A 51,568-nucleotide genomic window follows, 5' to 3' on the forward strand; every position below is an offset into this window, starting at 1 on the left:
AGCTGGGAAAGGTGTGTGTCCCGTGTTGTTGTGGATATTTCGGATTGTAACATCAATATGCTCTTTGTTATCTTGTTTTCTTACGTTTTGTTCTTTACAGTCTTACATCTAAAACGCCTTTCCTGTAAATAGGGATCCCATTACAAGTGGAAATATCCAAAGGAAAGTAGAAATAAAAGTGGGCTGTTGAACATAAATTTTCATGCACAAAACTAGCGCATCTTAATTCTATATTAAAAAAAAAACATGCTTTATTTTCTTCTAACAAAGATACCAGTGTACTTCATATTCTAGCTTATTAGAAATGCGAAGTAAGAAACGATTTTAATAACATTTTAATTAGTCAAAAATCCTAAAACGGTAAACATTTTCACTGCACCATATAACTATATTGTCCATTTAGGACTAATCATGAAAAGTTGATAAGTTAATAAAGAAATATTCCAAATTAATTTATTTTAGATAAATCATGATAGGAACAATTGTATTTCGTAGGTATATTTAGTATTCTGCTGAAATTTAAAAAAAAAAACACTAGCAAATTACAAATTATCTTATCGGAAATTGTTAGTACCTACTTTAATTTCGCAAACATAATAATGCACAACTGAAACAGGTGCTTCACCCCAAAAGCGTATTTTACTAATTTAAGAATGCATGGACATGATGTGTCGAGTGCATCTTTAAATATGTCCTGAAAGTAATTGTGAATATGCTTCAATGTACAAGTTAATTATGGTCATTGTTATACACACTAATTCAAGATTAGGTTTCAAAGTGTTTTTGTTAGTAGTTTTTAAGGTGTATTAGTATCATGGTGGTAGAGTTTTTCCTTTCATGTTAATTTCATCGTACCATGGAAATGTGTTGTAAAAGTATCACAATATTATTTCCAGAACAAAGCAGTTATCATTGAAGTTATGTTTACGAATCTTCCTTTTGCTATGCCTGTATTTTCATTATTTTTTTTATATTATTATGGAAACGAGTAACACATTATAAAAGTTTTCAAAATACCAGGCAATTTGATAATAAAATATTTTTCCTTTTCTCTAATTTGTGACATTGTGTTAAAATTAAAACATGATGCACTATTACAAAATGTGTAGTTTCTGGATAACATCTTTAAGACAATTGAAGATATCTTTAACAGACGTAGTAGTAGTTGGGTCGGTTGTATAATATAATAAAAACTTTATTTATTTTACAACATTTATGAAACAAGTTTTTTTCCAACTTATATTAATCACTCTTGTTGGCCCGTATGTTAGCGCGTGGTGGGTCTTAGTGTGGGAGGAAACCGGAGTACCCGGAGAAAACCCACCTAGTCGGGCAGGTGTCCCAAACCTTTTCACGTCTTGGTGAATGGCAAGTGCGCTATCCACTGCACCACACGACCACTCGGTAGTGCTTTCATGAGTTTTAACTTCGGTTTAACCACGATTTTTTTTTTTTTTTTTTAAATTATTCAACAGTTTCTGATTCAGTTCATGAACAAACACTCCAATGGTATTTACAAAACTTTTCTTACAGTCTAATAGTGCACTTACCATGCTTGAGGTTCTTCCAATCACTGCTTTTCAAGTTTCCATAGAACCTAATAGAAAATAAGCAATCATTTCTAAAATCGTTTGAAGTTTTTCATGTTATTCTATTACACTTTTTTATCTTCATGGCAATTTATTGTTGCTTGCGCGCAAAAAATATTTAAAATACATTGTGGTTTTCTTTTTCATTTTTAGGATTTCCTTTTCTTTCCTTTTTCTTTATTGATGTGCTAGAATATTGCTGTATTATATTCGGCCATTTTTTGTGCTTCGCACAAGAATATCAATTTTGAAACAAATGACATTTGACAAAATAAAAAAGAATCTCGTAGATCCCTTATGATTTTCCGTTATCAAATATAAATCATTTTCTATCCTTTAAAATATGGGTGTTCCGGCTTTGATATTTTGGCTCAAAAAATATCGGGTTCTAATCAAATTGTTGTTACATGTACTTGTTTACGAAGAGTTGACTAAACATAAACTATTTAAGTTCTTTTTTTATATATATTCCAACAAATTTATCAACTTATCTTAATCAATATTGTTGAGCCGGATGTTCGCGAGCAAAGTGTCTTGATGTGGGAGGAAACCGGAGTACCCGGATAAATACCACGCGGTTCTAGCAGGTGCTACACGGTCCCCCATCCCTTATATGTACTGAAACGGGATGGGCATTAGGACTAAAAACATAAAAATAAAAATAAGTATGTTGCAACTAAAAATTCAAATTTCAGTGGTAAAAAAAAAAAAAACACTTTATATTCTGCATTAATTCATCATCATTTTGCAATTTACTTTGCGGGGATTTCGGTCTCATCATGGATTGTATCTCGACAGAGTAGTATGAATAAAGCCATTATTTCAGCGAAGTGTTGATATAGTTGACAGTATCTTAACAAAATAGTATTATCAATTGCTTATCACAACAACGTATTGAAGGTATTGACGCTAACGTCCCGTATCTCGGAAAAGTACATAACGTTAAAATACTTAAACAGATATAGGTCATGTAATGCAAATTCACTATCTTTATCAGTTAGCCTTCACAGTTTTATGTTTACACGTCATTCATTCATACTATCAGAGATCTAAATATTATACTATTGCTGTTTTTGCTTTACTGTCCTTTTAAACTTTCAACCCAAATTACTCTTCGACTGTTATGTAGAAAGTATTTACTGGTCAGATAAAGGCAGATAATATACATTATTTTCCGGATATTTGATACCGGTTCCAATTGTTATTTCGTTTACGTACATATAATCCAGGTAGGGAAAAAATGATAAATAGTAGACACAGCTTTCATACAATCATCATTAAATCACTAATTTTAAGGTAATTTCGTTGCCGTTTCATATTCTAAGCTATATCAACAATTTGACCAGTATCTGTCCTCGAGTTAATGAGAGGTATTAAGTGATATTGTGTTGTGAAAGTGTACCGTACCGTCAGAATTACTTAAAAGAAGTATAAAAAAAACTCATAAAAACGTGTTAAACGTATGACTTTTTTCACAAAGAATGCTTACGTCAAACATCCAGTCAAATATCTTGTTAATGTGACGAGTAAGGTTATGATTGACAAAAGATAACACTTCAAAACGTTTCATCAAATGTGGCATACATCATGCATTTCCACTAGTTGTTCGCGATTGGCTGTTTCCGTGTGTTTAAGACATATACAGTTAACAACGAGAAGTAGCTGAAAGAGGAAACCCAAAAGCCCAGAAAGAATAGGTAACTCGAGAGATTTTCCCGTGTTAAATGAGATTATACATAAAAATTTGTATTGTAGTTTAACAGTTTACAATATTTGTCTTCAAAAGATATTAATTTCAAAAAGTTCTTGCAAAATAAAAATCCTATGTGATTGTGATACATCTTTTTTTCAACCTTTTATCAGATGTTGTTAAAATGAAAATATATCACCTCATAATAATCATTTAACGAAACGTTATTTCTCATGAAAATAGAGTTTTTTTCTTGAGGTACAATTCAAACAAAGAATATCAGATGACTGAAAATGGAAAGAAAGAAATATTTTCGAAGATAATCTAACTTCTTTCTTGGAATTTTGGGTGCGATTAGATAAAGGTTGGTTTATTTATTAAAGGTATGGAATTTAATGAATGTCTCTCAGTATATTGTTAAGCGCATTTTGACAAACCTAGTTTCCTGAAATTTTAAATTTTGATGTGCCATCAAAAGATGTTATCATCACATTAAGTGATAAGTCAAGTTTCGAGTTCCTTTTAGGGGCCTTCTCCGGTAAGTGTTCTACTGTCTATGGTAGACGACATAAAGATGAAAATGAGAATTTTTAAATGTATATTTTTATTTTTGAATCTAAAATAGAGAACGGGAAAAATCAAATCAAAAGATATATAAGTCTCAGAATAACACACAATATGACATTACGTTTTGAATCACAAAAATGGATAACGTTCTTAAAGGTAAGTAAACCACCAATCATATTTTTCACTTCAACGATTTTCGGCAATATTAAATGAGATATATAGCGTAATGGTGGTTTATTCAATATTACAACGTTCTCTGAACTATTTTTTTCATAATTACAATAATTTGGGAACATGTTTAAAAAGCAGGCAAGTGCTAGGATAATAATAAAACCACTTCACTTACTTAGTTGACCCTTAATAACTATTTTAATGGAACCGTTTCCATTGTTTATGATTTGTATACGGCTTACACGATTAACGGGTAGGCAAAAAAACGAAACAAGCACCGAGAGTACTTTGGAAGGAAAGTTAGTCCTGTTGTATACGACATGAAATACCCATGTACCCGGAGCAAGCTTGAGAGCTTTGAGACGAGCATTTTAAGCGTATACGACGTTATGAGACTGCTTCCTTCACAATGTTATTCTTTAATATTCTGTACATCAGTTTTTAATATGTAGTGTCATATATAATATAATATGTAATATGTCTCAAGAGATAAAAAAAAAGTACTGTATTATAGTAAATGTTTGGAAACCAATCTGTAATGCATGGCAGTCATTGTTTTTAAATTTTGTAGTATAAAAAAACTAAACGTTCTACTGCAATTCATTATTAAATTCATCATTTATTATTCAAATAATTGACATTTTATGTTAAGTTGTATGATTACAAGATATATTGACAGATTATCATTAAAAAATAGAAAGTATGAGAGTCAAGTGTGTTTAATTTACGAAACTAAAACCAAGTCATATGATCATATATCAAAGCGTTAAGTACGGAACTAAATGATAATGTATCTCATGAGATAGCTTGTATATCTGAAGAAGGTCTTCTTTGCCATTTTATCACTGTGTACCAATAACGCATTTGCTAGTCGTATACAGAAGCTCTTGTCTAAATATGTCAACAAAATGAGGTCGAATCATCTTAAGATGTTACGATTCGAAACTATCATGAAACTTAATGACAAACTATATCTAACCCACCACATCAGAGTTATCGCCATTGTCACGTGCAATCGCTGACCTCTTTGATAATGCAGCATTGGCAAAGTGGAAAGATATTAAACATTTCCTTCGACGCCTCGTTTAACAGCATAAAGATGATTTCTTCCTTTCTTCCTTCCTTTTTTTCTCCGCCTGTATTTTCGTTTTTAAATGTGTTTTCATTATTTTAGCAATGACACTGGTCACACTTTTGGCCATGTGTTCAGGAAAAGCCGTGTCAACACAGTCGCAATTGTCGGAAAGAGAAATACGTTTATTGAATATGATGATGGATAATTTCGATAACATGAACAGATCGTGGGTGAGTAAAACCAACTTTAGATAAACAAATAAAAAATGTTCAAGTTGTCCAATATGAAATACTTTATAGATTTCGTAACATTACCAAAACTGTGCATTATTATTGAGAATTTAAAAGTTATTTCGCTATGGTTAAAGCCTTGATAAATCCTATTTGAAAGTAGGACGATAACCAAATCTCCTAAGTGTAAAAATGCAATGGGAGTAGACAAGGCTTCGAACCAAAGAACTCTAAATATCGTCGCTCTAACCATCTGGGTAATCTTGTCGACGACGTTTATCAAGTTTAAATGTATGTATTTTTTATATTTTTATCAGCTGTTTAAGAAATCGTAATACAATGTGCCAGAACACTAGGCTATATATTTGCACTTATCACTCCTACCTCACTTTCAATATCTTGTTTAGAATTCGTTTTACGGGTTGGTCTTTTTTTATAATAGCGATTTGAAAAGAAAACAAGTCACTCATGCAAAAAAAGTATGAAGAGATAAAGAAATATCTATTATAACCTGTTTTAAATTATCTACTTTTACAGTGTGATTTGGTAAGCAATGTGGAAGACCATTTCCAATACAACGCAGCATTTGACTGTCTCGATATCTACACTTGCAACGTACGTATGCTAAGTTTGGTACAGTCAAGTCCTTTTAACAATCACTGTTTCACTATCGAGCCATCTTCTTTCATTTATGATTAAACCACTTTATAACACTAGAATTTTCACTTTCCTGTGGAAAAACACAAGTTCTTACAAATGTTTTTGAAAAATGCTTTATTTATCATGTCATAGATATTTCATACTTAATATTTCAGGATGTGGACGATACCAAAGATATAATTAACTTCATACAGGAAATTGTCAGTAAACTCGAGAATGCTAGCTGTTTCATTTGTTATCTCGAGCAGACGATAGTAAGAGATGATTCAGGGGAAATCGCCAGCATTCGTCGTTGTGTGATGTCATCATTCGTAGAAAATGAATGGGATTCTAGCCCAATCTTCATGGATATCCAGGATCTAAAGTTAAATCTGAAAAGCTTGTACACCAGACTGACTCACCATAGCATCGTCACGCTACCTTCAACATGTGATAGTATCGCAACCTCGGCAACAAATATGCTGCCATTTGTGCACAGCTACCTTGTTGATGCCAAGATACTGCTGAATACAATGATGACTGGATCCAGACAAGAAACAACAGACAATGCTGTGAGAACTATAATCGGTTAACTAATGATGTCCTTCTGAATACACAATACACAATTCGCTACCTCTAACATATCGCATTCTTAATATTTATTTTGTCGTTATTTATTACATTGTGGTAAATTAGTCTTAATTCAAAGTAGGTATAGTACTGTTGATAAACATACCAAGTAATATATGGCTGTAATATCAACACATTTTATAAAATAAATCTCGGGACTTTGTGTAAGTATACTGAATGTTTATCATTTAAAGTAGGTCCTCCACTATGATGCGTGTGAAACATCTGTTTTATTCTTTCAATATATATATAAATAATGTCACATGGATACCTTGGTTACTTTTGAAATAGAACATCTAGGACGCATTGTCCACTCTCCAACGTTTTGAAAGAAATTAACTTGAGCTTTTATTTGTGATATCTAATCAATAAGGAACATTTGTAGAAATATAAATGTAATTTGTGTACCCATGTGGACATTTTTCTGACAATAACAAATTAAGGTATTCCTTATATCTTACGAGTCGTTTTTAAAGACGTATTCATGGTGTATTTATTTCTGTTCTATCATTTCAGTTTCTACAAGAACTAGAAATCGAAAAATATTGCAACCTGTATTCTTTTCCAAAGAGAGTATCTTTAACATACCGGCCTCAGAAACGAAATATATTAGTAAGGCACAAATAAGTCTTTTTCATTTAAAAGTCTAGTATTTTGGGGGAACAGTGTTGATATTGAACACCATGCAGATTTCAATGGAATTCAAATAATTAGGGTGTTCCCTGGAAAAATATGACATTTGTGTTCATGGAAGATTTCCCTGACATAAAAACACCTTATCAACCTTTATAGATTATTAAAAATTAAGTAGTGCACACGCTTGATTGCAAAACATGTTCGATTACAAGGGATAAAACGTATCTCCCTCTGTACATGCATATATAAGGATGCGAAACAAACTATCCTAATCATGACGTCACACGCGAGAGGACCTACTTTCAAGAATTGTTTTGGTTCATGTGTCTGAGCACCGCTTTGTTTTTTATTTATTCCTCCATTGTTGTTTGCATTTATTGTTATTGTTTCAAGGAGGAAAGCACCTCAGCCGTCAGTGACAATTTTCATCTGAACATGAAATGAATATCTTTTTATCTGATATGTTTTTTCTTGTGAATACAAACCCTTTCTCTCAACCTCAGGAAACTATTGGCAAGTTTGTTTTCGATGACTTAATTTAATTATACTTTTAGTAGTTGTCAAGAGAAAAAACACCAGACCGTTATCAAGACTAATAAAAACATGGAATCTATTTAAACAGTCAATCGATATCCAGTATTTCATCATGTGATATTGTATCGCATATATTAATGGCTTGAAAAATGTATCATTTCCATGAAGTCATAAATTGTAGTAAAGCATTATCTTGTTTTCATAATATATTTTACATTTTTATATCCATATGAAATTATTTCATTGTAACTGATATTCTAACAACAGTTTATATGAGGTATTATAATGATCTTATTTGATGACCTTTTGCATATTTAATATGGGTGTATTGTTTTGTAATAGCGAAATTGAATATAACACATATTATGTCTTATCTATAGCTATGCATATTGAAAATTATGTATCAGTAAATAAACAATTTGTGTAAGACTGCATCAGTTTAGAAATGCTTAGTTCATTCGATCTATGTTGAAACAACATTTTCGTGACTTTGATGGTGTTAACAATGTATGACTTGAAAATTAAAATACCTGTGCATATCTTCAAAATTCTTTTATTATCATGTTTAAAAGTGGATATCTTAAACACATAAACGTGATTATTTAGTATGTTCTATATTCTAGCTACAACTATAAGCTGATCTTTCTCTCTATACTTTCTTAAATTTAGAAGTGGTGTTCTCGGTGTTTTTTAAACAACCTTAATCGACACATGTAAAATTACAACACAGTCTTGGCAATACAGGTAAACATAGCCACTTTGTACTTGTACCTGGACCGTAGTTATCCCCCGCCTGGGGCACTTACTCGCTAAGGTGTGAAAACCAGGTGAATGGGAGCTATAGACCAAAACGAATGCAAATAACAAATATTAAACGTCCGGTTATGTTATCAGCTCTATGTGTCAGGCACAGGTCAGGTAAAGCTCCGGTCACTCATCCAATTGGTATTTATCTGTTTTGTTACCTAGGAGCTTATCTCATTCTTGACAGTCTAACGGTCACTGTAACACTGTGTAACACGCATTGTAAAAGAATTGTACATAATCTTATTATTGTGATGAGATATTACAGTAATATATACAATGTACATTATTGCAGATGAGCCTTCCGTATATTGTCATCCCGTAATATTGATCAACAAATTGTACCAAACCGCACAGTTGTGCGGAGAAAAGCGCACAACGAAGCGAACGATTGTTTAATCGCACAGTTGTGCGCACCATGTGTGGACGATGTGCGGACGGTGTGTGAACGATGAATGCACGGTGTGCGCACGGTGTTTTTGGATGCGTTGTGCGGTCACACAACTGTATATACAAATTTATTTAACAAGTCTGAATGCTAACGATGAATTTCCATAAATAATGTCTCTGGTGTTAAAAATTTATCAAAGCAAACTCGAGAGTCAAAAACACCCTCAAAGGCAAAAGGAATGACAATCTGTTGTCAAAGGCAATCTAGCAGATCGTGATACACTATCAACAAGTACGCGGGTACAGTAACAATTGATATTTATTGATCTACCTTTTTTCTCGTGTTTGACGATCTTTCTTACTGGAAGTGAGAAATGACAGATCCATGTGCAATTAGGTCGAAATCTGTAGATTCGTTCGTGGACTTTGCATTACAAGTTTGGTAGAAAAAGACAAACAAATATCTTTTAAAATATTTTTCCATATTGCTAATAATACTATACAACTACACAGTTGTCTAAATGTCTCGAAATATTATCATGTCTATCCCTCTCTGTGTTAAGAATATACGATGATAGTCTTGAGCTCGATAAACTTTTTGTATGCACTGAATCAATAGCATTACATAGATAATACTGTAAACATATACCATCATTTACATGTATAAGTAACCACGTGATACTAGACTAATTTTAAGTAGCAATTCCTGGTTGTATACAGCATTAGATCAATATTCTATTCTCTTTAATGTACTTTTTTCATTCTCACTACCATACCATACATACGCTAACCCTAGTTTTTCTAATTCAGTTTTGATATAACTATCCATTCATTATTCGATTGAATTCTTTGTTATAAGACACCAATTGTTTTGTATTTTTCAATTTCATCCAATACTTCAAACAAAAATCGTCCTTATTCAAAATACACAAAATCATTTCCTGTACATTTTGTTCACATATGGTATATTTCTTTATTTTTGATACTTTGAAATGGGCGGATTGGTCAAGTGGCTAACAAAAGTCGTCGTACACATGGAATATTCAGAGAAAGTGTTATTCTCCTGCCAACACAACTCCAACAACCCAGGTGGAGTAGCAAATGGTCAGGGATGGATTGTGCTGTAGCATTCAAATAAGGTGGCACTTTATCTGATACCGGTGGAAGCACGGTCTTACTACAAAATAAACACAATACATCTCCAGCACACACGCAGGCATACACACATATGGAGACATTAGCCAGGTAGCATGGAACTAGTAGTTAGCGCCTGATAAAGCAGCTCCTGCGAATTCCTCAAAAAATGTATCGATTGATGTTTATGCTAATTGTATTAATTGTATAAATTGTATATATATGTACTGTAAACGTTTTAGAGTAGCTTAGGTTAGCTAGATAGCGCGCTATATCGAATATTGTATATCATTATTATTATTAAGATACTTTGAAATACAATATCAAATCATCACTTAAGCACAGAATTCTTTAAATAATACAATAATGTATTGTCATACCATAAATTCTACTGACAAAACAGTTGCACTTAATCTGTTTTCATAGCATTCAGATTAAACTTAATTTTTATTCGGCGAAGGGAGTAAAACAATTTGGTACTCATGGGAAAAACCCTTTTTCATTTAAACAATACCATTTTACACAACATTGTCCCTACAAGGACGGAAATATAATTGTGAAACGAGTGCAAGGATTAATAGAATTATCTCTGACGCCATTTTGTAACGACATCACGCTCAACAACAAACATGTCCACCATTTTGAATTAGATACTCACTACTATAGTATTTGTCTCATTTTATTTGGTAAGATTTGTTAAGATATCAGTTATATCAAGCTAACAGAATCCATACTTATGCGGAGTTTCTTCTTGAATACACGAATGTCCCCGATCATCGACGCATTTAACATTTTGAAACATTTAAAGGAGACCTTTCCATCACTTTTCCTGATCGATACCCTAATGAATGTCCAAAAAGTAACTGAGCGGGCTTAAAGGATATTGGCTTAAGGAAATTCGTTCTTTTACACTTAAATGATATGCGAATGTATATTATGGTTTTGCTTCCTAGATTTAAAATTATTTACATGTACCCCAAATGCTTGCTTTGCTTACATGTAAGCATGAAATACGTGAAGATATTCGCCATATGCTCATGACGGTAGAATAATTAGGCAAAGTTATTTTATTGCTCCGTCGCCTCTAGATTACATCAAAACTGTTTGTTTTCTATTCACATTGAATATGTTACTATTGTATGTTAATATGAATCCTGGTAGGTACACTTATACATTGCTATTCAACAAATAAACCCTTTGACCTTTATCAGTCTATTGAAAGATAGCACTTTTAATGGGGTCACTGTCGTACTGGTCACGTCACAGTGTAAAGCATTGGACTGTGAACATGAGTGGAAGTAAGCGTGTTGCCGTGGTAAGTTATGGTATAAATGTAATGATTTTATAATATAATGTTGGACAAAACAAGTATTAAAAACAATGCTAATGTCATGTATATGTACAAAGACACGCTCACATGTAAATAAGTCGATTTATATAATGTACGTGTTATATAGTTAAACCGGGTAATTCTAAAGTCCGATTATATCATAATCCAGTCAAAAAACTATAGCAGACTTGTTGGATTGTGTAGATGCCAATAAAGGCTTGTTAAACCTTATGTTAGCTGCTTGCTATTCAGTCTGGTTAAGTATCAGTACTTTTAACAACAATTTCTTAATATGTTTTACTCCTATTAAGTCAAAATTTGCCATCATGTCAGTTTATTTGTATGTGTATAGACTATATCAAAATCTAGGAACAAAACTGTCAATGCTCATACTTGCAATGTTATGTACGATATTTTCGAAATTATTTGGTAAAATCAAAGAAGAGAACAAAATCTTAGTAAATTTTAAGGGAACATTTGGTTAATGGTGAGTCGTTTAACTGATAAACAATTAACAACTTCACATCAAGATTATACTTTTTAATCGCTTCAGGTGACGGGATCCAACAAGGGTATAGGATACGCAGTAGTGCGGGGACTGTGTAAACAATTTGACGGAGATGTTTACGTTACAGGTAAGATTACACATAACATGATAGTGGCTTCTACGTGTGCCTACAAAACGTAAAAGCATCCTTATATATAATACTGTAAACGTAAATAGTTTACTAGGTAATACAGAGATCACTTCTGTAAGGTACAAATAATGTAAAAACGATGAGTCGCATGCTATCAAGTCTGACATATTTAACGCCAGATCGTTACCATGGTAAACAAAAATACCTCTGGTTAGATGTCTTATAGCTAGACGTCTCGACAGTTACAATGTGGTTCGTCTTCAAGAACACGTGTTATCGTTTAGAACAGATCCTTTCATGACATTGTCACTATATAAATTTACCGAAATCAGATGGCATTCATAACAGCTATAAATGTCGTGGCTCACGTGTTAACGTTTTGATTATTTTAATCGTATAATCGAACTGTGGATCCAATTAACGTACCTTGAAGATGTTATATCTATAAAAAAAATAGTTAACTCAATTCTAATAATTACATGAACTAAATGTTTATTTTTCTTTTAATTCATATCATTTTCAATGAGTATTTTTTTTACAAAAATGGATTAAAATTATGAATTGATTATTATAAAGGTGAAACTCATACTCAATATCAATGCAACTGCAATTTACATTTCTAACAAGAAGTCGTGTTTCGCTTAATGGAGTTTGTCATTTATTCTTTGCATTCATATAAACTATGAATGCCACCTGAATAGTTTAATGCCTAAATATCAATAATTTCTCTTAAATTCTCTAAAGCCTTCAAAGGCATTAACCATAATCTATATTTACAGCTAGAAATGTGGAACTTGGTCTTAGAGCCGTGGAGGACCTGAAGATAGAGGGATGTAACGCCAAGTTCTATCAACTGGACATCACAAAGCAGGACACGATTCATAAACTGAAGATATTCCTCCAGGACAGTTATGGTGGACTTGACATTCTGGTCAATAATGCAGGCATTTCATACAAAGTAAATTTGTGTTTATGTGATTATTAATTAATGCCTTTATTTCCTTAGATTGTATACTATCTTTAAGTATTCAATAGAAAGTAATGACAATTTAAAAAAAAAAATAACGCTATGATTTTTTTTTTTATACTTGAATACCTCATTATCGGTATATAAAATGAAATGTATAATTTTCAAGTATTACATTTCAGCAAAGCATATTGTATAAAAATGAAAATCCTTTCTTCGTGCATTTCAGTCAACTCATATGTTTCACTAAAAAATGAACTACAAAATCGACCTATACTGACATTGGTTAAGTTTCTAATTTAATGTCAATGTTCTTGTTTTAGAAAGCATCAACTGCATCATTCTCTGAACAGGCGGAAGTAACTACCCGGACAAATTTCACAGGGACGCTTGATGTGTGTGATACACTGTTCCCAATTCTGCGGTCAAACGCAAGGTAGATCATGGAATTGTGTTTGATTTTGACTGTAATTTTTTTAAGAAATCGATATGTTTATACAGTAAATACTATATACCTTATACTAGACTTCGGCAAACGTGGTGGTGGGGTGGCCGTTCTGTTTAAGAAAGGCTTAAGTGTGAGACACCTCTCTCCAGTCATGATGATGAATCCACATCACTTGTTCTGTCATTGCTGATGATAAACAATTTAGATTGTGTATCATTTACAGGCCTCCTCCATCTAATCAGAATGTTTTCCGAAATACAGTGTTATTTGATGGGTGGTCTACCTTTTTAGACCACCAAGTTGTTGTACCACAAGAAATTATAATAACGAGTGACGTACATTTTCACTTCACGTTCTATCTAATGTTGATGCTCGCCAGTTCTCTGGGCTATTAGATTCCATGGGTCTAATTCAGCATGTGACAGAATCTACACACACCAATGGTCATACACTGGTTGTGGTCACAACAAGGGAAAACAGCTCAGTCATTCAGACTAAGGTTATAACTGTAAGACCGAATGCCCCGTGGTATAATGAAAATCTCCGCGTAGAAAAACAAAACCGTAGAAAAGTAGAGAGACAGAGGCGAATGACCAAATACCTTCACGAACAGATTTATAGGGAGCAATGTCGGCTAGTTGGTCACTTCTCATTCAGTCAAAGAAGGCTTTTTATTCGGAAAGAATCGAAGAATGTGGTAAGGACCATAGACACCTTTTTAGATTTTTAGACTCACCAAAAACCTAATAGTCAGAAAGGTGATATTATCCTACCAAGCTGTAATTCTAAAAAAGACTTGTCAAACAAGTTCAGTGATACCTTTCTGAATAAAATCAGCTCGATAAGGAAATATTGCCGAAGTGAACTCTACTGCTGACAATGATATCTCTGTCATGACTGCTGACACTACATTTGATGGGGAACTATTGACAAAGCTCTCACCAACAACCCAGGATGAGTTGCGCAATATCATCATGACCTCGCAATCGAAGTCCTGTGAACTTGATCCACTGCCTACAAACCTATTAAAGCAATGTGTCGAAGCACTGCTTCCTTTAATTACCTCAATCACGAACAAAGCATTGGCTGAGTCAAAGGTTCCAGTGTGTTTCAAAAAGGCACATGTTAGACCATTGTTGAAGAAGCCTCGAATAGACAAGGAGGAGATGTACTGTAGTAGGCATAACGTGAAAAACTTGCGACACGTGATTTTATCTCAGGACTTGTAATTAGAGACCAAATCGTACAAAAAACATATGTTTAAACAATAATATAACACGTATTACATGTGTGGCAATCGGGGATAGCCAATAGGATAATGTACCTGACACGAGACTAACGGTTAAAATACCACTGAGAGACAGTCTCAATATAACTGAAAGGTGCGTAACCATTTAAATTGACAATTAAGGAAGCAAATTCAACTAGGGGATAGGCGAATAAAACTGCAAGGTTGGGGAAGCCAATTAAACTGCCAGGTAGGAATAGCCAATCAAACTGCCAGGTAGGGGTAGCCAATTAAACTGCCAGCTTGAGGAAGTCAGTTAAACTGCAAGGTTGATGAAGCAAATTAAACTGCCAGGTAGGGATATCTAATTAAACTGCCAGGTAGGGGTAGCCAAATAAACTAATTGTAAGTGTAGCTAATGGGAGAATAAATACAACATTGTGCGATGACTTTTGAATGAAAAGAAAGCAAATGACAGAGAGGTAAAAAAGTCATTTTGTTTTGGTTAATATTGATTTGATACGGCATCTGAAGATTCCGTAATTCCTTGTTTCAGAGTGGTTAATATATCTGGGAGGATGTCTTTATTCGCACTTAGAAAATGCAGTGAGGACCTTCAGAAGACACTAGTAGACAGAGATTGTATTACAATTGCTGATATAAAGAATCTCATGCAACAATTCGTTGAGTATGTTTTTCATATTTGATGAAGATCCAAAGATTATTTTAGAAATTTGCAATTAAATATCCCTTATTTTGCTGTATACTTCAAGTCGTATTTTATATTTTGTATTTTGTGATTTTGTATTCATAAATTTATTGTAATAAAGCGTTTATTTCTCTTAACGAATCGAAAGAAAAGTTACTGATTCAATAATTAATTTCCCATGATGTGTGCTCGCAACGATTTATTGATTATGTCTTTATTCCACCAGTTCAGCGAAGACGGGTACATATGGGAATCTGGGCTGGCCAGAAATGGCATATGGTGTCTCTAAGCTAGGAGTGACCGTCCTGTCCATCATTCAACAACGAAATTTACTCTTGGACGCTAGGCCTGACATTATTATCAACACGGTATAATTATTGTAGAACATTTTCCACAAATTCAATACAGGCGTTATGGTAAATTAACGTCTTAAATAGCTTAATTACATTCTACTCATTAATTGCTTTATCACAATAATGAGTTAAGCATGTTTTTTTTCCTATTAGAAAGTCTATACTATTTACTATATCTGTGAATGTGTTTGATTTCAATTTTGCAATGCATTGATGCGTTATAATCTACTTCACCCTATAATATTTCGAAATAACGTGTCGTGGAATCAGTTTTAAGGAAGTGAAGCTGCATTTTTATTTTCATCACATCATTGATTCATTTTCCAATTCATAAATTTAATTTGGTAGTGCTCACGTTTAATAAAACCTAAAGGTGCTGCGATTGGTCAAAATCGTAGTAATCCTACACCATTTTAGGTACTACCTTTAATTAACTGCATTTGGTCTGATAAATGTTAATGTTTTGCTATTAAATGAATTTGAAATGTGTATTTTGTCGTTATTAATTGCATTTAAAACGGTGCATCGGGTTTTTTCAATCTTTGAATACTTTGCATTGCGCGAAAAGACAATACTTTGATAGGAGTATTTTAGTTTTTACCTATATAGAGTCAGCTGATAACACATAATTGTTATCTTTTTTCTAAATTATGAAATTTATGTGATAAATAGAAACTCACATCGTGTCCATGTCACTTTGAATTTATTTAACTCGTTCAATAATTTGATGTGGTACTCGCCTGAAGGCACGTGTCATATTACATTATTAAACTTGTTGTAATACATCCAATATGACACGGATACACGTGCAAGTTCCTCCATACGTAAAATTTTTACAAACTATCATTTCCCTTATTGAAAACGGAAATATTCAAGAAAAAAAGGGATCTTTAGAAGACAACGACATGTCTGTGGGTTATATACCGTGTATGCACAAAACATTAGCGGCACGAATATAAAACGGCCATAAGTTGATAAAAGCCAATAATATTTGAATCTCACCTTGTTAATGTTCGGAATCGTTTATCATAAGGTGCTGCAAATAAAAACTTTTCAGAAGAAAATAGATCTAGCACAGATAACTTTTAAAGGTGTAAATGTTTTAAATATCCTGATACCAATAATGTTTTATTCATTATTTTAGTGTTGCCCAGGATTAGTGATGACCGATATGTCTTCACAAAAAGGAACAAAAACCATCGATGAAGGTAACTTACTGATATGTAATGATAATTTATATAATCGCATTTCATCTGTATTTTTTCTTCAATTTGAAGAAAATAAATTTAACCAATAATAAGCTGACTTGTATGTAAATTTGCAGGCACTTATACATTTGACTTATAGTTTGGTTTTATTTTGTTTAACGTCCTATTAACGGCCAGGGTCATCTAAAATTCTTCACTTTTTTCAACTATTGCAAAATTTTCATATTTTTATTTGACAATATGTATATATAGAAAAGTATATCGTTAATTACGTTAAACTATTTTTATTAAACTGTTTTATTTACTTTTAGGTGCAGACACCCCACTGTACCTGGCTTTGCTTCCTCCTAACACGACAAGTCCTAAAGGAGAGTTCGTATCTGACAGGACCATTGTCAACTTGGAGATAAGCAAAACAGAGGATTAATCTTAATCCTCTTTCTATTTATGCAATCAAACATCATAACCACGATATGAATGCAAAGATCCATAGACGTGGTCACTATATCGGTACTGATGTCAGAAAAAAATGACGGATAAAATGACGTCAGTAATCGAATAATGACGTCATGTTACCAGAACGTTAACTGGTAAAAAAAAAATGGAAGCATTTCGAGTCAATTCGTCGATTTGATCAATGGATAACAGCCAATAAATTCAAACCAACAGAGAGTTCTGGTTCTGGTGTAATCACAGCGTGAAGAACTGAACCTGGTAACGCATGCCCTGAAAACAAGCTGTATCACTGTGGTTTAAGGTAGCAAAGTACAGTAGAAATGGTCTGATCCTAAAAGTAAAGGGCATGTCTCAGATAAACATGGATAGTGGATTTATCCTGCACAACACACCTACATGTATCTATATATTTATAAACTACATTTTGAATACATTTAATTTTAGAAAAACGTTTCCTTTTTTTCAAAAAGTGTTTTCCCTAGATTTGGGACTTGTGAAAAGCATGGTTACCACATCAAAAAACATAAAAAAAACAAATGCAAATAAAAACAATGATTTTTAATCCAAACATTGACCCACACAAGTAGCATTTTTTTCTGAACTATTTAAACTATTTAGCCAAGGTTTTCTAACGACAAAATATGAATCTAACCTCCAGAAATGTAATGGACATCATCCTCACCTGACTACCGCTTTGTGATATTTACTGACTTCGGTGTATATAATAAGTTCCTACTTCATGGATTACCTTCATTTTCACCTGGATTTCCAAGGAATCAATATAGATGGTGCCACATATGGTCAGGAAATGTCTTCTCTTCCAAAACGCATCCTTGGGGTGCATTTTTCACATTTGTCTCCATTGTTCCTAATATAAGCATTGTGGTCAGAGATTGTTCTTGTGTTTTGAAGCTTTGGTGTATTAAAATTGAGGTTCGATTTTGTCCTGGTATATTCACGTAATGGAATATTATTTTCCGATGTTGAACCTATGTATTCAATAGTCACTGTTCAATGTTCTTTATTCCGTAGGCCTTCGAATACAACATAAATGTATACAATACATAACGGAGTGTGTACATGCTCAAATTAAACAGTATCATAATCAACCCTTCAATATATTGTTTTTTCTTTTCTTGAATGCCAAATGTAAAACATTTCCCGTTTTATTTAGTTCCTTTACATTGTTTACACTTTATAGCTGAACTAGCTTGAATACACTAGCTATTCGAAAATAATATTTCTTAATATTTTTTTGACGTAAATCTGAATAAAATGGGCATAAAAGTAAAAATAGGAATTCATCTTCAATCTCGGCTAAACTGCAGCATGTTCTCATTCTGTCATGTCTGGGAATATTATCATGTCTACCCCTCTCTATGTTAAGATTATGCGGTGATAGTCTCATGCTTCATAAACATGTTTTGTGCACTGAATCAATAGATTTACATAAATAATACTGTAAACATATACTGTATCATCAACTAAATGTTGATATAAGTAACCACGTGATTCTTGACAAATTTTAAATAGCAATTCCTGCTTGTATACATTATTAGATCTATATTCTATTATCTTTAATGTACAATTTTCCATCTCGCTACCATACCATATATAAGCTAACCCTAATTTCTCTAACTCAGTTTTGATATTTATTATCCATTTATCATACAACTGAATTCTTTGTTCTTAGAAGGCTTTTTAGACACAGTTGTTTGTAGTTTTTAATTTCATCCAATACTTCAGAATTTTCAGTTTTCTTTCAGTATATTAAGTAAACCGTCCATATTCAAAATACACAAAATCATTTCCTGTACATTTTGTTCACATGGGGTATATTAATCATTTTGTTATGTGTTGTTGTCTCCTTTGTTCCTAATGTTGGCATTTCGTTCAAAGATTGTCCTTGTGCTTTGGTATAATTAAATTGAGGATTTTGTTCTTGCGAATTTACGCCATGGATCTTTTTTCTTATGTTAATCCTATGTGTTGACGCTGGAGTATATATATAATGAGTTAAGCGGATTTGTCCATCTATACAACAGGAAGTAACTTAACATAAAACGTAACACGGCTGCTTCTCTTTCTATCTGTATTTCAACTGACTTTTCAAATCAAAACAATCAATGATGACGTCAATTGTTTTATGACGTCAAGTACAATTACTCAAGACCGCGGGAACTTATAACATGTAGTTTATTCAATAATCCACGACAATATAAATCTTGCTGTATCTTTAAATACTTTGAAATAAAATATTCAATCATCACTTAAGCAGAAAATGCATTAATTAATATAATAATGTATTGCCATACCATATATCTTACTGACAAAACAGTTGTACTACATTTATATTAATATGTTGTCATAGCAATCAGATTAAACTTAATGGTTTATTAGGCGAAGGGAGTAAATCAATTTGGTACTCATGGGAACGCCTTTTATCATTTAAACAATACAATTTGTTCACAACATTGCCCCTACAGGGACGAAAATATAATTGTGCACCAAGGGCGGGGATAAATAGAGTTATCTTTGACGCCATTTTCTAACGATGTCACGCTAAAAAACTAAGACATCCACCAATTTGAATTAAATTATCACCGCTTTAGTATTTGTCTAATTTTTATTTGGTAAGATTTGTTAAGATATCAGCTTTATCAAGCTAACAGAATCAATAGTTATGCGGAGTTTCTTCGTGAATAAACGAATGTTCCCGATCATCGTTCTATTTAACATTTCTGAAACATTTAAAGGAGACCTTTCTATCACTATTTCGTAAGCATATTCGCCATATGTTCATGACGGTGCAATATTTAGGCCAAGTTGATTTAATTGGTCCGTAGCCTCTAGATTACATCAAAACTGTTTGCTTTCTATTCACTTTGAATATGTTACTATTGTATGTTAAAATGAATCCTGGTAGGTACACTTACGCAGTCCTATCCAACAAATAAACTCTTTGGCCGTTATCAGTTTATTGAACGATTTTTATTTTTACTGGGGTCAGTTTATGTAACGCTGTCGTACTGGTCACGTCACAGTGTACATCATCGGACTGTGAACATGAGTGGAAGTAAGCGTGTTGCCGTGGTAAGTTATGGTATAAATGTAATGATTTTTATAATATATTGTTGGGAAAAACAAGTATTAAAAGCAATGATAATGTCATGTATATGTACAAAGACGCGCTCACTTGTAAATAAATCGATTTATACGGTTTACTTGTTATATAGTTAAACCGGGTAATTCTAAAGTCCGATTATCTCATAATCCAGGCGAAACCTATAGCAGAATCGTTGGATTGTATAATGCAATAAAGGTAAAGATATTTAATAATTCTGACGACATATCATGGTTATTTGTTGGTGCCTTATATAAACAGAAGGACTCTAATTAGAGTCTAACTTTCATTTTATTTTATATACGTATATTACACATCCTTGCTTGTTAAACATTATTGTTAGCAGCTTGCTTTTCAAACTGGTTAGGTACATGTATCAGTATTTTATCGACAATTGTGTATGTGTATAAACTATACAAAATTTTAGGACCAAAATTATCAATGTCTCATACTTTCAACTTATGTCCGATGTTGTCGAAAGTATTCGAGAAAAAGAAAACAACATAACGTTAGTAAATTTTATGACAAAAGGGAACATTTTGTCAATGAGAAGTCGTTTTACTGATAAACTATGAATAATCTCATTTCAAGATTGAACTTTATAATCGCTTTAAGGTGACCGGATCCAACAAGGGTATAGGATACGCAGTAGTGCGGGGACTGTGTAAACAATTTGACGGAGATGTTTACGTTACAGGTAAGATAACACAGTATTTGACTGGATTGTATGTGTGCCTACACAACGTAGTATGATCCTTATATATGATACAAGCTATGTGTCGAATATTACCGAAGGAGTTATATTCCCCTATACCTTTGCTATACAAACGATTCGTCTGACATCTTTCACGCCACATCGTTACCATGACAACCAAACATATCAATGGTATGATGTCTTATAGCTAGATGTCACGACAGCAACAATATGGCTTATTTTCAATAAAAAAAAAAAAGATGTTATCATTTTATGACACTGCGCTGAAAAATTTACCGTATTTAGATAGCATTCATATTAACTGTAAATGTCATGGCTAGTGTATTCACATCTAGATCAATCATTTTAAATGCTTAATTGATTTTTATTTAAAGATGGAACTCATTATCAATATCAATGCAACTGCAAGTGTCATTTCTAACTTGAAGCCGTATCATGCTTGGAATAGGTCATTTATTTTTTTGAATTCATATAAACTATGAATGTCAACTGAATGTAGTGAAATGCTAAAATATCGATCATTACTTTGTTTTTACGAAGCTTGGCATAATCATAATATCTCTTTTCAGCTAGAAATGAGGAACTTGGTCTTAAAGCCGTGGAGGATCTGAAGAAAGAGGGGTGTAAAGCAAAGTTCTATCAACTGGACATCACAAAGCCGGACACGATTCGTAAACTTAAGACATTCCTCCAGAACAGTTATGGCGGACTGGACATTCTGGTTAATAATGCAGGAATTGCATACAAGGTAAAATTCCACATATTCATAATGGGTTAATCTTTTGATATAGCTAAGTTATACACACTTTGTAAATATTAAAACAGAACCAAATATCCTGTTGCATATAAAGTAAAATTCCACATATTCATAAAAGGTTAATCCATTTAATATTACTATGTTGTACACATTTCAAGTATTAGAACAGAATAAAACATTCTGTTTTATAATATAGATAATAAAGATACTTTCCTAAAATTTGGAACACTCTATGAAATCCTCATATGCTTTTTGTAATACCGATTAAGTGATTGTAAGTATTGCATTTTAGCACAGCATATTGCATGAACATGACCAACCCTATGTTCATCTAGTTATGTGAGCTACCTATGCAATCAGTAAAAAGAATATTATAAAATATTTGCATATACAAACTAGTTTCATAGTTTAGCTTCTGTGTGTCAGTTTTCCTAAAACTACCTATTTTAACATTAAATTTCGTTTAATTTTAATTTTAATCATGTCAATTGTTCATTCTCAGCAATCATCAACTGCACCATTCGCTGAGCAGGCGGAAGTAACTATCCGAACAAATTTCACAGGAACACTTGATGTTTGTGAGGAACTATTCCCACTTCTCAGGCCACACGCAAGGTAGATCCGGATATATTTTAGTTTAAAAGAAAGTTGGGATACATTTCAAGTTTTAGATTTGTTTTACAGCGTGAATGAAAATAATGCTTGTGATATCACACTTCTTACTCACATCGTGCCATCACGACTAACATCAGATTTCGATCCGATCAGAGAAGTTAAATCATGTGTTTGGTAAACAAAGAGTTAGAGCTTCTTACAGTAATATATTAGATAAATTAAATATCCAATCCGTCAGAATGATTGATATATAATCTTATGACTTGATTATTAAACATAATCTTCCCGCTTAAGCTCGTTGATTAAAATTAAAAGATACTCATACCACTGGATATGAATTATTATCAAAACGTGCTCGCTGATTTTCTTTCCATTTGCGTTTACCGTAGAAACTTACAGAATGAGGAAACAATTTGTAGCAATAGCAAAAAACACTATTGACCTCGTTAATAGAGTAGATCAACCTATACTTAAAATTAAGATCACTAAAGGTTTGTTCTACATTATTTAAACGTAGTGATTTAGATTCTCCGCACATGAACTTTCCTTTTTTGATAGTATCATCTCTCTTCCGAACCTACGTTGTTAAATGTCACAGTTGATCCGGTCTTCAAGTGCTTACTTTGAATATATGATTATAAAGATTTTCGAGGGATGCAGTTTGATGAATACTATGGTCTATATGTTCTATGGTCGACATCATGGTCTAATTGGGGAATATTCTATCATAGATCCATTGTTTTGATTATGCTCATTATTTTACATTGTTACAAAAATATCTTATTTTGCTAAGAGGGCGTGCTAATTGCATTGTGAGTGTGTCGTTAATAAAGCTGAATACGTTTACCCTTCTGAAACACTTGGTCTTATTCCCTGTTTCAATGTGTAGTGTTAAACTTTCCTGTGCTATTTTGTATTTGTATTGATTCTGAGTTCGAACTACGGTTTTGTTCATACTTCTTCTGTTGATTTTGTAAGATAACGTGATTTTTGTATATAAACGCCATCTCCTACCTCCCACGCCCGTGGCGACCGTATATTAAAAAGGTTTTGTTAAAATTTGGGGAAAAGGAAAGTGATGTATAAGTTAGCAGTATACAGTAGCGTATGGTGACCATGGGTGATATTTTTGTACAATGAATAACCCCTGTACTATAACGCGTATCAAAACTTTAAAAAAAAAACAGCTTTAAAATTTTCATATACATGATGAATTGGACTATGTGGGCTTCACATTTGAAGAAAAAAAATCGAATTTGGCTTGAGACTACATTTTTGGCCATTTACAAATCTGTGTACACAACAAAAGCTAGCTTTTCATGTAGTTTATTTTTGTACTCAGCACATGTGTAAATATTGTGAAAAATCTAGCTGAACGACCTATGCTAAAACGTGAGTATTTATGTTACTTACCGAGTAGGTGATATCTAATTTAAGACAGGTTTTAAGAAAAAGACATACTACTTGCGTGGGCCAAATGTTGGGTTAAAATCCTTTTATTTTGCACTTTTTGGCGTTTTTTGATGTGGTAACCATGTTTTTCACAAGTCTTAAATCTGGGGAAATCACTTTTTGAAAAAAAATCATTCTTCTAAAAGAAACGTGTTCAAAATGTAGTTTATAAATATATATATATATATATACATATATGTAGGTGTGTTGTGCAGGATGAATCCGCTATCCGAGACATGCCATTTATTTGTTTAAGGACAAGCCATTTCTACTGTACTCTGCTACCTATAACCAAAAAACTATTTCCTAACACAAGTTCAACTTCATGATTCTTTAATGGGATTTGGAAGGCCCATACAACATTTTATACAGGTATTTACATTAATCGTTAGGTGATAACATGCAATGTTATGTATGCTTACTTTAGCAAACACATTGAACAATTCCAGACAGTTTAGTCACAAAACTGTACTATAGAATAGTTACAAACTTTTCTTTCTAAAGATGTAATAAAATTTCCTTACACATGATACGCGTATCACGTTTTAGTTTATTGAATGTAAATTTGATAATATTAATATGATGTATTATTTCAGAGTCGTAAATGTATCGAGTATGGCGTCTCAATTCGCACTAAAGAAATGCAGCGTAGATCTACAGAAGAAACTGGTAGACCGAACACGTATTACAATGGAAGATACAAAGACTCTCCTAAAGCAATTTGTAGAGTAGGTATATCATGTACAATGGACATTAGGTTAGATACTCCTGTCACATGCGTGTCAATGTCACTATGTTATCATTATGATATATCCGTTAAACAAACATGAAATTCTCTGCCTCCTCAATAAACTGTCCAATTGCTGTTTGTATTCATCTTCCTACAAATCATTGTATAATGTCAGTACATTTAAATGTGATTAGTTTATAACAGCCAACGCGATCTGTGAAACAAAATATAAGCCTGCAAGAATCTCGAAAATATCAGGACTACTTTTGAAATTAAGCACTGATTCCATACATCTGTTCTTTTAGTTCAGCAAAGGCGGGGACCCATGGGGATTTCGGCTGGCCAGAAAGTGCGTACGGCTGCTCTAAGATCGGTGTGACCGTTATGTCTATTATACAGCAGCGAGAATTGCTGAAAGACGCCAGGGCAGACATTGTTGTCAATGCGGTATGCTTTATAATTGTATTATATTCTTTTTTTCATAAAATATAAAATCGATTTTTGAATGATAAATATATTTCCATCATGTTATGTTAAAATAATAATTTTATTCAAAGGAAGATTGTGACATTATCAGACGAAGTTGTGATTTTTAGTTTTTCACTTTAAACCCGAAATATTGCATTGCTTATATATTTAAAGAATATAATAGGATAAAGAATATTGTACGTTACACCTGAAAATATTTTAAATATATATGATCCCTGTGTCAAACAGTTTCACGAAAATGAATCTGTAAAATATATAATAGTTGGCTTTGTTTAATTGATTACATAATATATTGGAAAAGTACAAGATAGTATATGACTTATTAACACAGGAGTACCTGTGAATTAGGAACAAATAAAGATAATTCGTTATAGAAGGGAGATTATTCTAGCAATAGTTTGTGTCTTATATAAGTAAGTCATATAAATCTTCTATAACTTCGTGTTTAATATGACTAATGCCGGTTTGCGTTTATGCCTTAGTTAATGCTAAAATCCGTTCAAATAATCCAATATTAACATAGGCCGATGAATGTAATTTCTTCATACAGTGTTTTGAAACGGGCTTGCAGCGATAATGTAATGAAACATCTCTTTATATTTTAGTGCTGCCCCGGTTATGTGGATACCGATATGTCGTCACACAAAGGAACGAAAACCATCGATGAAGGTGATATTATGCATGATTCAATATTTCATATAATTAACCACGACTTCCTTTACCATAAAAAGTGTAACCAAAGGAGAATTCAAATAAATCATTACTAATGCTGTAAAACAAACGTTAATATGCATCGTATAATACTGCTTTACAAAACTACTTGTCAGGTGTTTGGATAAATAAGAGCTTAAGTCGTACAGTTCCAAATGATGTTTCATTTAATACATTTTCTTTATTTGGAAGAAATTTGGAAAACAAATGACGTCATCTAACGTAAAAAAAAATGACGCATTGTATTTCGGTAGCGTTTGGAAACTTATCAAAAAGCTCAACCTATTTCCAGCTACGATAGTACAAAAATAATGTATAATCTGACATGAACACATTGTGAAGAAACAGCAAGACAAAATGAAAACATCACTTCTAAAAAAAATAATGTTAAAATGCATTTTTAAGACAATTAGATGTAAAACAAAAACGTTTGAAATATCGTTCCTTGTTTCAAGGTGCCGACACACTCCTGTACCTCGCCACGCTCCCTCCAAACACGAGCAGTCCAAAGGGGGAGTTCGTATCTGACAGGACCATCGGCAAATGGGAGATAACTCAAGCATAAAAAAGAGCTCTTATATTAACGTTTGAAGGAAATTATATCACAGTGTGCACAGTATCATAATGGATAAAAAAAAACATTTTCTTTTTTTTTCTACGTCCTGGATTTGAAATGTCATTTTTTATAATTTTATACTGACGGTGTCGGAAGAAAGTCCTTAAAATGGAAAATTTTCAGGAAAATAAAACAAAAACAAATATATTTTCTGTTGTTCTTATTGTTTCTTGTAGTTTTAAAACTTCATTTGTTATCATGTATATCTGTTGTTAATCACTTGGTCCGCATTGATTGCTTAATCGTATGATTGATTGATTGATTGATTGATTGATTGATTCATCCATTAATTCATTCATCCATCCATTTATTTAGAATGTTCAAACAGCAATCCTATACACAAATCACTGAAATTCTGAAATTCCAGCTTTACATAACAAAAGAAGTTGTATTTATTTCATTAAATATTTGCAAAATTACACGAAGGTATGACACATTTAGTATATTCTGTTGATTATTCGAGGACGCAACATTCATCACTGATAAGAAGTTCATGTGTATCTGCTAGCCATTAATGATTTTAAGAAATTATATTGAAAAACAAATTTATTACATATTTTATAATGTTATTAAAATATCATTTTTCTGTGAAGTTTTACTCATTATAACCCTGTATAAATGTTATATATATATATGCTTTGCGAAAAATTGCGATGGTATGAAGTTTACCTTTTTTATCCAAATGAGGCTTCTCTGCACTCAAGGATACCTATCATGGTAAAGTGTGGTCAAGGGGAAGCTATCCTAAGCAATAAGTTCAAGTCAAAGGGGAGCTCTATTGGATTGATAGAAAAAAAACTGTCGTCCCAATATGCAACAAAGCCAAAAATCAACTACTTATTAAAAAGTACTTCAGCATATTATCACTAAGGTTTGACTTTCCAGTTGTGCAAATCATGATTAATGTGATGAACAGTCTTTCCGGATAAAACGACGTCAATAATGGAATAGTGACGTCATATTCCAAAGGGCGTAAAATGCTTAAAAAACATATTGGAACCATTCCGTGTCGATTCGTCGACTTGATCAATGGATAACAAGCAATAAGTTCAAGTCAAAGAGGAGCTCTATTCGGTTGATAGAAAACGACCTGTCGATCACGTCCCTATATGTAACAAAGCCAAATATCAACTACTTATTAAAAAGTACTTCAGCATATTCGATGATTGGAAACTGTTAAAGATAGTATTTTACCTACCTGTTGAAGGGGCATCACGGTGAAGTTACTTTTTTTTTTTTTTTTTTTTCAAATACTAACTAAATATATCAAATCAGAATCCTTATGGAAAATAACGATCGGGTTTGGCTGAACTAGATTCATTAAAAATGACTAAATCTAAAATAATCATCGGTATTTCTACCTGTCTGACCAACGTTTTGTTCAGGGATTTTCCTCTACTAGCGCATGCGCAAAGAACACCATTTCTTTGTAAACAAAATAAATGGCCGTGAAAAGTAATCGAAAGAAAAGTGTTGTACCGTGTCAGCTACGAAGCGAAAAGTTGCCAAATGGTCAAAAGATAGTGCAAGGAGTACGTTACTGAATCATAATTGGAGGTGGGAAGTATTCAAAGCAAAAAATAACTGCCCTAGCAGTAAGTACGGTGCATGTATTCCTCCGGATAGCCGGTTAAGCTGAAATGGAATCGACAGAAATGCTAGCGTTGTTTATGTTATGAATAAATATCTAAAACTATTAACCTCGCTATCTGAGTTTGAACACAGATGAACTTAGTTTTATATGTTAATGGGCATTTATCGGAGAGAATTTACTTTGTGTTTTAATAATTATACAGTGGATTATGCGAAAGGAAGGGATAAGTGACTGGTTAGTTTGATTTTGCCATGCAGCCCTCCATGGGATACTGTTGTTATGGCTACGGCGTATTCTGTTCTCTCCTCTGTCGGTACTCGGGGTCTAATGAGATACGTGCGCTATTAGATTTACATAATTTATAATATTACTGGGTTCAGTAAAATGGTATGATTTAGTTATATTGCTGAATTAAACGATGTTTTGACATGCAAGATTTAAATTAGTACTACATTTAATATTAATACCCTGCATCCTCTGGCGCGACGACGCAATATATAAAAACATCGCTCTTCGTCAGAAAGCTACGTTATCGCAGCTAGATTAAAAATGTCAAAATGACGGACCAAGATGAATAACTGAGGAAGGAGAACCTACTTCTAATAAATAGGATCGCATAACATTTTTTTTTAAATCGTAATTTTTCATATGATGTTGACTTAGACTGTATGATCATGTAACAACATTCTTTATAAAGAATTAATTTTCGACTTCAGATAGAGTCGGAATACGTATTGAAAACAGGGGGGAAAACATTTGATTACGTTGTAAAAATGGCTCGTGCTGCCGATAACTATGGCTTCCGTTTCGGACAAAAGGAACTGATAAAAGAAAAGTTGTCTCAACATAAAATAGGTCCATTTACAAGTATGCTTTAATATCTATAAAGTTTTGAAAAAATATAATTATCAAGTATCTCAACACGTTCCATAATTGACACATATTCTACATGTACACGTTGTGGTTTTGCCACACAGTTTATTGTGTGTGATGGCTAATATGACTTACGAAGTGTTAGCGTATGGAGACAGTGAAAGTGGGAAAGAGAGTATACATACATTTATATGCATGGTCTAGAAAAACAAATTTGCCAAAGATATTGAGTTGTACAATGTTACAAATAAATTAACAAACGTTTCTCTTTTTATCATACGCGTGAAGTTTGTCATTGCATATATGCACTTTCTAAAAATATTTTAAAAGTGATATGCGTCTCGTGAATATTTCTTTTTACAGAAAGGTTTGTCCCATGGTTGAGGGAAGGTGTTTAGCCCCGTACCATCTGTACAGGTACTAAATTCAATATATATTTATATATATATGTACTTTATGTTTATGCCTATTATCATTGTTGACATTTAATTGTAAATGTATGACGGAAGGAGGCTGTAATAAATTGTAAAAAAAATGTGCCCCATCCCTTGTTCAATTTTATTGGCAACAAATATGTTCAAGCTAAATAAATATATATTCTGAATATTGGCAAGTGTGCAATTTACTTATAATGATGAATAATTACTGTTCAATAAGTTTGATTACGGACTTAGAAATCATATTATATGGTTTCATAGTGCGGTAGGAAGTTGCAGTTGCCTAACGGCCCCTCTCTGGGGGCCCCTTTGGAAGATTTAAAATTATTTAGAGGTACCCCAAATGCAGGTTATGCTTAAGCATGAAATACGTGAACAAATTCGACATATGTTCATGACGGTACAATAATAAGGTCAAGATGTTTGAATTGTTCCGTAGCCTCTAGATTACATCAAAACTGTTTGTTTTCTATTCACATTGAATATGTTACTATGGTATGTTGATATTAATCCTGGTAGGTACACTTATACATTACTATCCAACAAATAAACCCTTTGGATGTTATCAGTTTATTGAACGATTTTATTTTTACTGGGGTCAGTTTATGTAACGCTGTCGTACTGGTCACGTCACAGTGTACAGCATTGGACTGTGAACATGAGTGGAAGTAAGCGTGTTGCCGTGGTAAGTTATGGTATAAATGTAATGATTTTTATAATATATTGTTGGACAAAAACAAGTATTAAAAACAATGCTAATGTCATGTATATGTACAAAGACATGCTCACGTGTAAATAAATCGATGTATATAGTTTACTTGTTATATAGTTAAACCGGGTAATTCTAAAGTCCGATTATCTCATAATCCAGGCGAAACCTATAGCAGAATCGTTGGATTGTATAATGCAATAACGGTAAAGATATATAATAATTCTGACGACATATCATGGTTAGTTGGTGGTACCTTATATAAACAGCAGGACTCTAATAAGAGTCTAACTTTCAATTGTTTTATATACGTATATTACACCTTCTTGTTAAACCTTATGTTTGCTGCTTGCTGTTCAAACTGGTTAGGTATCAGTAATTTAATCGACAATTTCTTAACGCGCTTTTTCTCATATCAATTCAATATTTTCCATCATGTTATATTATTTCGTATGTGTAACGACTTTACAAAAATCTAGCAACAAAATTGTCAATGCTCATACTTCAATTTATGTCCGATATTGTCGAAAAGTTTCGGGGTAAACGAAAACAACAAAATCTTTTTATGACATAAGGGAATATTTGGTCAATGAGAAGTCGTTTAACTGATAAACAATGAATAACCTCATTTCAAGATTGGACTTTATAATCGCTTTAAGGTGACCGGATCCAACAAGGGTATAGGATACGCAGTAGTGCGGGGACTGTGTAAACAATTTGAAGGAGATGTTTACGTTACAGGTAAGATAACACAATATTTGATTGTGGATTTGATGTGTGCCTACACAACGTAGTATGATCCTTATATATAATAATGTTAATGTATATATATTGCAAGGTAGAACAGATTCTACCTCTGCAAGATACACATTATGTATCGCATATTACAGCAGGAGTTATTTCCCTATACCTTTATTTCATATACAAACGATTCGTCGCATGCTATCTAATCTGACATCTTTAACGCCACACCGTTACCATGACAACCAAACATATCACTGGTATGATGTCTTATAGTTAGATGTTACGACAGGAACAATATTTATTTTCAATAAAAAATTGTTTTCGTTTAGAACTGATCATTCTGTGACATTGTCACTGAATAAATTTACAGTTATTAGCTATCAATGTCATGGCTAATATTTCACATCTGGTTAATTTTAACTCATCAAAAATCGTTTTAAATGATTTCTTGATTTTTTATTCGTAACGATGGAACTCATTATCAATAATGCAAGTCGCATTTCTAACATGAAGCCTTTCAACTCTTTTTATTTTTTTGAAGCTTGGCATTAATCATAATCTATCTTTACAGCTAGAAATGAGGAACTTGGTCTGAAAGCCGTGGAGGACCTGAAGAAAGAGGGTTGTAACGCCAAGTTCTATCAACTGGACATCACAAAGCCGGACACGATTCGTAAACTAAAGACGTTCCTCCAGGACAGTTATGGTGGACTGGATATTCTTGTCAATAATGCAGGCATCGCATACAAGGTAACATTCCACATTTTCATAATAGGTTAATCCATTTAATATAACTAAGTTATACACAATTTATAAATATTAGAACAGAACAAAACATTCTGTTTCATAATATAGATATCAAAATAGATTCATAATATTTAGAACAAAAGGTATTTAATTTCAGCAAAGCATATTGCATCAACATGTCCAGCTCCACGTTCATTCAATTGTACGAACTAAAATTTGTTTATTTTTTTACCAAACACTCTGTATTAACACACTAGTAAGGTATCTAATCTTTGGTGACAATTTTTATTGAAACTACCTATTTAAACATTTTTTATTGTTTGATCTAAATGTTAATCATGTCAAATGGTCTTTTCTAGCAATCATCAACAGCACCATTCGCTGAGCAGGCGGAGGTAACAATCCGAACAAATTTCACAGGAACACTTGATGTGTGTGAGGAACTGTTCCCTCTTCTCAGGCCACACGCAAGGTAGATCCGGATATGGTTTAGTTTAAAAAGTTTAAAAGAAAGTTTGGATAATGTAGCTTCCGTTTCAAGTTTTAGATTAGTTTCACAGTGTAAACGAACATAACGCTAATGACATCACAATGTCTAACAATTTCATACTCACATTATGACATCAAGCGTTCCATCGATTTTTCTTCCGGGACCGGAAGTCAAATCATGAGAAAAAGTGCCTCTTAGGGGAATATATGGGATAAATTAAATATATTTTCCGTCATAACTGCTAAGTTTCAAATCTAATCGTGTGACTTGATTTTTAAACATAATCTGCTCTCTTAAACGCGTTGATTACACTTAAAGAAATACATTCTCTTGTTCATAAATTATTATCAAACAATTCTCGTTGGTTTTTACTTTTATAAGCGTTTACCGTACGTACATGCAAAACAGGAAGCAATTTGTAGTAATAGCAAGAAATGTATTGACTTTTTTTATGGTAAGACCTTCTTGAACATGGAATTAAGAACACTGCAGACTGTTCTCCTTCAGCTTGAGTCTCAGCTTCAGTATCATGCCTACTTCCCGAACCCACAGTATTACATGTCGCAATTAAATAGCTATTCAATTGTTTACTTCGATTAAACTGATATACCCAATAGCTGTCGACTGCTGACGAACAAACTGTAACAACAGGAGGTATAAAATGGAGGTATATGTGTTCGATAATGCTCACTAGTTTCCTCTGTTGTCATAATCTCTATTTTCACTTGGAGGGCATAATACTACTTGAGCATTGTATTGCAAGTCCCGTTGATGAAGACGCTTACCCTTCCGGAACACTTGGTCGTATTCTGTTTTTCGATATTCAGTGTTCTCCGTGTACATATTTTATCGATTTTTAGTTCGAAATACTGACTTGTTTACACTACGGTATTTTCTTGTTGTTTTTGTAGTATTTTATGATTATTAGTAATAGATCTCCCACGACCCACTACTGTTAAATTGCTCTTCTTACAACTTTCTTGCAATATTTTATAATAATGACAGTACAGTAACATTTCAATGCAAGGTAGTTTGAATTTAGTGGTTAATTTGGGACGAAATGTGACATGGCAGGCATACTTTATTTAGAGAGATAATACCTTTTGGGATATGACATTTGGGATATGGAAATTTTAGCACATACTGTACAATTTTGGTCAAACCGATGCCAACCGCAATTTAGAGCCCATCCTTCGAGATAAGTAATTCGGCAGATGCCGACTACATTTTAACGGTAGGTTTTCTTCTGCTTTTCAAAACTCCAACATAATGTCGTCACGTATCATCCTGAATGATGTCACATTTAAAGACGTAGGCCAGTATGGAACTGAAATGTTTGAACTGCAAACGTTCCCCTCCCAAGATTACTAAAACAAATGGTCCCCAAAATAGTCATCACCGGTTGCGTTTATTTTGCAATAAATAAGTTCTATAAACCTTTGTCGACGTTTTGGGGTAACTAATTCTGATACCAAGGAATCATTTCCTTACACAAATTCAAGTTCAAGAACCTTTACTGAATTGTTGAAGGCCTTTGGCCCATACAACATTTTGTACAGGTAATTACATCAATCTTTAGTTGATAAGATGTAATGTTATGCATGACTTACACATTATTCAAAATTTCAAGACATCCTGTTTCAGTCAAAAAAGAGTACTAAATAATAAATACAAACTTTTCATTGTAAAGATGTAATAAAATTTCATGACACAAAAAATAAAAAGTTTTAGTCCATTTAATCTAAATTTGATAATATGAATATTATGTATTATTTCAGAGTGGTCAACGTATCGAGTATGGTGTCTCAATTCGCACTAAAGAAATGCAGCGTAGATCTACAGAAGAAACTGGTAGACCGAACACGTATTACAATGGAAGATATAAAGACTCTCCTAAAGCAATTTGTAGAGTAGGTATATCATGTACAATGGACCTTAGGTTAGATACTCCTGTCACATGTGTGTCAATGTCACTATGTTATCATTGTGATATATTATAATATTTAAACAAACATGAAATACTCTGCCTCATCAATAAACCGTCAAATCGCTGTTTGTATTCATTTTCCTACAAATCATTGCATAATGTCAGTACAATAAACGTGATTATTTTATAATAGCCAACGCGATCTGTAGAGGAAAATGAAAGCTTGCAAGAATCTCGAAAATATCGGGACTACTTCTGCAATTCCGATTCAGTTCAACACTGATTCCATACCTGTATTCGTTTAGTTCAGCAAAGACGGGGACCCAAGGAGATTTCGGCTGGCCAGAGAGTGCCTATGGCTGCTCTAAGATCGGTGTGACTGTTATGTCTATTATACAGCAGCGAGAGTTGCTGAAAGACGCAAGGACAGACATTGTCGTCAACGCGGTATGATTAATAACTGTATAACATTTTATAAAAAAACATATTTTCTATTTTAGAGTTATTGTAGTTTTGATATCTTCTAATGTTGAAATAATAATGTCATTAAATCAATGATTATGACATCATCAGACAAATAGTGTTTTGATTTTGTACATTTAAAACCCGCAAAATGTTCATGGTTTATATATTAACTGATCTAAATCAGATAAGGAAGTAATGCTTTATGTATCTGAAAAGTTTATTAGATATATATGCTTGCTGTGACAAAACAGTAACACGCTATTGAATCTGTAAAATATATTTTTGTTGGCTTCGGTTGTTTGAGAACAAAACATATTGGAAATATACAAGGCAGTATATGGCTCATTAACACACGATTACTTGTGAATTAGAAGAGAATGATGATAATTCGTTATAAAAGGGAAGTTATTCTACCAACGAATTGTACATGTAATTTAAATATTAATGAACTTCGTGTTTGATATACATATAGCCGGTTTGCTTTTATGCCTTAGTTGATATCAAAATATCCGTCAAATTATCCAAAATCGTTCATAGGCCGACGAATGAACATTTTTCATGTTTATTTTTTTATATACGCTTGCAGCTGTAATATGATTATACATCTCTTTATATTTTAGTGCTGCCCCGGTTATGTGGATACCGATATGACGTCACACAAAGGAACGAAAACCATCGATCAAGGTGATATTACCCATGATTAAATGTTATATATATTATACCACGACTACTTTAACTATAAAAATTGTGATAAAGAACATCGCATATAAATTATTACTAATGCTATAAAACAAATGTTGAGATGAATCGTATTATATTTCTTTGAAAACTACATATCAGTTGTTGGGATACAATATGAGCTGAAGACGCAGAGTTACAAATAACTTTTCATTCAATATTTCTTCTTTTCAGAGAAATTTTGTTAGCAGAATCAGAATTATCTTACGTAAATAGTATGCACGATTTTTCTGCAGTGTTTTATACTAATCAAAACGCTCGACCTACTTCCAACTGTGTTAGTACAAAAATAATATACATTTTGATATGAATCTTTTGTTATGAACTAATAAGATCAAATGAAAACATAACTAACAACCAAATACTGTTAGAATGTTTTTTGAAGGCAATGAGTTGTAAAACAAAAACGTTTGAAATATCGTTCTTTATTTCAAGGTGCCGACACACTCCTGTACCTCGCCACGCTCCCTCCAAACACGAGCAGTCCAAAGGGGGAGTTCGTATCTGACAGGACCATCGGCAAATGGGAGATAACTCAACCATAAAAGACGTGTTTTCGGATTAACATTTTGAAAGATATCATATCAAAGCGTACGCAATATCATAATGAAACAATAAAGAATATATATTATTTTTTGTTCTTTTTATATTTTGAATTGTAAACGCCATTTTATATATATTTGTTTACACATGATGTCGGGAGAAAAAAACCTGAACATTCAAAAAATATTTTAGAGAAATAAAATAAATACAAATATATCTCAGTTTTTTCTTACAATATCTACAAAATGACATATAAAGGTATGAAAAAATGGCTTTTCCTGTTGATTATTAGAACGAATTATGCACCAATGAGTGTGTAAGGATAGCATGTGTATCTTTGAGCCATTCATTTTTATCAGAAACTAAATTGGCAATAGCTTTATTACATATGTTTAACTGGTATTAAAACGCATTTTGCTGTTTTACTGATCAATACCCTGTATAAATGTCACATGTATGCTTTACGAAAATTATAACCGAACAACAATGACAGATAGAACGCGTCAAAAAGGAAATAATGACGTCATATCAACAGGGCATAAAAATATTGGAAACATTCCGTGTCGATTCGTCGATTTGATCAATTGATAGCAACTCATAAATTCAAATCTGACTTCTTCGGAAATACAACATTTGGTGTTATCACAGCATGAAGTAATGAACCTGGTGATCCATGCCCTGAAAAAAGACTATATCGCTAAGGTTTGATTCTTCAGCTGCACAATTATTAAATGACGTGATGAACAGTCTGTCCTGCTTTACATGTCACAAATGATTCTGATTTCCTTCATAATTCTGGTAAAAAAACAACAACATAATTTTCTTAAAGATAAGCCCTATCGACCAATGGCCTATTGAGCCAGCGTGTACTACCTACAAATGTTGAATTTACGCTCAAGAAATGATTTGGTTAACTTTTTGACTTCCACTTTATGGACACTTCAATTAACCCTGTGAATAAGATCAGTTCCTCCTAAATCATTGATTACCTTTATTTTCACCTAGATTGCATAGTATTTATTATCGATGGTGCACCATAGGGTCTGATAATGGTCTTCTCTTCCGGAACTCATGCATGGGGTTCATGATATTTTTATCCAAATGTGTTGTTGTTTCCTTTGTCCCTAGTATTGGCATTTCATTCAGAGATTGTTCTTGTGCTTTGTTATATTAAATTGAGGATTCGATTTTGTTCTTGCGTATTCAAGCTATGGAAATTTATATTTTTATGTTAATCCTATATGTTGGCGGTGAGGTATATATTTTTTTCTGCATTTTAATCGGTTTGAAATATAATATTAAATCATCACTAAAGTAGCAAATGTTTTAATTAATGCAATAATGTATTTCCATACCATGTATCCTACTGACAAAACAATTTCACTAAACTCCATTTATATTACACATGTTTTCATAATAATTAGATATAATTTAATGGTATATTCGGCGAAGGGAGTCTTTAGTATTCGGTATTCACTTTTTTTATTCACACTATATCATTTTTACTCAACAGTCTACCTACATTGCACAAAGACTGAAATAAAATGATCGAAAAAGTGCATGGATCTTTGACGCCATTCTGTATTGACGTCACGCTTAACAACATCACTAGCGTATTTTTATCTTTTTTATTTGGTAAGATATGTTAAGATATCAATTTTATCAAGCTAACAGAATCCATACTTATGCGGAGTTTTTCTTGAATACACGAATGTTCCCCATCATCGGTGTATTTTACATTTTGGATCTAGACTTTTCTATCACTTTTTCCTGTTCCATACCCAATTAATGACCATAAAGTTACTGAACGTGCTTACAGGATTTTGACTTTAAAAAAAAATCCCACTAATTAAATGAAATGCGACCGCATACTCTTGTTTTGCTTCTAATTTTTACATGTACCCCAAACAGATTATGCTTAAGCACGACATAAGGGACTCCATGTGTATGGTTTCGATGGAGATAGTCGACATATGCTCATGACGGTACAATAATTAGTTGTTTAAATGCTCTGTCCTATCTTAATATCTTCTACATTGTTTGGTTTCTATTCAAATTAAAACAAGTTACTATTGTATGTCAATATAACATTATGCAACATTTAAATCCTTTGGCCTTTACTTGTTCATTGATCGAATCCGGTGTCACTATATGTAACGCTGTAAATCGACGTGTGAGTTTGGATTGAAAATTAAAGATATAAAACATATCCTCCTGACGGTACACTAGTTAGACCATATTGTTTTATTTGCTCTGTCTTATCCAGATTAATTCAAAATTGTTTATGTTCTATTTGCATTAATATCTTTTAGCATATTATGCTAATATAAACCTTTGTAGATACACTGATACAGCACTATTCAACGGTTAAACCCTTTGGCCGGTATGTGTGGTTATTGATCGAAACTGGGGGTCACGATGTGTAACGCTGTCGTACAGGTAACGTCACAGTGAACAGTGCCGGACAGTGAACATGAGTGGAAGTAAGCGTGTTGCCGTGGTAAGTTAAGATATAAAAGTATTTATTTTATAATGTAATGTTGGAAAAAAACAAGTACTAAAACCAATGACTATATCATGTATATTTACAAAGACATGATCACATTTAAGCGAGTTGTTACATAGAATGTATATGTTGGTTATAAAACACAAGTACCATTGAACACTACGGTTTAAATAAGCCGGGTAAAGTGTTATTATATCACAATGTGGTCAAAACTTTTAGCATAGCATATATCAAAAGATTCGTTGTGTATATTTTCCAATAATGGTAAATATTTATAATATTCTGGTTGCATATCATGGTTATCTGCTGGTGCCTTGTATAAATAGCAGGACTGTAATTGTTTCTATTTTTGGATACGTTTATATCATCTTCTTAGGAGGCTTGTTGAACCTTAACGATAGATTTCTTCTATTCAAACACTGCGTTATGCATGTATACTACACCAATGGTAAAATATATTCTTTTTTTAAATTGACAATATCGTTATATGGTTTCTCATATTAAGTCAATATTTCCGATCATGATCCTTTATTTCGTATTTGTATATATCAAAATCCAGGAACAAAATGATCGAAAATATTCAGGAAAATAAAGAAAAACAAAAAAAATCAGATAATTTTTAAGACATGAGGGAACATTTGGTCAATGGCGAATCGTGTTTAACTGATAAACTATCACCACCTCACATCAAGATTTCATTTTAAATTCGCTTTCAGGTGACCGGATCAAACAAGGGTATAGGATACGCAGTAGTGCGGGGACTGTGCAAACAATTTGACGGAGATGTTTACGTTACAGGTAAGGTAACACATTATTTGACAGTGGCTTCAATGTTTGCCTTCGCAGTGTAATATAATCCTCATATTTTTGCTACGTAAAATCAGTTCTTATCTCTATAAGATACAAATTATGTATCGAATATTATTCCCCTGTACCTATATTTGGTATACAAACGATTAGTCGCCTGATATCTAATCTAATATCTTTAACGCTACATCGTTACCATGGCAACCAAAAATACCACTTGTATGATGTCTTATAGCTAGACGTTACGACAGTTACAATGTGGCTCGTCTTAAAGAAAATAGTGTTATCGTGTAGATGTGATCATTCCATGACATTGTCACTGTATAAATTTACCCAATTCATATGGCATACACATAAGCTATAAATTGCATGACCCACGTGTTAACGTCTGGTTTATTTTAACCTTATAATCGAGCGTTGCATCCAATTACAGTACCTTGAAGATGTTATATTTATTAAAAACAGTTAATCATGATTAAAAGACAGACACGACCTCAATTCTGAATTTTCTTAAATTCATTTAATTTTCAATGACTTTTTTGTTGTTTTTGACAACAATTGTTTTAAATGATTTATTCATTATTTAAAATCAAACTCGTAATCAATATAAATGCAACTGCAATTTACATTTCTAATATGAAGCCGTATTTCGCTTCATGAAATTATTATGAATACCAACTGAATGCACCTTAATAACAAATAATTATCTATCTTTACAGCTAGAAATAAGGAACTTGGTCTTAAAGCCGTGGATGACCTGAAGAAGGAGGGTTGTAACGCCAAGTTTTATCAACTGGACATCACAAAGCCGGACACGATTCGTGAACTGAAGGCATTCCTCCAGGACAGTTATGGTGGACTGGACATTTTGGTCAATAATGCAGGCATTGCCTACAAGGTAAAATTCCACATATTCATAGATGTTAATCCATTTATATAACTAAATAAATAATAACTACACACTTTGTAGATATTAGAACAGAACAAAACATTCTGTTTTATAATATAGATATTAAAAGTAACTTCTTAACATTTGGAATTTGCAATATAGATTAATTTAATTATATGTCCAACCCTATGATCATTCAATGTGTGAATTGAAATTAGTTTTACTTTTATGAAATACACTGTATTGACAAACTAGTAAGGTATCTATTCGTCTGTGTCAATTTTTCCTGAAACGACATATCTTAACAAATTTTTATCGTTTGATTTTTATTTTAATCATGTCAAATGGTCTTTTCCAGCAATCATCAACTGCACCATTCGCTGAGCAGGCGGAGGTAACAATCAAAACAAATTTCACAGGAACACTTGATGTGTGTGAGGAACTGTTCCCTCTTCTCAGGCCACACGCAAGGTAGATCCGGATTTGGTTTAGTTTTAAAGAAAGATCGGATGAATAGCTTCCATCTCAATTTTTAGTGTTATCTAACAGTGCGTACGAAGATAACGCTGATGACATCACAAGGTCTAACAATGTAATATTCACATCATGACATCAAGCGTTCAATTGATTTTTTTTCCGATCACAATATCCATCCATGAGATAAAACATTGCCTGATAAGAGAATATATGGAATGAATCAAATATCCATTCCGTCACAACTGATAAGTTTCATATCTAATTTTGTGACTTGATTCTTAAACATAATCTGATTAGACTCAAAGAAATTCATTATATTGATTATGAATTATAATCCAACAGATCTCTTTGGTTTTCCTTTTTACATGCGTTAACCGTAAGAAAACAATTTATAGTATTAACAAGATATCTATTGACATCTCTGAATACCATCCTGAACTTGAAATCAATATCACTGCAGACTGTACTTCATCTGGTTCCTTGATAGTATCATCCCTACTTCCCGAACATATGCTGTTATATGTCGCTGTTGATCCGGTATCCAAATGCTTGCTTTGTTAATAAAATGAATTGCCTGATAAGTCTTTACTGCTGACAGACAAACTTTTAACAAAGGTTTACGAGTGGGTTATATATGCTATGGTCGACATCATGATATCAATGGAAAACATCCGACTTCCTTCTGTAAAATAGAGATCCATGGTTTTGATTATGCTCTTAAAGGTGTCATGTTGGAATCTCTTGGCTTTGAGGACGTGACATTTCTTAAATGTGAGCTATGCATCATACTGAAACTGAAGACGTATACCCTTCTGGAACACTTGGTCTTAATATCTTTTTCGATATGCAGTTAAAATCTTTCCTCGGCTATTTTTACCCGAATTTTATCGATTTTGAGTTCGAACTACACCGATAGTATCTTGTTTTTAGAGGCCATCTCCCACCATCCATCCCCGTATAATGGCTGACACTTTTTTTTATTAACAATCAAAATGGCACTTAAAACTTTGATACAATATCTTATAATGATGACAGTAAAGTAATGCTTCAATGCCAAGAAGTTTATGTGTGTGTTTGCTAAAATCAAGCTCATTATGACAATAAAAATATGCACTGATGATGATATTGTTGACATGAATTAAGTGGGGTTTTTCATCTGGGACGAAATGTAACATGACAGGCACGCTTCAATGTTATATGAAATATGGGATATGAAATTTCTACAAGAGAGTATAAAATTTTGGTCAAACCGATGCCAAACGATATTAAGAGCCCTTCTTCGAGGTTAGAATTTCCATATCCACTAAACCTACATAATACATTACTCTTTTTCTAATTATTTTTTAGCTAAAACTCACATTTTAACATATCTGCAGCAATAAATATAACATTATCTTCTAGGTAACGTTCGGAATGCTCGGGACCATTATGGGCATCCGAAAGTGTACTTTGAAATTAAAGGACAATGCAAAGTTTTGTTCAGCACATTTGATAATTATTTGAGTGTTTACTTGAGGAGATGTAGAATTCCATTAACGTTTTAAAAGGCTAACATGTTTTGGTGAAAATTATAAAAACTGTTCCTCGCAATAGAAACACCAAGTTGTATTTATGTGCTTTATATTTAGCTCATATCTATCAATCATTGCCAATATTTTGGATTACTAGTACCTAGGAAATATTACCGGACACATACTACGCGTAAAATGATTTTAGTCCATTTATTGGCAATTTGATAATCTGAATATTATGTATTATTTCAGAGTCGTCAATGTATCCAGTATGGTGTCTCAATTCGCCTTAAGGAAATGCAGAGCAGATCTACAAAAGAAACTGGTAGACCGCACACGTATTACAATGGAAGAAATGAAGACTCTCTTAAAACAATTTGTGGAGTAGGTATATCATGTACAATGGACATTAGGTTAATTATTCCTGTCAAGTTTGTGTCATTGTCATTATCATTATCATCATGACACATTGCATGAAACATGAAATACTCTGTCTCATAATTAAACTTTCTCCCTCCTATCATATGTGTGTCCCCCAACCCCACCCCACTCCTTTTTTTAGCCGGGAATGATTAATAGAATCTTCCCCTACCTAGAGGGTGTGATTGGGAAATCTCCAACCCGAGGGGTGATGTTTTTTGGTTGTCTAACCCGAGGCTCTGCCGAGGGTTAGACAACCCAAAAAATCACCCCGAGGGTTTGAGATTTCCCTGTCACACTCTCAAGGTAGGGGATGATTGTTTTTTTTCCATCCTTTTATTTCAGACACAACTTCACCGACAGTAGTGTAAACAAAAACACATGTGGGGTATGAATGTCGTCATTCACTTTTGATGACGTCACAATTACCGGTGACGCATTTAATAATTGAACAACTGCTAATCGGCACGAGGCTATCTCCCCCTAGGGAGTGACAATCTGATCTTTCCCGGCTAAAACGGGAGATACACCTGTGAAGAGTGGGAGAAAAGTGTGTCACCCCTAGTGGGAGATAGCCTCGTGCCGATTGGCACGTTTCAATTGTGACGTCATTAAAAGCGAATGACGATTTTCATACCCCACATGTGTTTTAGTTTACAACCATGACTGACTATGGTCGGTAGAAAAGACTGAAATAATAGGATGGGAAAAAAATAATCATCCACTACGTTGACGGTGTAACAGGGAAATCTCCATCCCTCAGGGTGATTGTTTTGGTTGTCTTACCCTCTGAAGTGCCTCGGGTTAGACAACTAAAAACATCAACCCTCGTGTAGGAGATTTCTCTGTCACACCCTCAAGGGAGAGGAAGATGATATTAGTACAATTGATGATTAATTTTAATACAAATCATTGAACAAGTGTAATTACTATAAAATGTTATGAGTTCATAATTGCAAACGCGATCTCCAAAAGGAAATAAAATCTTGCAAGAATCTCGAACTATCAGTACTATTTCTGAGATCCCGATTAACATCCACACTGTCTCAATACATGTATTCTTTTAGTTCAACAAAGACGGGGACCCATAAGGATTTCGGCTGGCCAGACAGTGCCTATGGCTGCTCTAAGATCGGTGTGACCGTTATGTCTATTATACAGCAGCGAGAGTTGAAGAAAGACGCCAGGGCAGACATTGTCGTCAACGCGGTATGATTAATAATTATATTAAATTTCTAAAAAAGAAAATATTGATTTTAGAGTGATAATAATATTGATTTCTTCAGGTGACATCATAAGACGAAATAGTGATTTGATTTTTTAGATTTAAAACACAAAATATTACATAATTATTTGTTTATATATTGTTATGTAATGAAATTAGATAAACACATCTGTTACAAAATATTAACTTCCTTTGACAAAACAGTTCCACGCTAATGAATTTGTAAAATATATTTAAGCTGCCTTCAGTTATAAAATAACACGACATATTGGAAAATTACCACGCAGAATATATGCAAAACATACGATTACCTGTGAATTAGTAGAAAAAGTTGATAAACCTTCATTTAAGGGAGACTAATCTTAAAAAGAGTTTGCATTTAATATAGGTAAGTAATTTACATCTTCTAGAACTTCATGTTCAATATACATATAGCCAGTTTGCGGTTCACCATAGTTAATAATAAAATATCAGTTCAAATGAACCAATAACATTCACAGACTGCTGACTTCCTATTAATAAAATGTCTTCCCATAGTGTTTTGATATACGCTTGCAGCGGTAATGTTATTATACATCTCTTTATGTTTTAGTGCTGCCCCGGTTATGTGGATACCGATCTGACGTCACACAAAGGAACAAAAACCATCGATCAAGGTGATAGCACGCATGATTTTATATTAAATATATTATACAACAACTAAAACTATGATTAAATAGATTGCACATAAAGTATTAGTATTATTAGTATGAGATGCATCGTATAATACTTCTTTTTAAAAAAAATGCGTTTCAGTTAATAGAAACATGAGTTGAAGTCGCAGAGTTCAAAATAATTTCTCATTAAGATATATTTTTTCTTCTCTTTAGAGATTTTTTTTAAGCATAATCAGAAGTCATCTAAACGAAAAAGTATGAACGATTTTTCTGTGGCGTTTCATATTGATCAAAACGCTCCATCTGTGATGTACAAATTATCATAAAAATTGACATGAACCTATTGTTATGAGCCGGTAAGATAAAATGAAAACATTACTTTCATGAGATATTGCTATAATATGTTTTTAAGACAATTAGATGTAAAACAAAAACATTCTTTATATCAAGGTGCCGACACCCTCCTGTACCTCGCCATGCTCCCTCCAAACACGGACAGTCCAAAGGGGGAGTTCGTATCTGACAGGACCATCGGCAAATGGGAGATAACTCAGGCATAAAAGAAGAGTGTTTGGATAAACGTTTTGAATGATGTTATATAAATCCGTACATAATATCATAATAAAATACTAAAAAGACAATTTCTTTCAATTATGTTTTTACGTCTTTACTTGTAAATTTCATTTTATATATATATATATGTTTATACACAAGGGGTCGGGAAAAAGTCAAAATTAACAATACTTTAGTGAAATAAAACAAATACATTTCAGTTTTGTCTTATTGTTACATTTAGTTTTAAAATTCCATTTTCTTTAATAATAATATATAGTACATCACCTGGTCTGTATTACTTTTACAACTAGTTAATAACAACCGGAAACTGTTTGATTTATTGGTTGATTCATTCTTCCATGCAAATCCATTTATTCATTTATTTATTGATTCAATCATTCATTCTGAATAACCAATAAGCAATAAACAAAATAATAAACCAATGAAACTGGTATTTCCAGCTGCGTTTAAAAAAAAACATGAAATGATATTGTTTTAATTTTCATTTCATATCTACAAAACGACATGAAGGTATGATTAAGTAAAAAAAAATCAAACCAAAAAATTTTAATACCGGGTCGATGTACTATTTTATTAAACAATAATTAGTTTTGTAATTAATTTTTGTTATGATCTTATGGTATTATACAATTTCATATTATTTCCTATAAAACTGTTTTCAGCTCGATTGTAAACGCGTGACAGTCGATTTCACTGATTAAAGTAGATCTCTGTAAATACATCCGGTTTTAAATTGATTTAGGTGAGAATATCCATTAATATTACCGCTGAATTTTTTGTTCTTTGTTTTTGCTGAAAAAGTCAATTATAATAATTAATCAATTAAAAGAAATGGCTTCAGTTGATGTGACCCTGTGTCTACCTCAACAAAATGTTTTATTTTGTATGTAACATACAATTTATCTCTTACTGCGCAACACATGCAACAGGATATCTTACTCTCGACCACATCAACTCGACTGCGCCGAATTATAACAAAGAAAAAAACCTGAAACCATAATTCAACTATCATACAAATGAAAGCCCGAAATTGTAAGCAAAAACAAGCAAAACAATCTTAAACGTAACAAATATTGAAATAAAACCCAACAATGAAACAAAAGTTGGCATACTAATCACTCCTGTTGGCCCTGATTGATGTGAAGGACACATGAGTACCCAGAGAACACGCATGTGGTCGGGTAGGTGAACCAATAATTCTTCTCATCCGGTCATTAAGTTCATCAAGTATATACATTTTCAGCCAAATGTGGTCACTAACCCCTTGCTAAAATTATATTTTCATGTACAAAACAGACATCGAATTGCTGACAATGTGGGCAATCATTTCACAATTGGACGTTGTCTAAATGACTACTGTGTATATCTCATAACACTGCTCTAAATAAGGCCAGGTCATGATTCATGTAAAACAAAAACGATTAAAGAAATTACCGACTTGGAACTGTATAATAATGAGGTCAGCATGTCACTATGTGTAACGTCGCCATACCTGACACAACACAGTGTAGAACATTGAACTTAAAGAATGGGTGGAAGTAAGCGCGTTGCCATGGTAAGTCGTTATTCCCTTCCATGTTATATAAATCCGTTCTAATATAATGTTTTAGTGAACACAATTGTTTCTTACATTAAAAGTGCTAGACATGTTGACAAATCTTTAGGTAGCAGTGTACAGTAGCGTACGGTGGTCATGTGTGATATTTTTGTACAATGAATAACCCCTGTAATATTACTTATATCAAAATTTTAAATATTCTTCTGATTGATAATTAATATTTCAAATGTTCTCATAAAGACAATTGAGAGCGTTAAGCTGGTCAACTTTGAACAGTTTTACTGACAAATTTATGGTAATATAACTTTATGTGACCGGATCCAACAAGGGTATAGGGTTTGCCTGTGTACGGGGACTTTGTAAACAGTTGTATGACGGTGATGTCTACCTTACAGGTAAGCTAAATTTAATGCAACTGTAGCGTTAGTGTGCGCGTGATCAACAAACCTGTCTTACATCTTTAGTACTTTCAGGACTAGTGCACTTAATGAAGTTTGCTTTTTGTGGCTAGCAATGATACTTTGTTGACAAGCGAGAAAGCATTCATTTAAAAATATGGTCGGTCGATTTTACAGCACAATATGGACAGATTGTCTCTTTAGAACTTTAATGCTAAAAAATGCAATACCTAAAAACTCTTTTTAACTTCTAAAGTTTACAGTTGTGGGATACAGCAAATAATGTATTCTTAATCGTGTATTTTATTGTTTTGACCGTGTCTTTTACAATGTAACGTTTAATGTCTGAGACTGTTTGTCAGACAGCAGAGTCAATCACCCTTTGAGGTACTATGAAATTAAGATCTCCTATTTAAAAATACGTTGATGCAACGGCACATCCGGGGACTAATAGCAAATGTGTACATTTGTTTGTGTATATGTACGGCCATATACATAATTGATTTAATATACAGCATTTGTTACATCAGATAAGCTGATGTATTACACGTTTGAATTTTACTATGAAAATTATTATTTCATGATGACCCGAATTCTAATGGCATGGAATACGTTTCAATGTGGAAAAATCTCTATAGCAAGTATGTAAGAACCTTAAAGCACTCGCTACTGTAAGATACAACTAATTACTCTAAATACCCTGGGTAAAGACGTATTTAGATATTTTGTCACAATTTACAAAATACGTAATAAGACATGCGAGTTTTCGAAACAAGCAAATTATAACGGTGTGTCGTTGACAGCAAGAAATGAAGAACTTACAGCGGTGGAGGACCTGAAGAAAGAGGGGTGTAATGCAAAGTTCCACCAGCTGGACATCAGAAAGCCGGACACGATTGTCAAACTGAAGACATTCCTCAGGACAGTTATGGTGGACTGGACCTCCTGGTCAACAATGCAGGAATTACAATTCTGGTAGAGTCAATTAATTGTTACAGACTTAAACCACAATAAACTGAAGAAGGAAAAAATGTTGTTCGTGTCGTATTATTGATAATTTATGAGTAATATTTTTGACATGTGTATTGCATACCAAACTAAAGTTGCACTGATCTCAGTTGAAAAATTCGATCATTACATCAAACTGAATTCAAATATTTCCACAAACTGGAAACCTAATAACTAGTCAGGTTTTTTCCACATTAGTGGAAAACTGACTTCAGCTTTCATTTTAAATTTCGCAAATTTGGAATCGAAATAGTTCTGTAAAATTGCATTTGACATAATCAAGCGTAAGATTGGACGACAAGTTCCGGTTTAATATAAATGTCATTTTTCTATCGACAAAACCTTTTGGAAGCCAAATAATATTAATCTTGTACATATTAGTACATATAGCATAACGTTTTTGGAATAAGTATGCATTAATACATCGAAATGTGATACAAAACAAGGTGCCTAACTTCATGCTGAACCAGAGAGGAAGTAGTTTGGATGGGTTTTCCCCCTAACACATATACACACCGTTCACACACTCAAATTTGAAGGGGACTTTTTCGTCTTTAAAAAACATTATCTTCTCTGTAGGAGTATGTTGAGATAATAATGAACCATTCAATGATTATTCTCTACTTCGAATCGTTTGACGGTTATGTTGTTTTAGATTTTCATGCAGATAGTATAATATGTTTTTCACATATCTGATAAGGAGTAATGCTGTCTTCTGTAATATAGCGAACACATAGTACAGCTATATTAGTCTATGGTACATTATGAGGCTTCTTATATAAAGGAGATTTGAATCATGTGAATCAATCATCAACTTGAATACGTTGATCAAATCTCCACACAAACGTATTAATCTACATTAAGAAAAATTGCTGCAGATATTCAATCTTTAACCAATTACAATTATGATAAAACTCCAGAGACACTATTAAATAATATCTTTACTGTAACATATATGTTTGTCCAAGTATACATTGATACTGCAATTTACCGTGAAAATATCAAAACTGTTTAGTTGCGTTTACTTAGCCATTGTCAATATATATGAGGAAACAGTTTCAAATGAAAGATTAAAATGCTTCCATGGATTTATTGATTATCACATTAACTGTATTCATAATGATTTATCTCCTGCAAAACAAAGCATATTTTTAGGTAATGAAGGCGAAAAGTAAAACAAAGACATGAAGAGAAAAAGGAGACTATCGGTAAACATGAAGAAGTGAATAATAAGAAACACGGCTTACAGTCTTGTCCTACTTTGTGTTAACCATCTTGAAACACTGAACGTTAACATACTATATATATATCACATCCCTTAATGACTATCTATACCTTTATCCTTTTAATGACTATCTATACCTTTATCTTTTTAATGACTATCTATACTTTTATCATTTTAATGACTATCTATACTTTTATCCTTTTAATGACTATCTATACCTTTATCCTTTTAATGACTATTTATACCTTTATCATTTTAATGACTATCTATACCTTTATCATTTTTATACATCTTTGATATATATATAATCTTCAGCCCAACATTACATTAAAGTGACTTAACTGACTTTTTGATTCATTAAATATGTATAATGAAACAAATAGAAATTAATACTACATTAAAAATGAACGATACAATTTACACTTTGCTGTACTTAGACTTCTCTCATTATTTTTTTTTAACAATGGTTGTATTCCGTCTTTGCGTATTGCAGAGTTATCCTTTCTTGTGAGCAGGTATTGATTGTTACGTCATTTGTTTGTGAGAGAAACGTCATAAATATTGAGAAAACGACGTAATTTTCTCCCACAAACCAATGACGTAACAATCAATACCTGCTCATAAGAGAAGATAACTCTGCAATACGCAAAGCGGAATACAACCATTGTTTAAAAAATGTTGGAATAATCACCTAGAACATTTATCCGCGGCTCGGGTTGGACTTCATTTTACATGTCTCGTGAGTTTGGAGGGTTGTGATCAGGATTTAACGTTGTCTGCTTTTGGCGAGTGCGTATTCCGTCTTTTCGTATTGCAGAGGTATCTGCTCTTGTGAGCAGGTAGTGACTGTTACGTCATTAATTTGTGTGAGTTATGACGTTACTCTCACAAACAAATTACGTAACAATCAATACCTGCTCACAAGAGCAGATAACTCTCCAATACGAAAAGATGGAATACGCTGCACGTCCTTAGTAATCGGTTTTGAAGAGGCCATCATCAGGTAAAGAACGAGGACCTTTAAGCTAAAACCAGAAACATGTGTTGACTGTTATTTTAGATGCAAATATGTCATGAAGATGATTCTTTGATTTTTTTTATTAGAATAACTACAGTTACTTCAATACAGTTATTTTAAAATTAATGGTGTTTTGATGTGAAATATATAAATTGAATACCAGTATTCGTTGGGTCATCCTTGTTGCGACTTATAATTTCTACCGATTTGTGCCTATTGGTGCAATGGTAAGTGAATATCGTCAATGACCGAAGTTCCTCCAGAAGATTCCTTCAAAGATTGAAGGCACCTAGAACGTTCATACTTAATTTCAACTTTAAATTATAAATTAGACACAGTGCAATTACGACCAGAATCCTTCAGATCAACATACTTTAATGTATACATTGTATGTATAAAAGGTTATGAAACAAAGAAGCACAACTGGAGAATGAAGACAATGTTTTCGCTCGTAGCACTGTCCGGGCTTTGTCGTCAGGACCCCTGGATCCAGATCGCCTAGCTGGGAACTATATGCAGCGCTGACCATAACTCCGTTGTGACCTCCTCAAAAGGGGTGATGTTTTGGAAATTTGCTATAGTCAACGGTCTGATGATACCGACACGATCATAGTTACACATTATCTATTGATAATACGAGAACCTGGATCACAATGTATCGTTATATACATGCGTGCAAAATTGCACAAATAGTATATATAAGACAAAGTACAATAACGACAGGTAGCAAATATCTTGAATCCCCGGATCAGCATACTTTAGGATATATTGCCTGTATTCAATTCGTATCAGTGTATTAAACTATATACGTTACGATCCAGTTACTCCTATCATCGATTGACGTTTTGTCACTATGGTTATTTCGAGAGTATCGGGTTCTACTTCATGCAAGGCTTTGCAATAGTTTTGTAGTTAGCGACACTGTAAACAATGAAAGATCTTTCTACGATTATTTCCATTTTTACGTCACGTAAAGATATGACGTAGTTTGAAGTTAACGACACTGTAAAAAAATGAAAGCTAATTCCCATGTCTACGTCACGTAAGGATATGTCGTAGTTTGTAATAAGCGATATTGTAAAGATGAAAATGTATACCAATGTTTACGTCACGCACGGATATGACGTAGTTTGTAATAAGCGATATTGTAAAGATGAAAGCTTATACCAATGTTTACGTCGCGTAAGGCGCTATTGTAACCTGCAGTCAGCGCCTCCGTCTTGGAAAAAATGTGTATAGGCCTACACATATGACAACACTTTACCAACGTTTCGATTGGCTAACTACCTAGTGTTTATCTTGATATTTTGATACAAGATGCTTATTTTATTAACCTCTACGACTCTTATAAAATTCTCAAAAACTTGTTTATAATTTGTTGTACAACAGCGC

General features: G+C 33.0%; 3 protein-coding genes across 5 annotated transcripts; all 3 read left to right on the forward strand.

Annotated features, from left to right (window-relative positions):
- The first annotated feature begins 11,372 nt into the window (after window positions 1-11,372).
- LOC110466215 (carbonyl reductase [NADPH] 1-like) lies at window positions 11,373-17,397 on the forward strand. Its single transcript, XM_021522595.1, has 8 exons — window positions 11,373-11,404; window positions 11,973-12,054; window positions 12,837-13,015; window positions 13,348-13,460; window positions 15,257-15,388; window positions 15,636-15,777; window positions 16,907-16,970; window positions 17,282-17,397. The coding sequence occupies exons 1-8, from the start codon at window positions 11,378-11,380 to the stop codon at window positions 17,395-17,397; spliced, it is 855 nt and encodes a 284-aa protein (XP_021378270.1). The 5' UTR covers window positions 11,373-11,377.
- A 3,043-nt stretch (window positions 17,398-20,440) lies between these two features.
- On the forward strand, window positions 20,441-26,717 carry LOC110466238 (carbonyl reductase [NADPH] 1-like). The gene is made up of 8 exons (XM_021522634.1): window positions 20,441-20,519; window positions 21,166-21,247; window positions 21,835-22,013; window positions 22,525-22,637; window positions 24,686-24,817; window positions 25,125-25,266; window positions 25,914-25,977; window positions 26,475-26,717. The coding sequence occupies exons 1-8, from the start codon at window positions 20,493-20,495 to the stop codon at window positions 26,582-26,584; spliced, it is 849 nt and encodes a 282-aa protein (XP_021378309.1). The 5' UTR covers window positions 20,441-20,492; the 3' UTR covers window positions 26,585-26,717.
- A 3,317-nt stretch (window positions 26,718-30,034) lies between these two features.
- On the forward strand, window positions 30,035-45,161 carry LOC110466251 (carbonyl reductase [NADPH] 1-like). Of its 3 annotated transcripts, none has more exons than XM_021522658.1 (8): window positions 30,035-30,224; window positions 30,908-30,989; window positions 31,564-31,742; window positions 32,099-32,211; window positions 34,008-34,139; window positions 34,462-34,603; window positions 35,242-35,305; window positions 44,844-45,161. In XM_021522658.1, exons 1-8 carry the CDS (start codon window positions 30,198-30,200, stop codon window positions 44,951-44,953), a joined length of 849 nt encoding a protein of 282 aa, XP_021378333.1. In that variant the 5' UTR covers window positions 30,035-30,197; the 3' UTR covers window positions 44,954-45,161. The 3 variants fall into 3 exon arrangements, with proteins under 3 accessions (XP_021378333.1, XP_021378331.1, XP_021378330.1); XM_021522656.1 differs by lacking the exon at window positions 44,844-45,161 and adding an exon at window positions 35,795-35,992 and having other exon boundaries at window positions 30,038-30,224; XM_021522655.1 differs by lacking the exons at window positions 30,035-30,224; window positions 30,908-30,989; window positions 31,564-31,742; ... (2 more) ...; window positions 34,462-34,603; window positions 35,242-35,305 and adding exons at window positions 38,102-38,402; window positions 39,125-39,206; window positions 39,935-40,113; ... (2 more) ...; window positions 43,580-43,721; window positions 44,330-44,393 and having other exon boundaries at window positions 44,844-45,157.
- Window positions 45,162-51,568: the final 6,407 nt, after the last annotated feature.

The sequence above is a fragment of the Mizuhopecten yessoensis genome, unplaced genomic scaffold, assembly GCF_002113885.1.
Source record: "Mizuhopecten yessoensis strain PY_sf001 unplaced genomic scaffold, ASM211388v2 scaffold11125, whole genome shotgun sequence".
Classification (NCBI taxonomy): Eukaryota; Metazoa; Mollusca; class Bivalvia; order Pectinida; family Pectinidae; genus Mizuhopecten; species Mizuhopecten yessoensis.

Excerpts from the sequence above, each read along its gene's own strand:
- LOC110466251 (XM_021522658.1), top strand. The coding sequence starts at position 30,198 with ATGAGTGGAAGTAAGCGTGTTGCCGTG. Across the intron at positions 30,225-30,907 it reads GAAGTAAGCGTGTTGCCGTG|GTGACCGGATCCAACAAGGG; the intron begins GTAAGTTATGGT and ends AATCGCTTTAAG. Across the intron at positions 35,306-44,843 it reads AACGAAAACCATCGATCAAG|GTGCCGACACCCTCCTGTAC; the intron begins GTGATATTACCC and ends CTTTATATCAAG.
- LOC110466238 (XM_021522634.1), top strand. The coding sequence starts at position 20,493 with ATGAGTGGAAGTAAGCGTGTTGCCGTG. Across the intron at positions 21,248-21,834 it reads CGGAGATGTTTACGTTACAG|CTAGAAATGAGGAACTTGGT; the intron begins GTAAGATAACAC and ends ATCTCTTTTCAG. Across the intron at positions 24,818-25,124 it reads CTCCTAAAGCAATTTGTAGA|TTCAGCAAAGGCGGGGACCC; the intron begins GTAGGTATATCA and ends CTGTTCTTTTAG.
- LOC110466215 (XM_021522595.1), top strand. The coding sequence starts at position 11,378 with ATGAGTGGAAGTAAGCGTGTTGCCGTG. Across the intron at positions 12,055-12,836 it reads CGGAGATGTTTACGTTACAG|CTAGAAATGTGGAACTTGGT; the intron begins GTAAGATTACAC and ends CTATATTTACAG. Across the intron at positions 15,778-16,906 it reads CTGACATTATTATCAACACG|TGTTGCCCAGGATTAGTGAT; the intron begins GTATAATTATTG and ends TCATTATTTTAG.